The following is a 71,043-nucleotide window of genomic DNA, read 5'->3' on the forward strand; positions in this document are numbered from 1 at the left end:
TAATATTTAAATATTAAAATATAAATTAAAATTTGAATATATAAATTTGAGTACACAAATGAATATTAAAATATTATACTACTAAGATGTGAATATACAATAATTAGTAATTAAGACTGTTTGTTTTTCAACATTTGAAGATATAAAATTTATTTTTAGAAGAAATTGAACAAAAAATAAAATATTAAATTAATTCAATATTATATTAATAAAATATTTATATATATATATATATATATATATATGCCAGTTGATGATGACGATGACTAGTGATGATGGTTCTGAGTGTGGATGATGTTGGCTGATAATAGTGGTATTGTTGGTAATAACTAGTGATAATGATAATTGTTAGTAATAGTTGATAGTGATTGATAGAATGTACGCGTTCACTAACAATCAATGGACCAGGTCCTTTGATACAGTAAGAACAGTAATGTAAGCACAAGCACTAGTACGCGTCCACTATACGTCAGCGGACCAGGTCCCTTGACTCAACAAGAATAGTATTTGAAATAAATGGCTGAAAGTAAAATTTGCACAAGGATTTTACTTGAAAACCCCCTTGCTCAAGGGTAGTGAAAACCACGACCTGTTAACCCAAACTCCATTTCACTCAAACAGAGGAACAATTCAGATTACAACTCTTGCAACCTAGGAATTTAACACTAAATCCCTTCCCCCTCAATGTAGCACATCTACTACAAAGAAAGCAACTAAGCAATAACACTATTGCCCACTAAGCTACATACCTCTTAGATAACTTAGACTTCAACTAAGCAACACACAAGTTTCCCACTAAACCACCACCCTCTGGACGATTTAGACTTTGACTAAGCAACAACAATGTTGCCCATTAAACCACCTAACTATTAGATGATTTAGAATTCAACTAAGCAACAACAATGTTGCCCACTAAACCACTCAACTTGACTGATTTAGACTTTTTGTATGAACTGAAGAAAGATCTAATTCCTTTATAGCTTAGGAATAGATTTACAATTTAAGCACATAAGACACAAAGCTCAAAATACAACAAAGACGCTTCAGCACTTTAGCATGTCCCTTTGTTGAGCATGAGCAATGTTCTTCCTTGAAGATGACCTTTACTTTTTGAGCTTATGAATTTTTAGAAATTCACAACTTTGTTTGCCAAAACTTGGGTTTGTATTTGGAGAAGAGACTATTATCAAAGTGGACACAAACCCATGGGACAATGCCATTGGTTGAAAGCTTGTTGTCATGAAAGGTTGTGCACCAACCACATCAGAGTTGGCAGCCTTTTGACAGCTGTTTTTTCGTCCTTTTCTCGTTCGCAGACTTTTCGGAACCAGGTCCCTTGCTGTGTTCTTTGATGCTTGAGTTCTTGAAAAAGACTAGCTTTTTTTCTTTTAATGAATGAATAATGTTGTTTGTTTATTGTTGTGTATATATCCTTTACAAACAAGGATTTTGACCACTTAAACAAACAACTTCGTCCGCCCTTCCTATTGGTGAAGTACGCTGCATATCTCACCAACCAACCTGACAAGAAAGCTGTAAAGCTAACTTTATAGCTTTGCACAAATTTGAATTTGGACGGAAGTACTCTGCCAAGGACCAGGTCCCTGCATTTGTGAGGATCATCAACATACTAGAATATAACAATGATGATCGTAAATGGTAACTAGTGATGGTCAAAATAGTAATTGACAATGGCCAATGGTGCATGTTGTGCCTGGTGTGTGGTTAAGATCTAAATCTACAAAATACAAACGAACTTAATGATTGAAATTAGAAGAATAAAAATTAAGAACTTCATTAAGTAAGTTTGCATTTTATTTTTTCCTACTTTTAGAAATTGTTTTAGTTTTGACATTGAATGGACAATGGTGATACTATTATATATCGTTTTATTTATTAAACAATGAACTCTAAAAGGAAGGTACCTAGTTCCATCCATTTAAGAGATGAGATAAATATTCCATAGTGGAAATTACATTCTATATATCAAGAAAATTTTTATTCCGTTCATGGCTCTTCATGCCTCACTAGGACAGCATATGCTTAATTTTCTCCATACATCTGGAATCACCATTTTACTTTAATAATTTACCTTTTATTTGTATTCCATTCACTTTTTATTTTTTCTAAAAAAAGTGATTCCACAAAAATGACAAGTTTTATCTTTTTTTTGCATTATCAACTAGTCAAGACTTCTGAGTTTTGACCGTTGTAGACGAGTATATTCTTCATTGAATATATTCTTCTACCACTAAGATCATTAATTTTTTCATGATGAAACTTGAAACCATGGAAAATGCATTAAACTTGTCAAGAAGGGTTAAAGGCAAGTGAATTAGGTCCGATCAAGATTATTTCCGTTTAGGGTGAATCGATAGAGTATGAAAGAAAACAAGCAAAGTAAATTAAACAAGGTATCAATGATCAAATATAATGGAGAATATTTTATTATCAGAACTCAACAATGGTGTTTATTGGTGAGCAAGAATAAAGCATATGTTTTTCATAATGTGAGAAAGCTTATTAGGAGCCAGATTGCCCATGCGATATGGAATCATGAGATGAAGTTGAAGTTTTGTTTGGACATGCGATATGAAATTTTTGTGTTGTATATTTTCTTATAAATGTAAGAATCTCATAAGTTGTAAAACTATTAAAATAACCCCAATTGTTTATTTAATATTAAATAAACAAAAAATTATAAAATCGCATAATAAATTATTACAAAGCTATCTGCCTCCACTTAATTAATTGTTTCATCTAACTTTAATTGATCAAACTTTAATTCAATAAAAAAAATTGAACATAAATTGTAGTGTACTAGTCTTTAATATAATCCTCCCACATAGTACGGACAATCTTCTCACGTTGAACTTGCATTTCTCTATCATATGACAAAGAAGACGAACCAACATTGTTACTTTGAGCCATTTGTTGGTCAATATCATTCGCAACTATATTTTCATGCTCATAGACCTTACATATTTCAAAACCCTTTTGGTATTATCGTAAATAATTATGTAACATTGTACAAGTTATGACAATTTTCACTTGTGTGTCAATATCATATGGTTCATGTCTTATTTCACTTGTGTGTAATTGCACATTTTAAGTACATTAATTTTATGTTAAAATCAAACATATTGGAAGTAGTGATTATTAAACATACATCGCCAATTTTGTCTTTTTTCATATTAAATTGCTTTAAACATTTTAATATGTAGCCGAAAGAGAAGTTTTTATATTATGAAAAACCAAAAAAGTATTACTCCATCCGTTTGTATTTATATTCACCAAATCACTTCTTACTTTATCATTTATATTCACCAAATTGAAAGCAATAATAAATTCTATGTTGAAAAGAATAATAAAAGTAATGATGTGATTATTAATTTTTATTTACATATGAAATAAATATTTAGTAGATATAATGTGGGGATGTTTCAACAAAATATAAACTTGTGGATCAATTTTTGTATTTAAAAATCTCAAATCATGATATGGAATTTCCATATCATGATGAGAATATGATATTTCATCTCATGACATGGAGTCATGAGATGGAATCAGCTTGAAATCGCTTGCCCAAACGTTGATTTCATCTCAAGATTTCATATCGTGTTATGATATCGCATGACCAAACGTCTACTTAATTACTTACCGGACAAAAAGTTAAGTCTATATGTTGGTCAACATTTTAATATTATATTATATTCTACCTTGGAATGGCCGCATTAACAATTTTTGTTTGTCTATTTGTTGGAGCATCTACTGGATCATTGCTTGCAATGGATAAACATTTGTGCCTTAGTGGATAATTAATAACCGAAGGCATTATTGCATTAGCCTTTGTGATGAACGTTTCTTTGAACGTTGGAAAGTTGGCCGTTGTGCCAATGCACGTTAGAGGCATTGGTTACCCCTCTCATTATTCCATTCTTAATTCCTCCATTATTCTTGTAACATATGTACCTCCTAAGACCATTATTTTCACTATTTACTATACCATTATCTTCCTATTTATTTCTAGGAAGACTTCTTTTAGTATAAATAGTGATGGTCTTCATTTGGTATGTTATACACAACACATAAGAAAAAAATAGAGTGTATAAAGTTTGTCAAAAAAAGAATTCTTATTAGTTGAAGGGAGGTGTTCTTTTTTGTGGATTGGACTCAACTCTTGTCCAGAGTTGTTGAGTTATATATTGTGATTAGGTTGTTGTATCCTGGAGGGAACAAGTCAAGAAGGACTACTGTTGGACCGGTGAAAACATTTACTGCAGTGAGCTTGAATCTCCTTAAAGAGAGCGAAATATCTGCGCCTTAGCCTGAAAAAATTTATTTCTTCATTTTATTTTCAATTTTAATCTTGTATTTTTTTGTTTTTTTGTAATTTTTCACTAACACTATGTTATAGTATGAAAAAATTACTTAAAGGATGGATTATTCTATGAACAATATATTGACTAGTTAAATGTAGTCTTTGTAACTATAAATATTCAAATAATAGCTCTAAGGGAAAGGTTTAGTCATAATATTCACGATTATATGAAGCTCTAAGTGGGGAAAAAGGTCTTCCAAAGCAAATTTAGACATTGCTATTAAAGAAAAAAAGAGAGAATAAATTTAAAGATTAAACAGAACATGATAATTTTACATGATTAGGAGTAATATTATTATCTTTTTTGTAATTTTCTACTTGGCCAATGAGAAATTTTTTTTGTCCCTTGACTTTTTGTTGAGGAAGTCCTCAATCCCATTCCAATTTAAGATAAGCGTTATGTCATGTCCCGCCATTATTCGAGCCAAATTTTGCAGCCAAGTAGGCGTAGAGGTTTCTAGAGTCAAGGAGAGAACTCTAGAATGCCTTAGATATTTCAAGAAAGCCTTGGAGAATTCTAGACTATGTAGAATTCTCTAGAAAGGGGGCCAATGTGTATATACCTTAGGGACTACTCTTGTAAATATTAATTGCACTTTAGTCCTTAGGAAATGTAAAACAATCTTCCAAAAGCAATACAAAAGTGTTCTTCCAAAACTCTCTTTGTTCTTTCTAAGTCTTTCCTTAATCATTCTCTTAGCGATTCAAGTTTTAAAGGCTTCCTTGAATTTACAAGATCTTGAAAGAGTAGTAAGTAAATTGTCAAGGACTGCACGAAACTTTAGCCAACACTCTAAGTCCGTGACAGTTAGTTCTATTATCTCATGAGAATGTATAAAATAGTACTCTATATAGATTCTGATATATTTTTTCTATTAAATTAAGTTTTAGGCTTGACTCCCACCTAAAAAAAAATACTATCAAGAGGACAATTTTTCAATTTTCATAGTGAAATAAAATTAGGAATCTCGTCCTAATTTGATGTGAGATTCTTTCTATCAACTCCTTCCCCTTCATGCTCGAATTTGAAAGTTCTTTATTTGAATTTTCACTATTTGGTCGGAGTGATATTCAAGGATAAGAAATATATTCCCCTCTCCCACGTACAATACGGTGGCGCCATACCGAACCCAATAAACTTGACTCTTATACAATATAAAGAAATGAATAGTGAATCTAACTCAATTCAAAAGTTAGTTTACAAAATAAAGGATTGCCTAAAATCAATATAAGAAGATTACACATCTCTTTTTTATATGATGTGTGATTCTTCAACACCCTCACCTCACGCTCAATATTAAATATATATGATACATGAATAATTTAATTTAGGACAACGTCATCCATAAATAATTAATTGAAATGAATTTTACTTTGATACCAGGGAAATGAATTTGATTCTGATGTGAAATAAATATCCTCACATATTGACTATATTATATTGTATAGAGTAATCCTTATTTATTTCATCACTTTTGTCCGACCAATTTTTTTCTAAAAAAAATATTTTTTGCATTTCTCATTGACGTCGGCACATTGTATGAATCTGACCAGTCTAAAAAGGGATGATCAAATCCAAGACAGGCACGTCGGTAATCATAATTTATTTACATTAACTATACAGGAGATTAAAGTAGCTTGTGATTGGTTACCTACTTAATTATAAATTAAGTGATTTAGGACCCATTTGAATTGACTTAAAAAGTACTAGCTTTTAAGTTAAAAGTAAAAAAATTAAACTGAAATGACTTTTAAGTCAAAAAATAAAAGTAGGGGGAGCCTACTTTTGGTTTCTGACTTATTTTAAGTCATTTTTGTCTTATTTTAAGTTATTTTTTACCTTGTCAAACAATTCGTAACTTATTTTAAGTCATTTTTTGCTTATTTTAAGTTATTTTTTATATTTACAAAACACTTTCAGAAGTAAAAAACTGACTTAAAAGTAGATTTGATCAACTTTTAAGTCAATCCAAACGGGCTATTAGTAAGTTATTTTAAAAGTATTTTGATTTTAATATTTAGCTTTTAAGCAAAGAAAATTTGATTTACCTAGTGGTTAAAAGTACAAAGAATCTGATGATGACGGTCAGATCTACAAATTAGTAGGTAGTACTCCGCTCATTTTAATTAATTTTTTTAAATCTAAAATACGTTTTAGAAAGTAAAAAAGAATTTTAAATTTTTATGCTATTAATTAAAAGATATATAAGATGTAGTGAAATATTCTATAATCTTGTTATATTAAACATGTCACGTGAAAAATTAGAATTAAAAAATTGTTAAAAAAGACATCATTTTGAAATGGATTATAAAGAAAAATGATCAAACAAATTTATACAAAAAGAGTATTTAATTTTTTTATTTTAGTCCGTCGCATAAAAAATGAGACGTTTTTGATGATATTATCACTCTCATCTATTTAGCAAAAAGTTCATAAAGGTATGTTCTTCTATTTAAATTTTATTTATTTAAGAATATAGTTTTAAAAGAAGCAGTATAGTACTTATATACGCTCATCTTGAGTCTTTGTTTAGCTTAGAGAAAATTCAAATGATATTATACTAATATATTAAATAGGTACGGTGACATGACACATGGGGATAACTAGCCTGTCTATATAAACATGAACCTTCTCAGAAGTATGAATAAGAATATTGTGAATAAATCTTCTTCATTTGTAATTCACAAATTATAAGTCCTTTTTTTAATTTCCAATTTAATTATATTTATTTGGTACGCCATATATATTTAATATCAATAGATTCCATGGAAACGAAAGTTATTTCGAGCGGAATCCACCACTCTACTCTCCCTCAAAGTTACATCCGACCCGAATCCGACAGGCCACGTCTATCGGAAGTGGTGGATTGTGAAAATGTTCCAATAATTGACTTAGGTTGCGGAGACCAAGCTCAAATAATCCGTCTAATTGGAGAAGCTTGTCAAACTTATGGTTTCTTTCAGGTTCTTATCGTTAAAACTCATGAATTAATAATCATTTTTTTCGATTAATAACGGAAAGATTTAATTGACTTTATGACTATATTTTAGGTAATTAATCATGGTGTACCAAAGGAAGTTGTAGAGCAAATGCTAAGGGTAGCTGGGGAATTTTTCAATTTACCAGTAGAAGAGAAGCTAAAATTGTATTCAGATGATCCTTCAAAGACCATGAGATTATCTACTAGTTTTAATGTTAAAAAGGAGACGGTTCATAATTGGAGAGATTATCTCAGACTTCATTGTTATCCTCTGGAGAAATATGCTCCTGAATGGCCTTCTAATCCATCGTCTTTCAGGTAAACACCATTAATTAACTTTCATTATCTTAATATACATTGCTATCCGAGTCATTACTTTTAATTATCTTTATATACGTCAACCACTTTGTGTGTATAGTTATGCATGGTAACCTCAAATAACAGCGTGTATCGTATCATATGTTGTTACGTATTTAAGTTGTTTATAAATAGGAATATTTAAAAAGTTGGACATGTGTCAGATGCGCGTCAGGTGTTTGTCAGTCTTATAGAATGTAAAATTAATTTCTTTTTAGAAACAATATCTATAAACAAAACCTCACTATAAAATTAAAGAACTACTTATTTAAAATATTAAAAAAATAGTAATTGATTAGGGAGACTAGTAATAAATTATTTCATCCTAAAAAGGGTCAACTCATAAAAAGAAAAAGAAGGAAGATGATTCTTTGATAATTAAAACTACCTAATCTACCTAGCTAACCTTTCAATAATGTACAAACTGATCTTGATTTTTCTAGAATGCATATTCACTTTGAATGTCCCAACCATTTTTAAGTCCGTTACCTTTTCTTTTTCCTTCTTTTTTCATATTTCAATGAGTATTTAAGAAGTACTCTCCCAATTTCATATTAACTGAATTCGTAAAGTAATATCTACTCTCCCAATTTCATATTAACTGAATTCGTGAAGCAATACCCATTTATTAAGAAAAATATTCAATGACATAATTTAAATCATATTTTTACTATTATTTTTTTTTGTAAAATCATAAATATAACTTTGCAAGCCGTGCAATTTATCACTTAGAAAATATGAAATTTCATTAAAGAAAAAGATAAATATGAAAAAAAAAATCAAACCCCCATCTTGATTTTTGAACAATTCAATTATTTTGTACAATCCAAAAATTCAGATAATATGAAACAGATGGAGTATTAAGTTTGATTTTGGTCACCTATATTCCCTCTAGTATGTTCAAATATTGAATCACAATTGATTTTTTCATAGATGTAGTCTTGACCTAGTCAATAATTTTGTTGCTATTCCCCAACTTCCGATAACAAAAACTGTAATAGCCACATAAATTAGAGTAACCATTATTCACCATAAGGAAAAAAAATGTAAAATTTTGATTTTTGGAAAGAAAAAAAGGTAAATGTCAGAAACAAGCATGTGAGGCCACATTTGACTATTTCAACGTGTCGTAGTTAGTATCATTTTTTTTTTAAAAATAAAATAAAATATTGTCTCAAGAGGTAGTACTACCATATAGATTAATAATTAACTAATTAAATATTACGTCATGGATGACAAATTTGATGACACCATCATTGTCGCTATATTTTTTCATGAATCGACACGTATGCAATGAGTGTGTCACCCTAGTGATGACATCACTATGGAGACGTAAGCCGACAAAAGTGATAGGTGATGGGTGGCCTTAACTCCTGATTCGTGTCGACTCAGAATCGGATTCCTTCGTTCGATTGAAATCTTTTCTTATCTTACTTTAATTAGAATAATTTAAAATTAATTTTTATTTATTATATAGTTATACAATTATTTAATACTTTATTTTATAGCACAAATTAAAAAAATTATTATATCTTACTACTATATTATGTTAAGTCGAAAAATGTTACATTTAGAAAAAGTAGTGCCTTTTGTTTTAGCAAAGCTCTACTGTTTCTATTTCCTACACAAAAAAAGTACTTTTAGCCTCTTTAAAATATTCACCCGGTCACTTTTTGTCGATCCAATTATATATTAAATAAATTATATTTTGATACGAATTTGTCTTTTTATTATCACAAAGAGACACATAGTAACCTCGAAAATCAAAGAACTTATCCCAATTTTAATTAGCTAATTTCCTTAAAAATTCGTTCATTTAATCCATCCCAACCCATAAATATTTTAAAAAATAATATAAAAATACTCAATAGGTGATACATACACTGCCTTTGACCATTTCAGACCCATCATTTTCGTTCGTGTTGTGCAATTTCCCCAGCACTTTTCTTTCTAAGTGTTAATATTCAAAAAAAATAAAATGATTCGACTAATATAAAGTTATATAGCATATGTTATCATCAATTTTTTTTTATTGTAAGGTTTGAATCTAGACCGTTGAATGTGGGTATAAGTATTTTATACATTCTATGTACCTCTTTCTCAAAAAGTAAATAAAAGAGTGCTTAATAATGCGAAAATAAAGAAATTATATACAAGTCTTTTTTTATTGAAATTTCTAGATCACTTTTTTTAAGTGGAGAATAGTCCAGAAGCGAATTAATTTAGTAAACATAATTTACTAGTGTAACATGTTGCGCTATAATTGCCGAACAAGGACAAGTAACATAAAATAAACAAGTTAAATATAATATTCATAGTTTTATGTACCCCATAAGAATTTGTCTCATCCCTTGAATTTTCCAATTTGTGTGTCCAAAAAGTAATAGTCCCTTTTGACAATCTCGTAATGGTGAAAAACACCATAGTACAGCAAATTTTCTATACATTGTGATAAAATATCAAGTTTCGAGACCATAAGTAACTTATAATTTGTTTATAATGCTAAATGGTTAGGAAATTTGATTAGAAATTTAAAAGTCTATAATATCTTTTTTATTTTAAAATAAATGATTTTTTTTTTAATTAAAAAGTATTAAAGTTAAAAGGATAAAAATGTTCATAAAGGTAAAATAACATAGTGTGAAAGAAACATCATTATGGCCAAATTTTCTGGAAAAAATGATTTTTCCTTTTATTTTTTATATTTTATCTTTATTTTTACCCATAATAGACTTGAAAGGATATTTTGTTCTATTCAATATTTCTTATGCAAATAAATTTTCTCTTTCTGGAGTATCTATTAACAATTACATAAAATGTTTAATTTTTCTGTTTTTATAATAATGAGTAATGATGACAATTAGTTTTCTTATTTTAAACAAAAGAATAAATGACGGTGGGTAAGCAATGAGAATCTGAAACATAAAAAATAAGAATATGCTGATTTTGTTGAGTTTCATGGCTAAAAAAACGCGTTTTTAAGGATTAATTTACCAAATGAAAGTGACTTGCAACAAAATTTCAAATGGCATAACGTAAGCCAATGAATTATGGGGTTTTTAGTTCAATTATAGAGCATTTGATTAAACTTTATACTTTAAAATAATAAAAAATGAGTGGGGGTGTTGGATTAGAAAGCCAACACAGCACAAAAATATGTTTATTCATTTCTTAGTGATTAAGCCAACCCCAGATCATCATTATGGTCACCATCAAAATTGATCCTGTTTTATATTCCATTAATTAATTAATTAAAAGCAAGTGAATTGTGTATGCTAATTTGCGGCTGGTTTCACGCGTTAATTAAAGTGGTGTTGATTTTTGTGTATCTGTTAAAGCTTCAAGATTTGCCGACATTATTTCTTTTCCAAGTTTCTTTTGGGGTAGAGTTGATGGACTTTTGAATAGCGGGGGAAGAAAGTTACTTCCTTTCTCTGTTCGGATTTATTTGTCAAAGTTTTGAATAGCGTGGAAAGAAAGATACTTCTTCCATCTCAATACGTTTCGATGTTGAAAGTTAATTTTATTGATTTTTAAAGCTAAACTAGATTAAATTAGTTCAATATTTTATAATTATAATTTAATTCTTCGAAAATCTTAATGACAATTATTATAAATATTGGTCAAAATCTGGTTGGTTCACAGATAATATTATACCAAGATTATTATGTTGAGATCATTTTCTTTGAACTAATTTATTTTATTTAAAAGGTAATAGTACCTACTAGAATGAGATTTTTATTTGAGATTAAGGTTGTTTTTAAATTTTGTTATATTGATTGAAATTATAAATTTAATCTGGATTCATTCATATCTTTAATCTGTAAAATATAATTTTTAACCCAAACTTAATCCTGAAATACATTTACTTTATCCTGCGTACCAAATTACTTGCCCCTTTGGTACACCCTTATGGACACTTTTAAAGTAGTTGTTTATAACATTTATAGCATTTTTAAAGTATTTAAATCATAACTATAGTTGATTCGCCTTTCTTAGTTTGAACTTGAGAATATTGTGTCTTACTGTTAAATTATGTCGTGCCCTTAATTCCATCGCATAATTATCAAACTGAATCATTCAACCAGTTTCCTAATATAATTTGGACATAATAATGCCTATGTCTGGACTTGAGAGTTGTGTAGAATATTAGTCTGATAGTTGAGACTTTGTCATTCTTTTAAAGTAAACTGAGCCCAACACTACATTAAACATAGCTTAGAGGGCTCTTACTAAATTGGGTGACATAATAGAATTCTCACTACTTTTTCTTATATAAAATAAAAAATGATGTAATGTATCAATATTCTATTTATTTCAATTTGAAGAAGAAGAATTAATCTAAATAGTCGTTGTTACAGGAAAATCGTGAGCAGATATTGCACGGAAGTTCGACAACTCGGATTTAGATTGGAGGAAGCCATAGCAGAGAGCCTGGGCTTAGAGAAAGAGTGTATAAAAGATGTATTGGGAGAACAAGGCCAACATATGGCTATCAATTTTTATCCTCCATGCCCACAACCAGAACTCACTTATGGGCTTCCGGCCCATACTGATCCAAATTCACTTACAATTCTTCTTCAAGACTTGCAAGTTGCTGGTCTTCAGGTTCTTAAAGATGGTAAATGGTTGGCTGTCAAACCTCATCCAGATGCCTTTGTCATTAATCTTGGTGATCAATTGCAGGTAAACCACAACTCCTTGAGTCGTTTGTTTGTTTTGAGGTATAAGTTATAATAATATTGGAGGTATTAGGTACTCGTTGAATTATTTATTTATTCCACCATTCACCTAAAACATAACTACTAGGGTCACTTTTTTTTTATTAAAGTGCGATTGCAAAATAAGTTAAATTTGAATCTAATACAATGGTGATTGTGCAGGCAGTAAGTAACGGTAAGTACAAAAGTGTATGGCATCGAGCTATTGTGAATTCAGATCAAGCTAGGATGTCAGTGGCTTCGTTCCTATGTCCGTGCGATAGCGCGAAAATCAGTGCTCCAAAACTCCTGACGGAAGATGGATCTCCAGTCATTTATCAGGACTTCACGTATGCTGAGTATTACAAGAAGTTCTGGAGCAGGAATTTGGACCAGGAACATTGTTTGGAACTTTTCAAGAATTAAAATATGGGATAAGGTGGGATCTCCTGGAATTAAGTTTAGAATTAAATTTATATTTTGTTTGGTTGAGTGTGAGATAAATCTATACTTTCAATCAAACAAAATATAAATTTAATTTCAAACTTAATCCTTGATATCCCGTCTTCTCCGATCCAATCAGACTTGGGCATCATTTAGTCAGCAAACCAAATGACCCCGAATCATAAGTAGTACTACCTATTTTTAAAACCCACCATTTTAATTTGTCTTTTTGCCGAGTTGCCAGCATTTTCAGTACCTTTTTATTGTAGATTCGAGTAATAGTTATGGGGTGTGAGTTAAACTAGTCTGAAAAAAGAAAAATGAAGACACCAATTATATCTTCATTGCCTTGCTGATTTACCCAATTACATGACTACTCCAATTTTATGTTACTGTCGAGTAGTATTAGCAATTGTCCCGTAGAAATGGACTACAAAATCTTGTTGGAATAATAAGTTGTAGTAGTAATTTCATTGTTTACTGTATTTGCTTCACTGATTTTACTTCTGTGGAAGTTTGCGTGTATTACCTATGAGTTATTAAATACTATGATAATAATAAAACATCGATGTTCGTTAATTCTTCAACGGATTGGAGCAATGTGGTGTCATGTTTACTCACCTTTGTTTTGTGAGGCCATATTCACAATGTAGGTGTTGAATTCTCTCTAAAATTGGTATAAGATTATCTGTTGGCACTCATGCTACAAGAAGACTAAATAGTGCACTTGATTATATGTTACAATTATTTATATTTGATTGCTTGGGATCATATTCCACTTAATACATTTTTTCTTCTGTTTTTTTAGTGGTGCACTTATGTTCTAGAAATTCTTGATCCCCTCTGCAGCTATGAAACAACAAACAATGCCGTTGTGAGAAACTAACTTGAAACAACAAAGCCATAAACAATACTAGTATTTTGCTGTTAAAAGGCCATATTATCTAGAGTACCAAATTAACAAAACAAATACTATTCAGTAACATATTTGCAATTGGCAAAGCTGTGTCACAGCCCACAATTACATGTGCCATGGCCTAGAAATGAGCAAGTTGGACTATCCGATGAAAAACTGCGAAGCCCATGCATCTTCAAAGTACATGAGCCATTGCCAAAGACTTTAGGTGATAATTTCTACTCTTTTTTCGCTTCAATTTGTTTGTGTTAAATTATTATTTTTTTGGGCAGTTCTTTAGTTTTGATTTTCACATGACATGTTTAAAATCACATTATTAAATGATATTTTGATTTATTCTACATATGACATATATTTAAAATATTTATGATGGCCATATAGTTCAATAGAATATATGATTGAAATTGGCATTCCTTCAATACATATGTATTACAGAAATAGTACATACAAGTTCAAAATCCAGCCAAAAAGCTTCATATTAAACACATCCCTTTCTCTGAGAACAATTATTTTTTGGTTTGAAATCCTTCAATGGAATTGAATTAGTTGATCACTTGCTGAATTCCATAACCCAAGTGTTGTAAGCACAACAAGCCTTGCTGAATCCATTAAATCCAGCGCCTTTAGCCAAAGCCTCAAATTCTTTCTCAGTCCTTTCTTTGCCTCCTGGATTATGTGCTAACATTATTACATCAATATGTACTGTATTCTTTGTGGAAGTTGATGTGTCTGGGACCTCTGGAAGTAAGCATTCCGCAATTATCACTTTCCCATTTGCAGGAAGTGCTTCGTAGCATTTCTTCAAGAACTTTAAGCAATGTTCATCGCTCCAATCATGACAAATCCACTGTAATAGTCATATATTCAATATTATCCTCTCTCTCTTTTACATCTTCAATTTTTTCAAAAGTAAAGCGTTCAAACTTCAATGTATTCATTACCTTCATGAAAATGGCATCCGCTTTCGGCACACTAACAAACATATCACCACCAATGTGTTCGACGCCTGGATAAAATTTACGAAAGCGATTACAAACAAGAAAAAAGAACATTGATGTCGCTATTATCAATTGTAGGTGAAGAATAAGACATATTTCCTACCGTGATGCACCACATTAATATCTAATGATAAATGTGGAAACAAACAACTAATCATAACTTGATTTTAGACCATATATTAATTAGCTTAAGTTACCTGGGTAGGGTGGAGCATCTTCAATAACATGTGGCAAATCAAAGTTAATGCCCTTAATGGAGGGATACTTAGAGACAATCATGCTCACAGTAGCCCCTGTTCCACCACCAACATCAACAATGGAGTTGAGTCCTTCAAATCCTTTATAGTCTTCCAGAATCTTCTTGATGGACAAGGTGGTGTGATCAGACATTCCACGGTTGAAAACCTTATTGAATCTTGGATCTGTTCCATGGTACTCGAATGCTGTCATTCCATACGCCTTGTTGAATGGGATTCCACCATCAAGTACTGCATCTTTTAAGTGGTACCTGCAATACAAGTAAATAAATTCTATTCAAATACTCATTGATTAATCCAATTAACACATTGCGGGTCGGCTCCAACCATCGCAGCACAACTCATATGCTAATAAAGTTCAGGGACCATACCTGAAATTCAACTCGAAGACTAACGGTTGTAGTCAGTGACTTAATTTCTGGTTCTCAATCATTGTTTCCATTACTTCATACTGTGACTACTTTTAAAACAAAGATAGGTGTGTAGACATTGAAATTTTGTGGGACTCTAAAAGATGTGTTCAGTTTCAATTAGAATTCTTGAAAGCTACTCAATCCACCCTAGTTCATGCCTATATAAAGGGTACTAAATTCGCTTAAACGGCATCTCAAATATTCCGTAAATTGATGAAATATTCATATAGAGGTCAAAACTAAATCATCCTAATTCGAGAAATATGTCACTAACGACCCTTGAATCATGGATAAAACTTATACTGGTAATATCAAGGAGGAACAAAATTATACCCGCAATATTTATCAATAAAGTTATGTTTTTTTCTTATTATCAAAGCAATTAAAGATCTAAGTCTTTTTTTCTTCGTTCTTCCTTAAAAGGAAAAAGAAACCATTCATACTCTCATACCTCAAGTTGGATAACTTTCAAACAGTTCAAAGAAAAATCTTTCGATAATTTATTTTATTGTGATTGCAATTTATTTTTTATCACTTTAAAATTTGTTGCAAATCAGGTGCTTCCATATGATTTCTTTTTTCTATGTTTGGTGGCCCATCTTATCACAAGAGAAACCCAATTCAATGAAAGTTCTCTCTCAACATCACGATACCTTCTTTTCCAGTTTCCACACATATAAAAAGGAAAATTTATAGTAGTAGGTAATACTACTTGTCATCAATTGTCTGTCGTTTTTTCAATGGGCAGAATAGAATCAATATGTTGAATTACACGCGGGGTTGGTCATAGGTGTCAACATGATAAAGATTCAAAACCTACTTTAATTCACATCTAAAAGGTTTAGCTAAGGGACAAACCACAGTTTAAATTCATTTTTTTTTCTAGTGATCTAGAAAATATGGCGTAACCAGAACGAAAAAGAGAAAATGATAATATGATTTGTAGTACTTTTGATTGTCTCGTTTTTAACTTTATGCGAAGTTTCAAAAGTAGATTTTGTTTTGAACTTTTTTATTTCAAACTAAAAATAGGTTGAATGTATCAAAATATATTTTAAATAAGATATAAAAAACTAAAATTAAAAAGGGAAAAACATCTCTGTTGCAAAAAAGACTAGAAAAACACTGAAACAAAATAATAATTAATTTGCAACTGTTAGGTGTGTGTGGGAACTAAATTCACATTGAAAGTTGAAAAGAAAAATAAAGAGAAGTATTGAAAACACCCATAATGACGTAAATTATTAGTTTAGTCCTCTAATTATTGACAGTCTTAAATACACTTCTTTACTTGGTTAAGCAATTTAAAAACGCCCTCTTATGCCACATGTCGTCCACTATGCGTATATGTAAAATTTTCTGCTAATATGGCGTACACGTAGATATATATATAGTAAAAAAAGAACATACAAATAAATTAAATGCTAAAATTTAGAAGATTTTTTTAAAAACATCATTTTTTCCCCTTATCCAACACCACTGAGTCCCCTTCCCCTTCCCCACACCCCCAAAAAAAAACTTTTAAAATAAAATATATTTTTTTCTTATCCCACACCCTGGCCCCTACCTCCTCCACTATCTGCCAAAAAAAAGTTTAAAAGAGTTTTTTTTGGGAGTTGGATGGGTAGTGAGGTGTGAGGTTAGGGTGTTGGGTCGACTAAAATAATAATTCACGTCAAGTTTAGATGTGTTTTTAATACTTATGACAAAAATAAGTTAGTTATAAGTTGTAAGAATATTTTAATCTTTTAAGAAAACTATGCCAATTTGATTCAAAATGAACAATATCAGGATACCGCAACTACATTATAACTAAAGGAATTGAGTAATTGTAAACCAGAACAAATGAATCACAAAAAGGCAGAATTAAGGGAATTTACCAGCTCTCCATAAGTACTTTATCTTGATTCATGAGCAAAAGTGGGGCAACAGAAACACCATCCGCATTCTTAGTCAAGAACTTACAAACTGGAGCAAGACTATACAGCCGCTCTACACGTCCATCAGGGAGTGTCCTGAGTGTACAATTGAGAACAGAGTAAGTAGCAAGGAGCCTAAGCATTCGATCGAGCATTACCGGTGCATCTGGGTTCTTCGAAGGGAGTTGAGCTGCTAACTCAGAAGGCGAAATTGATGCACCTGGACCAGCCTTAGCCATAATTTCAAGAAGGTCAAGTTCTACAGCTGATTTTAGGACCATGGGTAGTACAGAGGCACTGGCCAATTGCATAGCGAATAAGAAAGCTTCATCCTCTGTTTGAGTTAGGCTGTTGCTCTGGCTATGGCTTGTTGAACCCATTTTTCAATTTTTTTAAAGATAATTGAATTGAGCAAGTAGAAGAAAACAAAGAGATATTTTGGGTGATGTGCAGAATGAGAGGAATGTGTGTGGCATTTTATATGGTTATATTTTGTTCACCAACCCAAATTTGGTGGAGATGCTGGCCTACAATTTGACCCCACAGCGCACCACTAAGAATTAGTCATCCTCTCTATAGTTGTGAGTTTAGATACCAATCTGACGTACAAATGAAGTGAGCCCTTACTCATTCACCATTCCAATTTGACCCCACAGCGCACCACTCAATTCACCTTACTCATTCACCATTCCAATCGCATTTTAATAGATTTTTAGTCCTTTAACAAAACTCTATATAGGATACAAAAGTTAAATCAACATTTTAATGTTAAACGGTTACACGTTTAATATTGAAAAGGCTTTTTAGTAACATATGCCTACACTTTAACTCTACACGCCTTGCACTGAAAAAGTTATTTACACTCTAACACTTCACTTGCAACTAATTGGAGGGAAATTGGTGAAAGACTCGAGATTGATTGTTAAATTTCAAGAGAGTCATTATGAGGGCTTTCAGTTGTAAGATAGCCTTCCCCGAGGAAATGTCGATACCCGATTACGATACAACCTTAGGTCACTCTGGAAATGGTCCTTCCTAATTTACTTCTCTATTTTTCTTAAGTTATTTTCTAGATAATTATTTTAGATAAACTCTAAACTTTTAGTCACGAGCGCACATATTTAAAAATAATTATAAAACTGTAAAAAACACGGACTACAATAATTTACATCCCTATTAAATCAAATTGCTTTCAAGACAGTGTTTTGTCACACAACATTCATTATCAATATTCCAAGTTTATTTTCCGAAAAGATTAGATCCTCGTAAAAGGGCATTGCAGACGGCATGATTAATTTAATAGAAGTGTATTCTTTTTAAGTTTTAATATTATTTTATACGAAGGGTATAGAATAAGAAAAAAAAAATACTTAACATAACATGAGCATTAGAACCTCCTACTTCGTGATATATATTCCTATTTACCAATCCTATTTTAAATTAAAAATTTGGGGACAGGGATCTGTCACCACTTCACCTCTCAATAAAAGAGTTTTATAAAATAAATTAAATCGAATCAAACTGAACAACAAAAATGTCAAAGGCTAGAAACAAAAAAATTACTCTCCGTCTAACAATAGTTGTCCACTATATTAGAAATAGTTATCCAACAATATTTGTTCAATTTAAAAAATTAAGAGATAATTTACCTTTTATATTTATTTTACCCTTGCTATTAAATACTATTTATCAGCTAACACATTTTTCAAAACATTAATTTAATAAAGTCTAAGGATAATATAGTAATATTACCCCTATTATTTATTATTTCTTCTCAAATCAATAGTGAACAATTATTATTGAACAGAAGGACAAGATAAAATTGAGGTGAGCTATTGTTTCATTATTATGACTATAGAATAAAGAATACAGATGACAATGGAGCGGGGTGAGTCTAAGACTATGTGGGGCGGTAGGATGCGGGGGCGGGTTGAAGTGGGGTTTTTTTTTTTTTAAAATGAATGCGAGACAAGATGGGTTGCGGGTATATGTGATTTTATGTGGGTTCAAACTTAATTTTAACTTTTTACATGCTATAAGGGTGATAGAACATTATTTATTAAGATAATTTCTATAAAACTACTAAAATATTCAAGATAGTAAATGAAAATGATTCAATAAAAAATAATACAATTTTTTACATGTTTCCTAGGGGTGTCAAATGGGAGGGTTGGGTTGAAATTGGAGATATTAAAATGGGTTGAAATAGAAATCGGGTTGGGTCTTGACCCACCCAAGTTTACTTTGGGCTCAAATGGGTTGGGTTCAAATGGGCTAAAAAATGGGTTGGGTCTTGACCCACCCAAGTTTACTTTGGGCTCAAATAGGTTGTGTTCAAATGGGCTAAAAAACGGGTTGGGTCTTGACCCACCCAATTTGACTCGATTAATCTCAATAATTTTAACATAGTAATATTTAACTTTTATAATCACAATTCGAATTTCAACTCAAGATTTTATTTTTTTTAAAAGTAACAAATGGATAGATAAATCCTAAAAGATGTTAAATAAATAATAATTCATACCTTTAATATAGTAACATATATTAGTAAAGAGTTTTAAAACGGGTTGAAATTGGAGATTGAATTGGGCTCAATTGAGGGTTCTCTTAAAATTGGTTAGACTTGAATGAGTTGAGATTGAACCCAATTCAAATTATCTTGAGCCAAACCCTTAAAATTCTGGGCGGGTTACCTATGTTTGAGTTCATTTTTGACACTCCTAATGTTTCCCAATTGACCTCTAAAAAATAAATTTTTAAGTGACTATCCTATTAATACAACTTAATAAAAATAATAATTTAGTATCACATTTCACTAGAAAAAAGAAAATATTTAAAAAGTTATGCGGGGCGGATTGAAAATGAAAAAAATTGTTATGCAAGACGAGGTGAATTAAAAATTTTAAGGGTTAAACTCAACCCACCCCACCCCGCACTGCCTCATTGCCATCCCTGATAAAGAAGCAATCAAGATCCCAAACTTGCTCCCTCCCACGGCCCACCCACCTTGGGCCCAAGAAGGTATAAATGACAACGACGTCTGTTTTTCTCTAGCTAATTTCTTCTACTTCTTACCTTTCTTCGTTTATAGTAAAATATGATAATTGAGTGAGGATTTAAAAGATCATTTTTTACCAAAAAAGTCAGGAATTAAGCAAACCCAAGTCAAGATAGTTACTGGAAAATGGAGATTTTTCAATTGGTCCACAATGACTAATTATCCAACTAAAGACATAATTGTGTTAACTACTTTGATTTAACTTGTACGTAGAAAATAATCTTGATTTTTTTTATTGTTATAGTCTAAGTATTATTATGCATAAGTCATAGCATAACATAAAAAATGATTCCCAAAAAAATAAAAAAATCAATTGTTATAATAAAATATCCTTATAAAAAATTATTGATAAAGAGTAATCTAACTATACTAGTCAAATTTATAAGTTCCTCCTTGCCCTGAAAGATCAATTAATAAAAGTTTTGTGATCTACCTTTCTTCAAATCTTAAATAGAAAATTCAAGCCATATTGGGACTTCATTCTAGATTCAAGATTTAACATAATTTATAGCAGTACTGATTACTTAATTAGTCAAAATTAGCACCCATAAGTAACACTCATATCCTATTATTCCTAAAAGCACGCTTAAGTTTTCAATTCCCACCCAAAACCGTTGCTATTTTCTCTCTTAATAACATGACTTCCTGTGATAGCTATGGTATATTGCATACTTTAATAGCATAACATATAAAAATGTATAGTATAATGATGGAATATACTATATAATAACGGTATAATGCAACTGTGTACGTGTTTATTAAAAAACAATTCCCGGTATTGTACCACCCGGTGTTAGAACAATCTAGATTTAGAAAGCACCAAACTTGGAAAGAGCCAAAAATTTGAAATTTTGCAAGTAATGTTAAGTTATGAGTTTTGGGTCAACTTCAAACGATCATAACTTTCCGTACATGATGAGTTAGGTGGCCCATAATATATCAAATGAAAGGTCTTGAAATCCTCTTTCCAACGCCACCAAGTTTGCTAAATTTTGAGCTCGTATGAGGGAGATATGACCATTTGAAATCTGCCTGTCCAGTTAAAGAAAGTTACCCGAATTAGTGAGGGGTATTTTGGTCTTTTTCGTACCCAATCAGATTAATTCGAAATTAGTATTATTTTTGGGGTCAAATCTGATTTGGGTTAGTTTGCATAATCAAAACACGCTTAGGGTTTTGAGAGGAGTTCGAGAAGATGAGAAAAGGAGAAAAATTCAAAGCGTTCATCAAGATTCGAGAGATTTTCGAAGGGTTTTCGCCAAGGATTCGATCCTAAGAGGTATGTGAGTTCTCATAGTGTTGGCTTCGTTCACCCACACGCAAATCATGCTATTTTAATGCAAATTTCATTCTCAAAAGTTGAAGGATATGAGTTCTTGATAAGTATTCTTGAAGTATTGTTTTCGTTCTTGAATTAAGATGGGTTTGATGAGTTCTTGAGATAAGTGTATCAAGTTTAAGAGTTGTTTTTGAGTAGATTCTTGTGTACTTGTATTGGGTAATTGAACATAAGGAAAACTTGAGGAAATCAATCGATTAAAAGTGATTTAGGATTAGAAAATGAGTAGAAAAATTCGTCGGACTGTTCTGGGGAAGGGTGGCGCGGCGCGCCCCAGATGCGCCAGGAGGTTAGGCGTGGCGGGCCAGCAGTGCGCCAAAAAGTGGTCCCTGAAGTCTAGGGGTTGGTGCACGCACCAACAGTGTGCCAGGGTCTCAAGCCCCCATCATTTTTCTGTCGCTTGCTCCGTTTAAGTCTCTTTTAAGTATACATTTGCTTCTTACTGATTCTAATCACTCTAAACTACATCTAAACATCGAAATATTGTTCATAACATGAATTATAACCTTGAATTCATAATTCATATTCAAGGTAGAGTTAAAAGTCACGTTTTGAGAGTTCATTAGAGTTATTATGATAAGTCTTTTTCAATCATTTTACACTTGTTTTAAGACTTGAGCACTTGAGTTTGAGAAAGAGTAAACTTGAGTTCATTTACTTTAAAATGATATATGAGAGCTAAGTATTTTCAAGAGTAATGTTTTCACATTTAAGATAAGAGGAAACACTGTTTTTCAAAAGAGTTTTTGAGCAATTTTGAGCTCCATCTCTTTTATGAGAAATTTTTTTGCATAATAATCTCAAACCAGAGAAAGAGTTATGTTTTTAAACATATGAGCTAGTTATATTTTGGGAGTAATATTGAACACTGATACGAGGACGAGTTCAGATAACTCTAAATTCTCATAAACCATGTAGCCAACGTGGATGGAAAGGGTCATACTTTTTAGATGATTCTTTATTGCTTTTAAGCATAGACTAGTTGATCCACTTAGTTAGTAGGTCCTATACCCCAGCAAAGTATATGACAGTTCTAACATCGTGGGCTAAACGTTGTACCATCACATAACTCATAGTGATGATTGTTGGTTAGAGAATCTCCCACAGAGTTACTTGTATTTTTGCATACAAAATGAGTTATATTGTATTTTCTAATACATTGAGTTATTGTCTACTATTTAAAAAGCTTTTCTTTATAATGCATCTTTACTAATGCTTTATATTGAAATGAGTTGAGTATTCTTGAGTAGAGTTGAGACGAGGTAAGTTGTTTCTTCAGTTCCAATTCAAGCTAATGTCTTGTTTAGATTTCTTGTCTCATGATCGTATATTCCATGTACTGACGCCATTTGGCCTGCATCTTTTATGATGCAGATACGAGTGACCAGGATCATCAACCAGCACTTTGTTGATCCAATCGAGTTCCAAATTTGTTTGGTGAGCCTCTTTGCTTCCGGAGGATCCCTTTTTTATATTTTTCTAGTATTTCAGTTTGTTAGGATGATCGTGGGTCTTATCCCGACATTCCTCTTAGTATTAAAGGCTTCATAGATAGATAAACACTAGTTCATGAGTCTTTTCATTTTCAGTTGTTCATGTTGAGACTTGAGTTGCCTCTTTTGGCCAGTTGAATGTTTCTTTAAACATTTTTGAGTTTATCATTTGAGACTTTTGAGTTATAGTTTACTTTTAAAAGTTCTGTTATTATTGAGTGAGTCTTTCGCTAAGAGTTGAGCAAGGCCAAGGATTCGCTTGGGGTCACCAATGGTTCTCGAGTGTCGGCCACGTCTAGGTGTAGGCTCGGGGCGTGACAGGTATATATAGAGAATAAATTTTAAAAAATACATAAGATACATATCAATATCCATTAAGTATTCTTTACCCTAAAAAACAAAGAATTAATCCATTAAATTTTATGAAAATATCGATGCTTAACAACATATGTATGTGATCAAAATTCACCGTAATTATATCTTATACGCAAAATATATAGTTTACCCTCTGAGTTATACGTCAAATCCTTTTGACATACCTCCCCAATGTGAGCAACTTCTTACTCACCAAACCCCTTTTTTCAAGTGGATTTGCATGTATACATAGACTAATCTCGCTCGCCTCACTCTTATCTCGCTCACCACTCTCATATCTCGCTTGTGTATTTGGTATTCCAGAATCCTGAAATATGTATATAGTGTGTATCTAGTGTGATTCATATATGTATCTATAGGGAGTTATTATATAGTGAGATAAAGTATAATCATTTCAAACTATAGGGAGAATTAGTAAATATGATAGAAATATTTGTGTAATTAAATAGTTTCGATTTTTTGAAAAAGGAAATTCCCCAATGTTGAAACCAGGCCCAAATGCCCCCCCCCCCCCCCCCCCCCCCCCCGCCTAACGTTTAAGCCCATTTGGTCCTCTAAGAAAGGCCTCTTTTGGGGGAAGAAAAGCCTTCTACGGCCCATTGTGTGTGGGGGGGAATTAAAAGGTTTATACGGCTACTCCTCTTCCCCAAAAGAAATTCGAATTTTGGGAGAAACGTTCACTTCTCCTGCTACCATCGCAATCCAAATTTTATTTCCATTAACGTTCACTTTTTTCCGCAAAAATGGTGAAGAAGCTTGAAAGGCCGGATTGTGTTACTCCATTGGTAGTAGATTTATCTACTTCACCAATCGATGAAGGAACTCCATTGAGACCTGTATTCTGCCTCAAAAAGAGAGAGCAATTGAAAGAATTTGAAGAGAAAGAAGAGTGCTTTATCCTCGATTTTGATCCTTATGAATCCGTAGATATCTCAAAGTTATCTGTTTCCCAAAATCTTGATGCTTCTGACCTTTCTGTTCTCGCCGAAAAAGGAGAGGTACATTTAATATCTAGGGTTCTTTTGTTTTCTTGTTTTAACCATTATTTGCCTTCAATTTCGACTTAAATTGATGGAATTGGGATTTCTCTATTAGGGCTTGGGGAATGCTGGTTGTATTTTCTTACTTTTTCTTGATATCTTAATGAATTGATTAGAATGTCTTTATTTGAATCTCTCTTAATTTAGTCTTATCTCATTTATGCAATGTAGCAGCACTTACATTTAAAGGTGATTTGATGACAAAATGAACTATTTACCTCTAAATTGAACACTACATTCCCTTAGCATGAAATGAGATTGATAATCTCCTGCAGAATTGGGGGTGAATCGGTACAAACGCGGACTTAATTAGTCGGTGAATTAGTTCTTAAAATGTCACAACTTGAACAGCATTCTCATTAGTCTCATTTCAGTAGTCTGTCCAGTTGAGTTTTTTCTTGCTACGTATTTGGGGCACAACCTACCGAGTATTGGATTGATCGTGGATGATGTTCCTTAATTTTTCATCCCATGAAACAATTAAAAGGATGGATTATTATCTTTTGCTTTTCCTCCGTGTCCGTGGCGATTCCTTATCTCTGTGTACTTGCCATTTTACGTATGTATTTCTTGATTCTGCTTGTATTGCTGAAAAGGGCTAGGTATAGTTAATTTACTAGTTTTTTCCAATAGGGGGTTCCTCATTTTCCTTATTTCCAACCATCATTTGGATACCATTTTTATTATGTGCCGCTGTATAGAATTTTTTGGCCTTGAATAGTCCTTTTATTCTTAATGGGATTCCATGACTGAAATGATTATTGATCTTGATGGTGAAAAGGTGGCATGTCGAGACTTTCCACATCCAAGGCATGACTGCGCGAAACATCCTTTTGAGAAGACACCTCACCAGGACCACTGTGAAATGGTAATATTTGTTTCATTTTATTAATTATGTGAATTTTTATGTCATTAGATTAATCATTTTAGGATTCAATTAGATTGGGTTTGACAGATAGTTGTTGTAGTATTAAATTTATCATCTTGTGTGCCTTGGATAAGAGGAAACTTGTGCATCCAATTCTAGTATAATGTTCTTGCTTCAGTATTTTAGTAGTAAGCTTCTGTTATTACTTTACTCTTTTTAGCTTCTTCTATTTAAAAGAATTAGGTAAGAAACATCTGGCGGGTATATAGAAGATATTCCTGAATTACCGAATAGGGAACACTGTTTCTTTCTAGTAATTTAAGTTGTGAGATGAGCGATGCCAGTTATTCATTGGAAAACTATATTGGCAGAATATACAATGCTTTTTGTAAGACAAGTTTGTGGTACTGATTTCTCTGGATTGTCTCTAGCTTTATAGATTTAGTATTGTCATGAAAACTTTCTGGTCAAAGTGAGAGCTAACCTGTGTTCTGTTGATGTCTGACTATTTATATGTTCAATAATTGGACTTGTTTGAAAAGAAAAAAATATTTATGCAATCCATTATTAGATCCAAGAATGGGACAGTTCTAAATTGGAACTTCGATGAGCTAACCTGTTGTAATGCATTCCTTTTATTATTACTCTAGCTTTACGTATATAATACATTCTAATGCTTCATAGCTTTGTCTTAAATAGTTGTTGTTGTAGTCATAAATTAATCATCTTGTGTGCCTTTGGATTTGGTGCAGTGTTATTGCTATGTCTGTGATGTGGCTGCTCCTTGCAAATCCTGGACTGGGAATTCAGCCCATTGCCATGCCATGAATAATGAGGCTTGGAAGGCTCTGAGGAACGCTCCGAAAAAGTAATTGAAGAAAATGTATTCACAACATTGCAACTTCTCTAGACTTGTAAATTTTGTGCAGTGATGGCTCGATCTGCCCGTTAGCTGCAGTATGGTTACGTACCTAGTTATGATCTGGGATACTAAGTTGGATATGAGGTCTGTATTCAAGTGTGTCTCAAAATTATGCTAGATTTTTGTAGATATTTTGCTTAAGGTATGCAAAAATGTGGGATGAACTTGTTCCTTCTAGTATATTAGCGGTTGAAGTGAAGTCACCAGTTAATGCTTCAACTTCAGTGGAAAATGATTTCAACAGCCCTTCTTGCTGTTCTGTTTGAAGCCAACTCCCTTAATTTCTTTGTGTTACAAGTTACAGTGTTGCAGATAAATCTTCTGTCTTTGCGAGTACATATTGATTTTTGCTTCTTGTGTTCTTGTTATATCTACGAGTGAACATTATTTAAACTCCGGGGAAGCTTTATAGCTCAATTAGTTGGCTACTTGAACTCTCATCTTACTGTTGAGGGTTTGTTTCCCACATTATAATCCCCTCTCCATTTCCTTCCCCTACCCCTAACTTTTTTAAAATTATTTATAAAGAACATCATTTGAACTCCTAAAAGCTCGATGGAAGTGGATGTTGGATCTGGTTATTCATTTTGTGGCAAACTTAATGATTTGATTCCAAAATGGATGAAGACTATCCATGGTCAAAGTGGTAGGAGGTCCGAAGTTTCATATTTACATCACTTTTGTGTGAAAGTATTTATACAGTTATAAATTTGCAACTCTAGAAGATTAATTATCACTTTGATATAGTAACTAGCGACTTAATCCTTGGTAGGACTAATTTGAATCCGATTTATTCATTTGCTAGTTTTGATGAGAACAGAATTATGAAGTTGACCGAATATTACAATAATAAGTTTGGTGATAACCAACTTCGAGATTTCAATTACCAGCTTGATGATTTCATTGTCTATGCTCGAGAGTGTGATAGCAAATTTCTCAAAAGGGAATTAAGGATATTGCTGCTACGATGGAAAAAAACAAATCTGGATCAAACTTGATGACTTGTTTTACTTGTGAAACTTACATTGATTTTACATGTTGTTTGCTTTTAAGTGTGAAAAGATCATTTTCCTTAATGAAGCTCATAAAAAAATGTTATGCTAGACGAACTCACAATCTTAGGGTTGAAAGTGAAGGATGTTTACCGTCCGAGCAACTCTCTCTTGTCAAATACTTTTTTTTACATTTTTATTTATAATGTACATGATATTCTTTTGCTCACGAAGTTACTGTCACGGTAAAATTTTTAGATTTGATCATAAATGCAATACTGCACTCATATTCGTATTTAGATTCAGAATTCATTTTGTGATGCAATTATTTTATTAAAGAGAAGAAGCAATGTATTAGTTGGGCCGATGAAATTGGGCTATAGTTGACAAGTCCAAAGGGAGGAACCATAAGGTAATAAACCCACCATTTGGTAAAGTAAATATCTTCCGGCGTACAAATTTTTAATCACAAAACACTGTAAAAAGTGAAAACCCCTTCCCCTTCCCCGCATTCAGAAGCAGCGATGCCAGGTGTTATCGTCGAAAACGAGAAGAAGCTTCAGGATGATGACTGGATCGTGGAAGTCGACGATGATATGGATGATTCCGACGAAAGTGATGACGCCGAGGATTCTGACGATGACGATGGCAAGGAAGATGACGCCGAAGGTACTCGTTGTCTTCCCTTATCCCTTTTAGAGCTTCATTCTGCTTTTTGTTATTCAAATTTTGAACTGTCCTAAGTATGTATGCTGGTTTAAATATGGTCTGTTGGTAAACCTCTCATTTCGTGAAATATCTATTCCGACGGCATTCCTTTTAGCTCGATTTGGATTTAGATTTTGAAGTTGAAATGTGAAGATATGAGTTTTTGAAGTTGTTTTTGGACATGCATTATACTTGGAAAAAAATTGAAGTTTGTGAGGGGAAGTTACAAAAACTGTCACATTTCAGATCAAATTTCATGGTCAAACAGATATTTTGAAGATAATTTCAGAAACTACTCTCAAAATTTATGGTCAAACACTAGCTTAGAGAGATCATGTGGTATTTGAAGACTTGAAGTTTTTGGTTGCATGAGTTATTTTGCTGCTACACGCTTGTTAATTCCTTGAAAGTTCTGCCCTAATAGAAACTATTTGTTGTTCTGTTTTGGTAGTTTTAACAATTTAAATGCTCAGTGCGCCTCTGTTTTGAAAGTTTTTTAGAATGAGAAATAGATGAACTTGCATTTCAATTAACTGACCACGAGCATGCATTTCGCAATTGCAGACCGGAATAGGGAGCAATTGGCTGAAATTAGGATGATGTTGGCAAATATTGTAAGGGACCTTGCTGATATTAGAATGACTATGGAAGATAATTTCAAGCAGATGTTGCTAACGCTAGAAGCTCTACCTGATAAGGTTTCAGAAATTCTAGCCCAACATTTAGCTGGTCCATCCGTGTCCTATGAGCCTGGCCCAACCCCCGCATCTACCACGGTGGACAGTGTAGCATCTAAGCCTGATTCCGCCTCCTCTTCACATGCACCTGCACCTGCACCTGCTGTTGATGCTCCTTCTGCTAATACTGGTTGTAGCCCTGAAAGGGTTCCTGCTTTTCTTGTACCTGCTGCTGCTGCTGTTCCTATCTCGCCTATTGAGGCTGGAGACACACATATGCCAGATTCAGCTGCCTAGTGGAAGTTCTCTTCACCCTACTTATTTTTATTTTGCGTGCATTGGTTGTGTGGTGGGGTGAGGGAATTAATTTTTTGTGGATAATTGTATTTGATTGACTAACCCTTCTTCTAGCAAAAATAGCCATGCTGACTTACTGGAAAAATTGGGACTACGAAGCATGATGTCAATAGTTATTAAGTCGTCTACTACTACTGTATAGTAAACCTTTTGTTAGTCCCTTTTGTATGTTTTGAATATTTTTTGGAGGCAAACGAACAGTTAAGTGTTCAATGTTAAGTATCCTTTTGCACCAAAAAGAAAGAGAAAGAGCCCGAATCCTCATTTTTCTTGCTGCTTTTATTTTTGGTTTGGCTGTAATAAATTTACTTTTGTGCATTTCTTTTGTTGCTATAGTTCTTTTTTGATAGAGTAATTGTAGGAAATACTAATAAATTTCTTGGGTTTCTATGAGTCACCGTTCTTTCTCAAGAACGAATTTTATCTTGAATCAAGTATTTCCAGGTTTTGTTAAATGAAAACAGCCCAAGTAGGGCTATTTCAAACCATTTTAATCCTTCCAATCCGTCCATTTACCAGCTTTATACAATTATATGGTAGTGTTAAGTGAATAACTTAAATCCCTAGACTACTTCGAAATAGGAGTTTTCTTCTTGTCTACTTATTTTTCGGCTTTCCCACCTTTGTTAGGTTTTTGAAATGAGAAATCGACATTTTCAATTTTCTATCTATATTTATTTTATTCAGAAGTGATGGTAGTCTAATTCATTAATTCATCCAAGATCATTAATCATAGTGTCCTTTCTAATAGACGAAAATGATTAGATTTATTATTTTGTCCAAAAAAATGTACCTCTTAAAATTGTTTATTTACATCCAAGCCGAAAGAAACCAATTTACAGAACAGAATAAATCAGAATCGTGAATCATACTGAATTTAGTTAGGTATGGTACTAGTATATCATTTTATGAAACATAATATTGAAAATATAGAACTTGAAATATCTAAAAAGAAACAACTGTATCAAATCGTCCAAGAACGAGCGACTTATATTTGTCACATTATATCGATTAAAGACAACACATGAAATTGATGAATAAAATATAAGAAATCTTCGCAATATTATTATTTTTATTCAAATTATAATGGTCATGGTAGAATTTCAGTGAGCTTAAAAAGATCTGACTTTAACATCGTTACTACAAAAATAAAAAGAAAATTAATTTAATTCACAGTCCTTGAAACATTTTCGTCTTGACAAATATTTTTGTTTTTTTATCCTAAAGATTAAAAGAAGGGAGTTGAATTTCATAATAATCATTCTCTTATGCAATATTATTGGAAGATATGAAAGACAAGGTATAAGTGGGCTGATGATGGTATTGGGCTTAAATTACGGAAGCCCATTACAGAGGAACCCTAGGATAAAACCTCACCATTTGTTTCACTCCTTCCTGCTTACGAATTTTATCCTCAAAGCACCGAAAATCCCTGCGGTTCCATCACACACAAGTAGCCATGCCAGGTCCCGTCATCGAAGAACTCGAAGCCGAGAAGAAGATTCAGGAGGATGAGCCCATCGTGGAGGACGTGAAAGAGGAAGACGACCACGATGATGACGCCGACGATTCTGAAGACGACGAAGATGATGACAAGGAGGATGGTGCCCAAGGTATTATTTGCCTTCCCCTATTCCCTTTTTATTCATTTGTTGCCTTTCCTATAACTGTGCTGATTTTTATATGGTTTGTGAGTGAATTCTATTTCGACGGCATTCCTTTTAGAAGACGTTTTGAAGGTTATTTGATTGGATGAGCTATTTTTCTTATGCATTGCTTAAGATTCCCTGCAATTTGAATCATTTGTGGATAGTATGACGCTTTCAAACTATTTGGGTTTGTTTGGTTAGTAGTAATGAGTTAAATGCTTAAAGCCACTGTTTTCAAAAGCTTGTTAGAAGGAGAAAAGGATTCCAATACAGTTTACTGACTTGTTCGAGTGTGCATTTCTAATTATGGAATGATTAAATCGTGTGATTGATTTTATTCATCATTTTTGTAACTTGTAATACTTGTTGCGTTTTAATTTGTTTATCTTAAAAATTCCCTGCAAGTTGAACTCTTTGTGGATAATTCAATGCATTGAAACTATTTGGGGTTTGTTTTTATAGTAATAAGTTAAATGCTTAATGCGACTGTTTTCAAAAGCTTGTTGGACATCATTTTTGTAATTCGTAATAAATGTTATTGGATTGCCAGGTTTTTGACATTGGATGATGTTATGCTAATCCATTTCTCTCTGAGTAGTTATTGGATGGATTGCCAGGATTTTGAGTATTGCATGAAATTATGTTATGCCTTTTGGTTTGGTGTAGCTTATTAGCTATTGCATGCAATAAATTTCCTGGTGTGCAGTTCTGACCAGTATTGATGTTTTTGGACTTGCTACTTATCTCTTTGTGCTTGTTTTGATGATCCATTTTGTTTTGCTTTTGCACAAAATTCTACATGATCTGTTTAACTTCCTTACATGGTTGTATGGCGGGTGAGATAACATGCCACACTGTATTATTCTTGGCAATATAATTCTTAGAAGAATATGTGTGGAAAATGATGCAGGTGGCAATTCTAAGCAAAGCAGAAGTGAGAAGAAGAGTAGGAAAGCCATGTTGAAGCTTGGCATGAAACCTGTTACAGGGGTTAGCAGGGTCACTATTAAGAGGACCAAAAATGTAAATTACCTTGATCATTCTTCATTGAATTTTATATTTTTAAAAAAGAATAAGGATTTATGCGAACCATTTTGAATCACAATACTGCAGGTTTTATTCTTCATCTCAAAGCCAGATGTCTTCAAAAGCCCAAATTCTGAGACTTATGTCATATTTGGAGAGGCTAAGATTGAGGATTTGAGCTCTCAGTTGCAGACACAAGCAGCTCAGCAGTTTAGGATGCCAGACATGGGATCTGTTATGGCTAAGCCAGATGTGTCTGGCTCTAATGCTGCTGCAGAGGCAGATGAGGAAGAAGAGGTCGATGAGACTGGTGTTGAACCTCGGGACATTGAATTGGTCTCGACACAAGCAGGAGTGTCTAGGGGGAAGGCAGTCAAGGCTCTGAAGACCCACAATGGAGACATAGTCAGTGCAATCATGGAGCTGACCACTTAAGTTTTTTTTTTTCTTTAAAGTTTCACCTTTCAATTCGTGCTCTATGATGAATTTTGGAAGAAGTTATGCTTTCATTCTATTTTTGTTGCCCTTGTTAATTGGTGAACCACTATTGAGTAGTAGTGCATTGTAGAACCTCAATGACCAATATCAAGAAATGAAGGGCTTTCTTTATTATGTTGATTGTTTTTGAATTTATATTGAGCATGATATCTGGCAATTCCATTTTGCCTGAACAGCACAATAGCTTAAGATCCAATGATTGAAGGTATTTGCAAATTCAATTTTCTGACAGTGATAAAGGACATAATAAAAGGGCAGCAGAGCAATACATAGTCGATTTCCCAGTACTAACTGGTTGAAGAAGATAGTGTGGAAAGTTCCAGCTTGAAAGGAGCAATCCTCTATTTGAATACAGAGATATATATGACATTTTTGTTCAGCTATTGATGACTCTACAGTTAGCTCGGATCTCTCCAGCTGTGCCTGTCAAGACACCAATTTGGCCCATTTTAACCATTGCACTAGCAAATTTACTTTTCCAGAGGAATGGATACCTAGCATTTTGTATTACTTGGATAGCTGTAGTTGGATTTGTGAGAAGAGTTTGATCGGATGTAAACAAGCCCCTGTTGGCCAGAATATCGGTGTAGTAACATTCATCAGTGATAGCTGGGCTTACAGGGTTCATTGGCACCACCAAACTTGCATCCGTGCTGCCTTCTGGACATTGCTGTTTCAACTGGGCTGCATAGGAAGGATCAAGACTGGGATCCTGGCTTGTTGTTGAGTTGAAGCTGTATAGTCTGTTACTGAAGGCCAGGCAATGAGATCGACCAATGGTGTGAGCTCCTAGACATCAGAGATCAAAGACTCAGTAACATGTCAGTGCATAGAACTGAAAACGAAGTGCTACACTGTTGCTTACCAGAGAGAGTAACCATTTCTTCTTGGGTGAGTCCCATATTTTTGAAGTTTTGGGTGAGCTGGTCAACATTCAATATAGGAGAGGGCAAACTTCTTGTTTCAGAAGCTAGTGAGATTCTGCCATCTCTTCTACCAGCTGGAACTTCATAGCCAAATCCTCCAGTCTACAGTAATTTCAAGTGTGCAAGTAAGTAATATAACAACATACTCCATGAAATCCCATAAGTGTATAGAGTGTATGTAGACCTTATCTTTACCTCGTGAAGGTAGAGAGGCTAGTACTATGGTAATAAATCTTAATTTGCATCACAAATTGTAGTATACTTACTATCGCTACACTATCCCTAGCAGCAAAAGCGACTATATCAGCACAGGAAACGACTCCTTGACAAACAGATTCCAACCTGGCCTTTGCACTATCAATGACTTCGAAACCTCTAAGGCTCGGGTTATTTGCTGGTGAGTCCTTCTCAGCTGAGTTTGTTGGAGTCGAGTCGATCAGCACTGATCCATCACAACCCTATCCACAATGCCAACAAGGTTAGCCGTTACAACAGATAAAATACATAGATTATGCAAAAATGATGCGACTTACTCTAACGAAACAATCATGGAAATGCATGCGGACAAGGCCAGCAGCCACTCCCTTATTTATAAAGAAGGCATTTGCAACCTCTTGTCTCACAATGAACTCAGCCATACTACATGAATTATCATAAAATCCCACTTGAAGTTGTGCTTCTAACATCATACACTCACATAAAACCAAGAATATTAGTGCACTAATCAATATTCTTGCACTCATTTTCCCTTAATTTTTCTTGGTAAAGCTTGAGTAGCTTTATCATTAATAATAGATGTCAATATATAGGGCCTGCCCCTGGATATCAAGTGGATGCAATGTTAACTTGTATTGATACAATAGCTAATCTATAATATTTTAGTGCATGGTTGGAAGGCAATAAACTGTAACTTATACTTCCTCCGTCCATTTTTACTTATTCATGTTTTACCTCACACACAAGAGGTACTTTTTCCATTTATTTTTACTTGTTCAGTATTGACTTGACACATTCAGAGTAATAAATAAACTGAACAAGTATTAATGAACAACTATTTTTAGTATAGTGGACAAGTTAAACTAGAATGAGGGAATATTAATAAAATGGTAAATGATAAATTATTTCTTGATTTTTTAATTTAGACAAGTAACATTTATTTTTAATATAGTGCACGAGTATAAGTGGATGGAGGAAGTATATACGTAAGCAAAGATGCCCCAATGTTTTTGAAGGTTTAGTTACAACTGGAGTTGGTTAGTGATTGACTATAATTGCACGTAAATACATTTTACTGTCTTTCTTTTTCTTTTGGTTTAATAAACTTCTCATCCAATCTATTTTGTTGACTTTTTTTGCATGAAAATACAAAGTGTAGTAGTTAGACATTGATTTAACCCTAGATTTATGCTAATTGTAGTGGATTATGCTTGCAAGTGGGTCTTTTTATTTTCTATTAGTTCTAATTATATTTCTTTAATCAAATATATAATCATTGAGTTACGTTAACTACAAAAGACTTGCCGCCAGTTTTTAAAAAAATGAATCGGAGGGTTTTACAAAGAAGAGTATGACTTTGATGCATTGTAAAAAATATATTTACACGATTTTATTTTATAAACATTAGTTGATAATTTGATAAAAATAATAATCTTACTTACTATCACAATTCACAAGTTAATATTCATTGCTAGAATAAAAGAAAATTCACTACACCGTTCATGCATATATGATATATATAACTTAAATCAAAGAATGAATATGATATCTTGGACCCGTGACTTGAGATTTTGCAGATTTATTGGAGTAAAATGTCGGCATTTGATGGTTGAAATAATATTTTAAACAAGGTAATATCACATGCATCTAATTATACTACCAGAAAATAAAGAATTAGCGACTGACACAATTTCGTAGTTAAATAACAATAATCTCATACTCATCTCATTTAACTACAAATTAGCAATGGATTAAAAATAAATTCAAATCCGCGGTAGTTTCTATCGTGTAAATAATAAGCTAGTAATTTAATTCAATTAGGATCCAGCTTGCACATTATGTGAGGTGTCCTTATCAAGTCATAAACAAAAATTATATATATTGCATAGTAATTAACACATACAAGTAATCAGACACTTATACGGAACAAAATACATCCAGCTTATTATATGTTGTATTATGCATATTATTTAATCTTTGTATGTTAACTCCCCCTATTATAGTTCCATAAAAGAAAAACTAATGTATATATTGCTGTTCAATCACAAATAATTATTTCCCAGCTTATAAATATATAATCATGACAACTGGTTTGGTAGTATTTATAAGGTTGCAGGTAAGCAAAACAGGTAAAATATAATTTTCCTACATAAAAAATATTTGCCCTCTAAATAAAATACTTTGTGCAAATTATTTGAAATCAATTTCATATGTTAGACAAAAGAGGTGTAATAAACAAACAAAAAGATGAATCATGCATATAGGATCCTGAACTTAAGTGGGTGTTTTCTGCATATGTTTTCCTCAAGTGGGAGCAGAATTTAAGTACTATAGTAATGACTGCACAGGTAAGCAAGAAATAAAACGATGAGCACAACCGAGTAATGATATTGCAGTATCAGCAAGCAGAGAATAGGAATACGTAGTGTTCCGTCTACTCTACAACATATACAGTGTATTCATATGTCGACTGGAAAGAGTAACATCAAAATATCATCAGATGTCAAACATACTCATCCTTGGCAACATGCTCCCAATCTGATGAAGAATTATCATACAAACCTGATGAGTGGTGATTTCCCAGTCTGGCCTTCCTATTTGAATGGACAATTGGATCATCCGCGACAGAGAGAAGAAACTGTTTCATGGAGTCATATCCAGAACCATCAGCGTAAGACCCAAAGGAGTTATATCCTTCACTGGAATTAATACTGTGATGATAAAAGTAAGGTTCTATGACCACATTTGCCCTCTGATCGCCTGATACTTCTCCATTTATCAATCCATGATTCTCCATATCAGCAGAACCAGCAGCAACCATGTCCAGATCTTTTTTAACCTCCATAAACGGTGAATTCAGGTTCTCTCCCCGGCGTGTTAATACATTGAATCTTGCCATAACAGAATCCTCAGCATCATTAGTGACCATATCTGGATCCTTTGTCTCCTCCATGAAAGATGAATTCAAGTTGTCTTCCCGCTGTCTTAAGATGTTGAGTCTCACCTTAACAGAATCCTCAGCATCATTGGCAACCACATCCTGATCCTTTTTCTCTCCCATGAAAGATGATTTCAAGTTGTCTTCCCGTCGTCTTAAGATGTTGAATCTTTCCATAACAGAATCCTCAGTGTCACTGGAAACTATATCAGAAGCTTTTTTCTCTTGCATGAATGATGAACTGAAGTTGTTTCCCTGTTTCCTTAGGATATTTAGTCTCATTGTGACAGAATCCTCAGAATCACTGCCAACCTTAACAGAATCATTTTCCTCTTTCATGAATGATGAACTCAGCTTCTCTTCCCTTCTATTTAAAATATTGAATCTCTCCATTACAGAATCGTCAATGTGGACACTTTTGCTTGAAGTAGAGGTACTCTGAGTGGTAATCTTTGACGCTGAGTCATTTTCAGCTTCAGGTGCCACTGAGGAATTCAGGTTTAAGTCTGGAGAAAATTTGAAGTACAAAATCTTATTGGCAACAGCCACATCTACTGAAATGTCTGAAACAGAATAAAGACCACAACTGCGACAGAATCACAGCACAGATACCAAAATAAACAGCTTTTAACTTTACCTTGGCTGAATCTATGCTTCTCCATTTCAATCTTCATACGGTCAAAACGAGATTTATAGCTTAAAGAACATAACTTTGCTTCAGCTTCAAGCCATAAATTCTTGAAAAGAAGGGCTTGGGGATGCATTCCTTCATCAGAGAGAAAGTTCTCATTGAGGACTTTCTTTATAGCCTGCAAGCCTGCCATATTAGTAGGCCAATAACATAGAACTCTGGATGGTTGGAACTCCTTCAAAGTCTCATTTTCAACATTGAATTTACAAGACCAAAATTTAAATGATAATTTCACAACTTACACATAGAGCATACCTGGACCACTTGTTCTTCATTTGAATCCCCCAAGTCATCTGCAGGAGTTAGAAGGGGTGAATTCTCAGTTTTCTTACCATTGTTCTTGCTCTTATCTTCAGGCGTGGGCTGATTATCGAGGCCACAAGAATCCCAAGCAACTTCTTCCATAAACTGAGGGTGGCCTGTCTCAGTGCCCTGGAGGAGAAAATTACAGTTATCTACAAAATTATGCTAACAAACATGGCCTGTCAAGTCGATGCACAAATAAAGAACTTAAAACTTCGAACCAATCATTCGCACATAAAACAGAAGGGCACATAATGAAAATACCCAAAGTTCAATAAGATAAACAGGACTGACCCAGTCAAAGGCCAAAGATGCACAACAATCAAAAGTCAGAAAGCTGACACAAATCCTGTAAATTCGATAAGAAAAATGACATACTAAAACTTAGATTCATACTCTTGCATACGAAACAGAAATGCATGATAAAAGTATTCAAAGGTCAGACAAAAAACGGACTGACCCAGTTAATAGTCAAAAGGGTACCCTAATGATTGAGGTTCTCTTATTTAAACAAATACTTCATGGACATACGATATCCCATTCTAGTATTAAGGTCTGGAAGGAGGGATTTAATTCCACACTGGTAATGGTAATACTGCAACTGCTTCCACAATTTGAACACATTGGCCATACCTAAAAAACAAAATTAACTAGTTTGCTCTCTCCTAAAAACATACCATAAAAGAGCGGTGAGATTCTTCGAACTTTTCGAAAGTGTCATGCTGGGAAACCATTGTATCTTTTGTTTCAATCTTCTTAGCAGTACATGCACCCAGATTGGTAATTGCACTCTTAAGGGTGTCATAGTCTTGAACCTCCAGTAGACATGCATTAGCCAAGCATTGAGATTTAAGTAGTTCCGAAAGGTTATGAATTGCATGCACAAGTGTTTGAACATCCAGCTTTGGACTTGATCCCATTTGATATGGTTGGGCCTGCTTGGCATCTTCTTGAGAAGCTGGTGAACGTAAAACATTTTCTGCAGCATCTAGTGCAACTACTCCACCCTCTAATGTGTCATTGAGGTTCAAACCAGTATGCATATAACCTTCAGGCAAATTATGCTTTTTGGGTCCATATTGGTGATCATCAACACTAAGGTGCTTGCCCCAGGAATATTGTAGTTGACAATCATTTTCAGAGTACTGAGGTAGACTATATCCTTTGCTAGGCTTATTCAGATCTTCAGAAAATTTAGGTATCCCACCATTGCTGGACAGATCCATAGGCACAAATGTTTCTTTTGTGACATCAATGGTCCTGAGTTCTTTTGTGGTGTAGTTATTAGTACCAGTGCCTACCGAAGGAACAGACAGACCATTTCCAGCATATACATTATGGTTATGCAGATTTTCCTCGCCAAGTTTCTTTAAGGAAGTTTTCCCTGAATATTCTGCTGGAGGAAATAAAGGATTGCTTTGACTAAAATCAGCGAATTCTACTTTGCTTGTGAAGAGGCACGGGATTGGAGCTTCAACAGAGTCGCCGAGAGAAATACGAAAAGCAGGAGCACCTTTCCAGCAGGGTGAATCTACATTTGGGTTATGAAGATCTAGAGCATCTGAACATTTCTCAGCAAAAGTCACAGGTGGTGCACTAGCGCAAGGAGCTTGAGATCCAGATCTTTCTTTAACTGCAATCTCTATGCTATTGCTGCTACAAGGACGGGTCGAGCACAGATTGTTAACTGACGACGATGCAAAAAAAATGTTTTTGATCTTGTCAAAGTCCGGCGGTGTGCTTGAGCCCAAGGAAAACTCTTTAATCGGAGAATCTATTGGTAGCCGAGTTTCCTGACTCTTTAACAGATCACAGACATCTGATTTCTCACTGTTTGTAGCTCCAGTTTTGCAAATATCCACATCTTTGTGCAAGTCTATCTTTGGTGCGAAGAAACGACTTCCAGAAGGTGCTGGTCTGATAACCACTACAGGAGAAGATTTTGATGTGGATGTAGTATCACGGGGACAAGAATCAAGGGGTTGGAAGAATCTCTCATGTGGAGTAAAAGGGTTTTCATAGTTCAAGTAATTATTAGAAGACCCTAAAGAAAGACCCACTTGGCAAGACACGGGGAGAATTGAACCCATAGCTGTTTCTGAGTTAAGAGACTGGTAGATTGGTTCTTGAGTGAGATATGATTTGGCATCCATATGTCCCATACTTGAAGGCCCAGTATATACTCCATCAATAAAATTTCCAGCACCAGAATCTTCTCTAGCTATGTTCACACCTTCAAGTGAATTACCTACAAAATGACAGACATCAAAAGCCTCAATCTGATTGCGTTATTGTAACAAGTTTAGACAATTAGAAAAATGACAGATACTTCGTTTAAGCTCCAAGTTTGAACTAGTTACACGCATAAAGCAACCCTCACCACACATAGAGATAAAATCGCATGAATCAGACACGTAGAAGTAAAAGACTTTAACTCCGTGATATGAATAATTTGTCATTGACATAAGAAGTTGAAATGGATTTGGTAATCGAGGAAAATTTTCAGGTCAGGAATAGTATAATAATACTCATCAACAGAATTAGATTTCTTTCTTTTTTTGGAAGAAAAATAAACTACAACAGTACTTCGGTAGTGAAAAGCAATTAAAAGATTATTACCAACAACAAGCATAAGACATTGAATGGTTAAACCCATACAAGTCAAATTTGACATCCTAAATGAAAACAAAAGTTAGATACACTCAGAAAGCAAATTGACACAGATAAACCAAAGACCTGTACAGCTTAGTAATATATTCAAAACAAATCATGGTATGGAACATATATGAACAATAAGAATGCTGAAATTCTAAAGCTGAAAAATGCGAGAAGATATACATTCACATCAATGTTCAATCGTATGAGGAATACATTGCAATTGGAACAATGAGGCTACCTACAGATAAGAACAAAAGGAAATTACCTTGAGACATGCAATTCCTGTAACCATATGAAGCACCAGCATTAACATTCCCCAAGGAAAAACTTCCATTAACTCCATTCCTCTCATCTTGCTTCCCATCAGCCACTTTACTAAAAAAACTCCAATGCGGGTATTCCAAACCAGACAAGCTCTGGGTATAATCAACTTGCGAGGATGCATCAACATGAATACTACCAGAATTAGGCAAAACATCAAGCGAAGGTTCATTGAACGCCGCCGCCGATGGGTGTTCATTGCTCACTATGGAAGGCACATAAGGGGCATAATATCCCTCACGGCCAAACGAATACGTGTCAGTCGAAGCATGAACAGTTGGGTTTGAAGTTGACCAAAAGTGACTACCGGGTTCAACTGAATCAGCAGGGGAAAACTCAGGTGATAAAGGCATATTACAAGTTGTGGGCACAGAATCAGTAACTGAAGGGAAAAAATTGTATCCAGTGGGTGATGGGTCAGCAGCAGCATACTGCCATGACTGTCCAAATGGTACTGTACCAGTATAAGATGAATCACTGAAATTCAACAATTGGGTTGAACCGGGTTTGGAATTGGACCGATCAACAGTAAAAGGTGGAGCTAAAGGTGATAAATTGGAGAAGGATGATGACGAACCCCCAGTACCGAAAGACCCTAAACCCATCATCTTTGAGTGAGTCAAAACAATATTTCAATCCACTGATCAAAACCCAAAAAGCTTTGATTAGTCTAAACAATTCTGAACAACAAACAACAGTATCAAGAACAGGTAAAAGTTCAATCTTTTTGACCACAAAAACAGGAATCAGAAATCGAAAATAGAGAGATTACAGAATGAATTGAAGAGAAAAGAAAGAGAAGATACCTAGTAGAAATAGTAAGGCATAAGGAGACTGAGAGAGGCAACGGGGACTCTTCTCTCTTGGTTTTCTTGCTCTTTCGTCTTCCCAAATTATAGTGCTGGAATTTGGCTTATTCTGTTTTCGATACTCATCTTTTGTTGATTTCGTTTACTTTCAAAATTACCATCTTGCCCTAAACATCTATTCTACACCCGGCGAAGAAGCCGAAGTTAATGTAATTAATTGGCCACGCCTTCATTATTATCTTCGTCTGTTCATTTTTACTTATTCGATCTTATACGTAAAAAATAATTAATATAAGTATTTTATAGTAATACCTCATAAGAATAGATGTATAGTATTAAATTTTGAAAATATAATTTAGAGAATAAGTAATTAACATTGAGAAAGAAAAAAAAGGTAATAGAATTGACTTAGTAAACTATATTTTATGTTTATTATTTTTCCTAATGAGCGTGAAATGAATTAAAGTGATACTTATTATGAGATGAAAAAAATTGTACTTTTTAGTGCCTTAATTAATTGAAATGTGGATTTTTTATCTTTTTAGTAATGAATCACTAATATTCACAATTTTTAGATGGTTAATAACTATTTGACTGCTTAATTATTCATATATTATGATAAATTTGTGTTATTAGTTATTACTTTATATATTTGACGGTAATATAACTTCAAAACTAATTCAAACATAATATACTTTCTATATAAAAGGAATTAAAATCTGTTAAATGGAATGTATATACATCAAAAGAACCACAGTAAGAATTTATCAATATTTAAAGGTCCAAAATTATTATTATTTCCCCGAGGGACTAAATATTACTTACCATTTACTCAATAAATATGGTAATTTGCAATTGATTTAATTTTTATTAATTTTTTATTGTTATTTTACGATTTTTCAAATGGATTTACTTTGGTGAGCAAAAGGTGTACTACTTGAAGAAAAACAAAAAAGAAGTCAAGAGATTGAATGAGTAGAGAATAAAGAAAGAAAGAACCAAAATTAATTAGTTATACGTACGACAAAATAAAGGGAACGTGCCCATATTGTTGATATTTTCTTGGCTAATTTTTAGTTCATAAATAAACAAATTAATAGGAGGGTGAAGTCCTTTTTACATGTTATTATAAGGCCAAATGGTCTGGTAGACCCTTGTACTTGTATCAGATTGTAAACTGAACCCTTTTACTTATGACTTTATCAAGTAAGTACTTAAATAAACTCAATGAAACACAATATTTTAAATACTTTTGACCATTGACCAAACTTATGTGACAATAAATTGCTGAGTTGGAAAAATGTGTGAGGTACACGCGGGTTAAGAGCGTGAATGGATACTTCTCAATAAAATTATACATATAATCAGAAAAATAATAGGAAAGGGAAAAACAAAATATCCCCTTCCTCTTCTCTTATTCTGAAGAAAAAAATTTAGGTCACCACCGTTCATAATTTTCACCAATTCTTTTTGTAATCTCACTCCATTTGGAAAGAAAGTACTCATCCTTCAAACATCCCACAACAAACATACTAATTGAAAAGAAGAAGACAATTACTCTCATTGAAAGCTCAAATTAGAAATGGGTTATCTGAAATAAAAAAGAAACAAATGCTTAAATTCATTTTTTGTTTGAATGATTCTTTGTTCTGTTTTATTTGTCTTCAAATAAAAAACGGGCTACATGATTTGAGATTTTAATTTGAAGATTCAAATTGAAAACTTCTCTCTAAAATTGAAAGCTCAAATCAAAGGACTGACGGACAGAATTGAGAAATTTGACTTGATATTAGACTCGTAGCTTGGGTTGAAGAGGAGAATTTATCTTTTCTAGAAATTTGTCAAATGGGAACAATTCTCAAGCTATCACTACTGGTGAATTTTTGTGCTTCAGAGTTCCTGGGTAAGGAAGATGGAAAAGGGTGGGAGGTGGGTTTGGATTTGGAGTAAGGGGCGGCGGCTGGGTGACCTCAAAGAGGAAAAAGAATAACTTCTTTTTAATATAATTTATCTTTTTATGCTTGACGTGTCATTAAAAATGATATGGATTTCAAGTGTAATTTGGTTGTATTACACGCACCGTGCTCAAATGAAAAAAGGGTTTAATATACTGTGTTTTGTTGAGTTCAAGGGTTCACTTGATAAAGTTACAAGTAGAAAGGTCCAGTTTACAATTCGACACAATTACAAGGGTTCACCCGACCATTTGGCCTTATCATAATAACAACATCTTATAACTTGAGTATAAATATTACTATAAAAATGTGGATAGATTATAAGAATTTTTATATATTCTCTCTTTTTGTTTTTCTATGTCTTTGTTGTTGTTGTTTTCTTGGTGCCTTTGTTGTTGAATGTGTAAACTTATAGGGCTTACGACTTCGTTATGTATTTTTTAAGGCTTCAACAATTGTAAACAACACCTAGAACAAAAAAACACATTATACGATAAGTCAAGTGACACTATATCAAAAATAATTTTTAATGACAATTAAGTAATAGTAATGTTTAATTGTTGCTAAATATGTTTATTAGATGCAATTAATACTTTCTGTAAATATTTCTAAAGTTTATAACAACACTAGATATAATGAAAACTAACTAATGTCGAGAAAGGCAATAGCCCTCTTTAATTTGTTAATGTACATATTATTAGATCAAATGTTCCTAAAGCTTATAGTGCCATTAGACTCAATAACAATTAACTAATCTCAATAAAGACTTTAATACTCTTTGTTAATGCATATATTTATTGCCGCTAAGAGTTATTTTTATTGTTGCGTGGAAGTTCTAACTAACTGATATACTAATTAATTGAGTCGTCTAAATTCTAGCAGACATCTAACATTGTTAGCAATATTCTTATGTTTGAACAGTAACCGAATACTAAAAATTGTGGCTAAAATTATAAACATCACTACATTAAGTTGTGAGTCTCTAAAAATGCTAAATACAGCTCGAACTAGAGAAGCTATTTAATTGCACAAATATCCCCTATTTCTATCATAAATTTTTCCTAAAGTTTGAAATAATTATATTTTATTTCACTATTTAATAATTTTGTACTATATTTCAAGTAAGATACATGTGAATTATACTAGATACACAAGATATATATGTATCTGATGTACGTATACAATGAGATATAAAAATGGTGAATGAGATGGGAGAAACACAAGTGAGATTTTTCTATGCATCCTAGATACATGTGAATTACACTAGATACACACACTATATATATGTATCTGGTGTGAAGGGAGACATGCGAGATTTGTCTATTTATTCTAGATATATGTGAATCGACTTGGATATAGTGTATCTAGAACAAATTATACCTAATTTTGACTATATGTATCTCGAGATCCATGTATTATGAAACTAACATATGTTTAAATAATTATCTCCTAAACTAGTGAGATTTCTATAAATTACCCGATACAAAACTATCTTGGAGGTATTATTCTTGAAAATACTTATAAATTGAAAACAAATCAAAATAGAAATCTCCTATCGGGAAAGAAAGGGGCAAGTTGGACTAAAGTCAGGCTAATTAGTGGTGCCAGAAATATTTAAATAATTTTTTATTGTTTTAACTAAGCAACTCGAGAATGTTTAAATACATCTCTTCGAGTGTGTAAAATATTTGTCTGAATGGTTAATTAATATCAATTTTAGATTGTTTGAATAACTTTTGACGATTTGTCATAAAAAAAATCATTATTTAAAAAAACTACACATTTTCACAACTAATTCAGTAACAACAAGAAGAAAAAGAAATGCAAAAAAATGAAGATGAAAACGTCAAAAGAATATGGTTGTTTTTTTCTTAATAGTTTTTTGTCCTTCGAAGTTCTCTCCCATGGCTTCAATATTTCTTCTCTCCATATATAACTTGTATATCACTGTATTTTATGTTTACATAATATATACACGTGATATACATATGATATATAGTAATATACTATGGCATACACACAATATATAGTGATATACACAATTGTATGCCGTTGTAACTTGTATGCATGAAACATCAGCGATAAATTAAGAGATATTCCTAAGTTATATTTTATCAAACATTAAGTTAACACTATAATTTCAATTTGATTTAGTTGTAATTATATCAGATTTAATTTTTTGAGTTACAAGGTTTACATGCATAGATAATTTAATGATACAGAGTTGATTTCATTTGGTAATGATATCTGAATGGATTGGGTGAATCAAATAGAGTTTTGGCTGAATTGGTCACCCCTAATTACAACTATTAATTGTAATTAATAGATTTGAAGAAATATATTTTTAAAGAAAAGAAGAAGAAGAATATAGAAAAGATAAAAAAATACTTAGTTAAAATGCAACAGGGGACTCCAAATATTCCCACAAATGTAAGATTTGATACTTCAAGCTCAATTGTAAAAGGTAAGGAAAAACAATAAGAATATGGACGGGGAATATGAAGTATCACTTTCACTTGAAGAGGTACTAATAATTTTTCACTATTATTAAAAAATCACTATTTTCTTAGTGAAAAATATTATGTGGTTATTTTTATAGATATTTGGTTGAATCAGTGGAAAAAAAAAACAATGAAAAAAATAGAAAGCATCTTAGTATTTTAATGAGAGTATGTTTTCCACCATGTGTTTTTTCCACTGAGCTGGTTCGATGGAAATGAGTGAGAAAATTATATTTTATAACGCAAAATTTATCATTAACTCGCGATGAAAAAATCTCTATTTCTAATAGTGAGTGTAATATATATAACTCTCGAGAGAGCTAGAGAATTGGTGAATGTATAGCTTTTCACAATTTGAATAAAGAAATGATCTTTCATGTTTTATTTTTAGATATCTTACGTGTGGAAATAAAAATAATACTCCTATAAAAGAAATTATAAAATTAAAAGTAAATTCATAAAGTGTTACAAAATCAATTGACCCAATTAGGGGTGTACATATGTCAGTTTGGTTTGGTTTTTCATTAAAAAAATCTAAATCAATTATGTCGGTTTATTAAATCTAAATACCAAATCAAACCACGCAAAGTCAGTTTTTTCAGTTTCTGTTTTAGTTGGTTCTTTCGTTTTTTTTTTTGGTTTTTTACAACTTAACGGTGTTTGAAAAAGAGATCAAATATATTTTCACCTACCTGTGTGATAAGCTAAACTTAAGAAATGTTAAATGAATAGAAATTTTCGTAAAGACGGTAAAATTCACATGAGTACAATTTATTTTTTTTGAAATATCAATGTTCATTATGTTAAATTAATAAGATTAAAGGATACAATCAAACTGAATACAAAACAAAATGTTTACAAAACAAATTGTTAACTTCGAATTTGAAAAACTATAACAATATAATTGTAACTTCTGATCTTAATACAAAATAAAATATTTACAAATTTTGCAAGCCCAAATTTGAAATAAAATATATAAACATTGAAAACTATAAACTAACTAAAAATATATTAACAAAGTAGATTATAAGTAATATTTTTTTATCTATAAATAAAATAAAATTATATATATAATATTACAAAATTTTACAAGCCCAAATTTGAAATAAAATATACAAACATTAAAAACTATAAACTAACGAAAAATATATTAACAGAGTACATTATAAATAATATATTTTTTATCTATAAATAAAATAAAATTATATATATAATATTTACAAAATTTTACAAGCCCAAATTTAAAATAAAATATATAAACATTGAAAGCTATAAACTAACTAAAAATATATTAACAAAGTAGATTATAAGTAATATTTTTTTATCTATAAATAAAATAAAATTATATATATAATATTTACAAAATTTTACAAGCCCAAATTTGAAATAAAATATATAAACATTAAAAACTATAAACTAACTAAAAATATATTAACAAAGTAGATTATAAATAATATTTTTTATCTATAAATAAAATAAAATTATATATATAATATTTACAAAATTTTACAATCCCAAATTTGAAATAAAATATATAAACATTGAAAGCTATAAACTAACTAAAAATATATTAACAAAGTAGATTATAAATAACATTTTTATCTATAAATAAAATAAAATAATATTATTTACAAAATTTTACAATCCCAAATTTGAAATAAAATATATAAACATTGAAAGCTATAAACTGACTAAAAATATATTAACAAAGTAGATTATAAATAATATTTTTATCTATAAATAAAATAAAATTATATATATAATATTTACAAAATTTTACAAGCCCAAATTTGAAATAAAATATATAAACACTGAAAACTATATTAACAAAGTAGATCATAAATGATATTTTTTTTATCTATAAATAAAATAAAATTATATATATATATATATATATATATATTATGTCGGTTTGGTTTGGGTTCGGTTTGACTTTTTTTCATTTAATACCAAACCAATTAACCAAGAGTGGCCGGTTTTTTTTTTTCAACCGCCAAACCAACCAAACCAAACCACAAGTCGGTTTTTTTTTGTTTGATTTGATTCGTTGATTCGATTTGACTTTACGGTTTGACTTGTACACCGCTAGACCCAATAACATCAATACACATATATGCACTTATTTTTAAAGAGATATGGAAGGAGGAACACGGGCTGTGGCTCCCCTTGACAATTAAATGCATGCATGAATGTAACAAATTATGATTAATATACTTGAAATCAATAGACATAAACTTCTCATTAGGTAAACAACTTTCTTCAATTACACCTTGTTTGGAGGGTTATTAGCCGTCGTATTATATTATATAATTAGTTTAAATATAATGTTTATTTTGATTATTACTTTAATTTTATTGTATTATATATTTATTTAATTCATCATTAAGTAACGTATGTAACGATCGATACTATAATCGCATCGTTATCTAAATATTATTATTTTTCTCTTTGACCCCTCATTTTCATAATAATACTACCTTGTATCCTACTTTTCTTGTAGGTTTATCACTCAAATTTACTGAATGTGTGACATTATGTAATGACGGAGAACAATATAATCTATCCAAATATTGTATTCATTAAAATAATACAATACAATATAACACAATATAATACGATATAAACAAGACTTAACAATCATACAAACATAATGTAAGAAGGTTGAAGTTGATAATCTGATTAGTAGTCTTGCAGACTTCAATTTCATTTATTTGTGTTGGTGGCACTTACTAAACTCTTTTATATTATGTATATATAGTGCAATGCAAAATGAAAAATAGAAAAATCCAATTAAGTTTCCAAATAAATTTAGAAAGGTGCAATCACAGCTAGATGCCGTGAATGATCCAATATAGTGGCATATTATTATGGACGTCATTTCACCGTAATTATTGGTATTTGATGAACAGCACTAATTTCTAATATTATTAGTGTTTTTTTAAGACTCTGAAGGGACTAGTCATATAAGATTCTATTTGGGAAGTTTGTGATAAGCTTTGGACGTCAACGATTAGTCAATACATTGAATCATTCATAATTTAATTATTAGCACAAGGATGTATCACCAATTACGAGCAAGGGGTATTAGGTATAATAACAATAATGATAAAAAAAAATTATTTCAAATTATGTTACCTACTCATATTAAATTAATAAATGCATGATATATTTTTTTACTCTATCCTGAAATACTTTTTTTAATAGAAGTGAAACTACATAAATTTTGATTGATATTTTAAGATATACTTTTCCATTCATTTTTTTGTCCATAATACTAAAAGTGTATTTTTACATTTAAATATCAAGAGAAAACATTTTTTTCTTCATATTTTATCCTTAAAATTATTTACTTATTTCTCAAGTCTAGAGAATAAACATTACTGTTTATCATTATTTCTTTAAAACCCTATAGAGTCCAAACTTGATTAGTAAATGTGAACGAATGAAGTTTTTTTTTTTACCGTATTGAAATGGAAAAAAATGCATCTTATAATATTTGTCGTGTAGTTCTCGAATATCTAAATTTTAAAATATTAATTTAATTTATCTCTAAAAATAGTCAAATTAATTTTTAAAAAGCAAAACTTGACAAATATTTTGAAACAGTCAAAGTATCACTTATTTATTTTATCGGATATCCTCAAAGGAACCACTAAACTTTTCCTCTTCGATGTTCTTTCCGATATATCTTCATATCATTACAATTTTAGCAATTTCATAAGATTTGAAGTTGAAATAGTTTAGAACAAATTAGTATTATTTTTTGGTGAATGATATTATTTGGAATTTAATTAATAAGGATATATACATGTGATGCCATGAGACTAAAACATCAGTGTGGGTGGCCTGCAAGGTCCACACCAACTGCTGTTGCACATAATGTCAACAAAAAACCTGAGGCAGATCTTCATACCCAAAAACCCAATGACATAACATTTACTCTTTAATCACAGGCTTTCTGTCCCACAAGTGGTAGAGTCAAATATTAATTATATATCCAAATTTCAAAAGAATTAAGAATAGCACACATAGGATTCTAAAATGCAAGCTCAAATAACTTTTGAGGCAGTAACAAAGCAAGCTTAAAAATAAATATAATGAAAAATACAAGATTTTATTTGCTAGAATGATGTTACGTACCATAACTTTTTCACTAAGTAGTAGAATCATATTCAGGAACGGAGCCATCTTGTGGTCAGGAATTCATCTGAATTTTCTTTCGCAAAAAATTATATTATTTATATATAGTTAATTTGTTTTATGTATATATAGTAAATGTACAATCTCCTTAACTAGTTCGTGTGTCTAATTCTTTAAAATTTAAATCCTCTTATTAAAAATCTTAATTTCGCTGCTAAATTCATACTCATGTTTTTAAGTTGTTCAAAGAGATGCTTGAATTTAAAAAGTCAACAAAAAAATGTCTAATGTGAAGATATTATTGTTTTTTGGATACATTAATCACTAGAGTTTAGTGCTAACACAAAAAAATTATATAAATAACTTGTTGGAGTTTAGTTGTCAACAATAGAATTAGTGCGATATGTTAAATGACATTCCAACAACCTCACTAGATTTAGTTGGCGCTAAGCACTTAAATAAGTGCTAACTATACAAAGTTGATTTTCCAAATTTCAGGGATGCTCTACAAATTTTTATTTTCACTATTCAATATTAGTTGATCACCTAACTAAAATAAATATATGCTCACTTATTCAATCAAGATAAAATTAATTCAAAAAAATAATCCATTTTACCCCTACAACTAATACTCTTAGGAAGCCTAAATAAATTTAGAAATTCCAAAAAAATCGTTTTCCAAGAAATCATTAATTAATTATTTTGTAGCTATTCATAAGCCTTATGCAATTAAGCATATTTTTCATAAATTATTTTAATGTCGCATAAATGGTAAATTAGTAAAATTAATCATCTTATTTATGATTTCTTAAATACTATGTAAAATGAAAAACGATCAACTAGTATGAAACACAAAGATATATTCCAATTTCATAGACCAAATTTAATAAACAACGAAAATTTTATATCTTCAAATTGAGTACAAATTTAGAGTAGAAGATCACAAAAATTTAAGTTTCCAAAAAAAGACGAGAGTGAAGAATCACAAATATTTAGTCTCCCAAAAATTAAAAGTAAGATGAATATAAAAAATGTTAACATAACATAAAATTTAATTCTTAGTTTATAGAATTCATTGTTGTCAACGTTTCAGACTAATTCCTTCCCCTATAAAACGAAATAAAAATAAACTATTACGTAACGGTGACACTTCAAATTAGAGAACTTCATCGAAGCCAACAAGCAAATCACAAATTTCTACTATTTTGGTTATGAAAACGAATTCAGAAAACAATTTAAAGAAGAGAAAGAATTCAAATAATCTATATATAAAATCTGAAACGAGATCTCTTTATTTATAGCCAACAAAAGCGTTAAATATAAAAGAATGTTGGTTCAAAAGCACATTATAGCTGTGACAAATGTCCGAAACACCCCCCTAGTTTAATTCATGACAAATGATCATCATTTGGTGGATGAAAAAGAGTAATGTAAAAAAGGAAATGAAAGAAACAATTTCAATTTCTCATCAATAATAGTTAAACTAATCAAATGAACCGTCCAAATATATAGTTGACATCTAATCAGGGAACCAACATAGGTCCCCGACTATTTTTTTCACTACAGTACAAGTATCTCTTATATCAAAGAGATATAACAATTCATATAGTATACAATATATTTTGGAAAAAATAAATTTGAAATTTAAATTGGATATGTGTAGCCCCCACTTAATATTAATTATTTATTTAGGGGCCTGAAGTGTCATGGGTTACGACCCCTCGACAGTTGCCTACTTCAATATGGACAAGACGCATTTAGTTGGGTTTAGCCGTTGAGGCCCTCTCTATCCTATAATTATAATTTAAATGATTGTAAAACGATTACTCCTTTCATTTTTCTTAGGGGTGTTCATGGTTGGGATAAAAATTGATCCAAATCAAAAAATTGAATCAAATCAATTAAATAAATCAATTTTTATTTGGGTTAGGTGTGGTTTGGTTTTAGATTTTTAAAAACCGATAGTATATGAGTTGGTTATGGTTTTGTTCGGGAAAAAATCGAAGAAATAACCAAACCGAACCGACAAATTATATACATATATTTTATTAACATACATACATAATATATTATTTTTATAAACAATTTTAAAGATCTTATATGTGTTTTCATCAAAATTTATTTATAATTTACTTATTAAAGAAAAAATGTCCAAGGTGAGAATATTTATCTTATTGGTTTTATGTATATGAGTGTGTCTATGACAATTCTTTATAAGATTGAAAATATCACTTTCTCTTTCTTCTAGGCCAAGATAATGAAATTTGAAGATTTATTCAAAGTAAATTCAATGATTGAAAGTTTTGTAATGTTAATCATTGTAATTATTTTCGTTTTAAATGGATTGTTGTCACTTTTTTCACGTTTTGAATAAATTCTTTCTTTTATTTTTGTCTATGGTTAATAACCGAATAACCAAATCAAACCGAACCAAAACCGATAACAATCACACCAATAAATATATACTATATTTAGTTTGGTTTGGTTTTGATAATTTTAAAACCGATTAAGTTGGTTTGGTTTTAATTTTGACTAATAACCGATCCAAACCAATCCGTGAACACCCTAATTTTTCTAATAGACTAGCCCCTACGCTAAGAACAAATAACACACTACTTTTCTCATATAACAATTTAAAAAAAAAAAGGTAAATCCTCAAGCAAAGTAGAAGTATAGGAGAAAGAATGAGTGAACTTGTGGTAATCATTTTCGTGACGCTGGCCTAATTCTTTCATAATTTTTATCTGCTCTGATACCATGTTAAAAAATATATGACTATCTTATCTAGAAATTTAACAGTTGTATTCTTTAGCAACTATCCTATATAGAACAATTAATAAAGATTCATAATTTGGAAAAATGAACTCATCTGAACTAAGAACATGTACGGTTCGACGGAACTCAATATTAAGAAATGTATTGAATAAGTACAAAAAATAAGTTTATAACATCAATAATTAACACTTAAAATTGTTATTAAAAATTTAGAACTCATAAAGTTAAAATTCTTGTCTCTGCTAAGGACATCAAAACTGATATACTCTTTCTTCACTAGAAATGAATATAAACCTCTGTTTTTCTTATTGATTTGAAGAAATTGAATCATCACCCATAGTGATGCACATTACAAGATTCAAAGTACAAATTTGTATATTATTGCCTCAGCTATAAGTTAACAAGTAAAATTGTTGGTATATATATATAACTAAAAGTAAACAATGAAAGAAGAAGAAGAATCTTGAATAACAGGGGAACGAAGGCTCTGTAAAAACAGAGGAACCTGCAAACGCCTTGGAAGAAACAGCTGTTCTCTCATTCTTGATATAACAATTCCGTATTCTTCAAGTAATTCCACCATTTTCCCTACTTTTATCATCTCTTTAGTTATTTCTTCTTGATTTAGAAAAAAATGGAAAGAGAGCCTTCAAAAATCACAATGGTAGTTGAGAAACCAATTTGTCTCAAACAACAACCACTAAATGAAAAGGAGAAGAGAGTCCACACTAAACAGAGCTATAGCTACCCCTATATATACAAAGTTTTATATGTTACTCCTTTTGTCTCCAATTAAAAAAAGACATTTTAAAATTTTATGTTGATATAAATCATTTCATTAAGTTAAATTCTTATTAAATCAATTTTATTTTTTTTGAAATTGATTAAAAAAAATATGTCATATAAATTGAGTCAGGACGAATATTTTTTTTGCTATTATTGTTGTTATGAGATTTTTGACTTGTATTTTGGGATAATTTGACAATCTTCCATGTGGACTCTGCCCCGTAATGATGTTAGTATTATTGAAAAGTTGAAACTTTTACCCATTTTACAATGATTTGGTTTTTGAATGAAGTTTGGTGGCTTTGTTATTTACGCGTTTAGATGAAATAAACATCATTACCCATGAAAAGATTTACTCTACTTTTATTTATTTAATTTGGAGCTTGGAAGTTGCGTGAAATACTATGAGATAAGTAGTCTTTGTGTTACATGTGAAATCCACCTTTATAGTTTTCATCAAAAAGACAAATTTCAAGATTCTCCATATTGTGTTACTTTTGACAATTCATCTCTTATCCACTCACACAAAATGTGAATGAAAACACTAGATGATTCATTTTTAGGTGAAGTGAAAATAATATTAGTATAATAAAAGAACTGGGTCAATAGATCCTAGATTTATGTAGAGCCAATCTTGTACTGATTTAAATTCAATATACTTTTCATATTGCCATGTCAAATTCAGAAATTTATTTGGAGCTGTTATTTGTTTGGCCTAGTTGTCGAAATCAGTTTATGTTGATGAGTACTTTTTATTAAAAACGTTTTTTTTGGACAAAAAATATATTTTGTAGAATAGTTTGTATTTCAGCAAATCATTTAAGAGGTGATTTCCTTGTTTCTTTTTTATTTAAAAAAAATTGTATTTGATTAAATCATTTAAGGCGTAATTTAATTTATTAGTAATATATACTTGCCAATATTTATAAAGTATGCTTTTATGTATCAAATTATTAAAAAGAAAAATTATTACAAACTTAAATTTGATAAATATAAATTAAAATTACTTATTTTTGAGGGAAACTACTTTTTCTCCTTAAAAGCTACTCCATCGATTAAAAAAGAACGATTCAGTTTGACTTGACAGGAAGTTTAAGAATATAAATAAGACTTTTGTGGTTATACATTAAAGTTATGTCACAAATAACAAAAATATTTTTTAATCTTGTGGCTTAAACATGTCACGTGGAAAGTTGAAATTAAAATGTTGTCATGAAAATGGATCCTTAATTTTTAAAATGACTAAAAAAAGCAGGTCATTATTTTTTTAAAACGGAGAGAATTAAAAAATAGGTAATTATGCTAAAATACTTATTTCTTCATTAAAAACTTGATCAAACACCTTTATTGAAAATAAGTGTAAGCATTTTTAAAAATTACACACTTTTGACCTTTCATAAGCTTGGAAATCAAGCTACTACTTTTCTTGATAGTTTTGGTTTTGCTTAATAAACACAAAATTAGCGTTTTACGCCGCAAAAGAAGGAGAATAGATAATGATAATTTAAAAAGATTTTACATGGAGAAATCGTTGTATATATTATAAAAATAAACTACGAGTATAAGGTCAAATTAAAGAATTAATAAATATATTCTTATGGGAATTGAGGGTTATATTTATATGATGAATATGACAACTCATCATCTAGACATAAAGAGATTTAATTTCAAACAATTGTTACCTACTCGATCAACCTACTAATAATAATACAAGTCTAGTCTTTCTCAACTATAAAATTTATATATATTTCAAACAAAATTTAATGACATTATTGAAAAACTTCTTAAAGATAAAATAAATTCAAGATAGAAACTTTTTAACTGAAGAAAAGTATTTAACAAAAAAGTTTTTCTCTGCCAAACCCTAGCTAATAAAATAACTGCCTAATGATTTTAATTAGTTGTGCAGTAAATCTTGAAATGATAACTGGTTTAAGATTTAATATATAATAAATTAAAATTACTTATTTTTGAGGGAAACTACTTTTTCTCCTTAAAAGCTACTCCATCGATTAAAAAAAGAACGATTCAGTTTGACTTGATAGAAATTTTAAGAATATAAAGAAGACTTTTTGTGGTTATACATTAATGTTATGTCACAAATAATCAAAATATTTTTTAATCTTGTGACTTAAACATGTCACATGGAAAGTTGAAATTAAAATGTTGTCATGAAAATGGATCATTCCTTAATTTTTAAAATGACTAAAAAAAGCAGGTCATTATTTTTTTAAAACGGAGAGAATTAAAAAATAGGTATTATTTTAAAATACTTATTTCTTCATTAAAAACTTGATCAAACACCTTTATTGAAAATAAGTGTAAGCATTTTTAAAAATTACACACTTTTGACCTTTCATAAGCTTGGTAATCAATCTACTACTTTTCTTGATAGTTTTGGTTTTGCTTAAAAAACCAAATTAGCGTTTTACGCCGCAAAAGAAGGAGAATAGATAATGATAATTTAAAAAGATTTTACATAGAGAAATCCTTGTGTATATTATAAATAAACTACGAGTATAAGGTCAAATTAAAGAATTACTAATAAATATATTCTCATGGGAATTGAGAGTTATATTTATATGATGAATATGACAACTCATCATCTAGACATAAAGAGATTTAATTTCAAACAATTGTTACCTACTCGATCAACCTACTAATAATAATACAAGTCTAGTCTTTCTCAACTATAAAATTTATATATATTTCAAACAAAATTTAATGACATTATTGAAAAACTTCTTAAAGATGAAATGAATTCAAGATAGAAACTTTTTAACTGAAGAAAAGTATTTAACAAAAAAGTTTTTCTCGGCCAAACCCTAGCTAATAAAATAACTGCCTAATGATTTTAATTAGTTGTGCAGTAAATCTTGAAATGATTACTGGTTTAAGATTTAATATATAATTAATTAAAATTATTAGTCAGTTATTTTAACTAACTAGGGTTTGACCCAGCAGTTAAATACTTTTCTTTAATCACAAATTAACACACTTATATTTAGTTCTCCACTTCTCTTTAATCTTCTATTTTCCATTTCAAATTCCTTGATAATTTTTATTATTATTGCTTAATACAATTGTTTTCTACGACAAAAAATGTAGTCAATAGATCAACGTATTTACCATATTATTATGTTTAACATACAACAACTAAAACGTAAAACTCAAAATTTCGTTCATTTTTTCCTGTTGGATTGGATAAATTAATTTCGCATACAAGATATTATACTTAACTAATATCCTTACTATTATTGGGTTTAATTAATTAAGGCGTGGTTTTGTTGACTTAAATAGTGTTGCAGTCACTATCGTTTGTTGCTTATGAGCTACGCAATGAAATAAATTATATGAGTAGTCAATTAATTTCATAATCAAGATTGTTAAAGGCGTATTAATTTATTGGTAAATTTTCCATTGTTCTAATATTTTTGTTCAAGATGGGAGTTATACCATAATGTATGGTGAGTTTGGATTGAATACAAGTTCAACGTTTAAGAAATAATGAAATGCAGGTGGACTTTTTGTTTTTTTGGAATCAAATTTGGTACAAAGTCGTCCCAGATTATTTAGGTCATGTGTCACGACTTATTCATATGTCGATAAATATTTGCAACCTTCTTGTTTTAGAAACTTCTTGCTATATCCTTAGTTTACGTTTAATTAAAAAAAAAGAATAAACGATCTATATCGGCCAAATCGATACAAATATGAATTATACACGTAGCAAGTATTTGTGGTTACGAAATTATACTCCAAAAAAATATATATTCTCTTTTCTCTTGATATAATAGAAATGTTATTAAGAATGACAAAAGTCTCATATTGATGTTTAATGAGATGGATGGACTTCTTATAAGACTTGGACAATCTTCATTCCTTTGAGCAGCTTTTGGGGTGTGAGTTAGGCCCAAAACTTAATTTAACATGGTATTAGAGTAGGGTCCCTTTGAGCTAACTATAAAACAATAATACAATTTTAGGAGAATCTACCAGATGTGTGCAATTTTAGTTAAGATTCTAGGAGGCTACTCCATCCTAAACGCTAGTTCATGCATCAAGAAAGTCCAAATCATTTTAGTTTGAGAAATACACTATTAATCTCGAGGCTACTCCATCCTAAACACTAGTTCATGCATCAAGGAAGTCCAAATCATCTTAATTTGAGAAATACACTATTAATCTCTCTTGGGGGAGGAACAAGATCGTGTCCATATTATTTTATCAATAAAGTTATATATCTTTATATTTTATTTGTGATTATAGTTATTTTCTATAATATTAAAATTTGTCACAAACAACCGTAGTAACATTACGACGTTATAGAACAATAAAAACTCTTCAAGAATGTGTTAGATTGCAGAAGAGGTGTCATTTGACACGAAACCGGTGAGCTTTAGGCATTGAAGATTGGCCCTCACCTGCCTTAAACCCGCAAAGATATTTTTAAAAAGCAATAAATCCGTCCCACCAGCTTGCACCAGCATAGATTCAAACCCTCCCCTCATATATGCATTAAAATATGTTATGCTCCACAATCGTACCGTCTCATTGTCATCCTTAGTGTTATTAAAAATATATGGCTGACAATAATAGACTATAAGTACACTCTTTTAAATGATGATTCGTACCTCTATGATCTACTATTATTAATCTATAATGAATAATGATCCACGTACCTTTAGCGTGGTCATCTAAAGAACACAAAATAACCAAGGATTTCAACAAATATGAGGTCCATATACTCCTATAAATCATCAATTAATTGGAGTGCTAAGTATATATATATATACATATATATTAATGAACGCTGATCAAATGATAATTGTTTTTGTTAAAATACATATATCATATATTTACTGATATAATCAAACCTCATATGCTAAGTTTTTTTTTTACCTGCAATAGAATGGACAGAAATAAGTGGCCGGGTCAAACATAAGATAATAACGTGTATGGAAATTTAAGTTTTCAAAAAAGGACAAATAGATAATCTAAAATACAAACATAGTGATCGATTTTAGAAAATTTTAAAAACTACATAAATTATCTCAAACAAAGTATTACTTAGTAGTATTATATGCTTTTGCTTTGACTAAGAGCGCAAGTAATGGGGGGGGGGGGGGGGGTCATTAAAAACAATGGCGGCAAATGTATTGTATGGCAAAGTCGATGCTGACATATTCCTAACTCGAAAACTAGAAACCTCATATTATTTTAGACAAATAAAAGAAAGGCCTCGCAAGTCACAAGTATATTATTATTATCTCTAATGTCTAATTTGTAAACGAAATGTGACATGACATTTAATTTATCCAAACTCACATGCCAAATGAATAGTATTTCAATTCTAGTCATGAAAATGCATCAATCTTCAATTGTATCGAGCGATTCAAAATTTTAATTTTATGGATTCAAGAGTCGAATTTCAATTATTGAGCCAATAATCTTGTTCGAGTTATGAGTTCATAATTCAATATTTTCAATATTTTTAATATTTTAGACAGAGATAAATTCAAATGTAGGCTAAAAGTTAGGGGTTCATATGAATTCGTATATATACTATGGGCCATTGGGTACACCCTTGTACTATACAATTGAGTCCCTCATTGATCACAAAGATAGATAAAGTACGGCTTGAAATGTATGAGGTTTCACAAGGAATACCAATTGTGATAAAATATGCCCTAAAAAGAAAAAAAAGAAGCCTAGAGGAACGGTGACTTGAATCTTGAAATTAATTTGTAATCGATGGCGATTGATGTTAATCAATAAGCCTCTCATTATTAATAACAATCTATATTGATAATAATTCGTCTAAAGTTTTAGTGGACTGATCTCTCTCACCTAACAGACTAATTGTTTTAGTTGAGTTCTCATGTTTAATCTATAACCAGAGGCAGACCCACATGTATAAATAGAACTGCACGTGCACTCGTTAACTTTGAAAAAAATCATGTATATAATATAAATGTATATCTATCTTGAGTTAGCAGAAACTAAATATAATAATAGTGCCCCCATAGAAAGCATATAATGAAATCATATTGTATTGAAATGGATAATTTGAATTACATGTACAAATATAAGAGTTCATTGTTATAGTTACTCCAAACTACTTCAATGTTAACGTTGTTGTCTTCTGAATTCCATAAACGAGCGGCTTTTCGTTTGCTCCTAACTGTGGCTAACACATCATACTTGTTGCAGATTGTCACCTTTTGTTGTTCAAAATCTACATTCACCTGCAATTTGACATATAATTAAGGTTATTCATACAAGTTTCCGACTGATAAATTGATTTCGTACCCAATTCCATATGATAATGAGTGCATATATTTTTTTGTCAAAAGCTCGAACGATAAAACAGTAAGTATTGGATTAAGAATAGGGAAATTTACGTGAATGTACCCTTTACCAACATGGTTAAAGTATACACTACTTATACACTTTGGTTGTATATGATGTATCTATATATGTATAATGTACGTATAAGATATACATTATCTATAAACTAGATGATTCAAAGATACTGATAGCTTGAACATAAGTGAGTTTTAGATTACTGACTATAAACAAAATGTAGTGATTTAGGCCAGATCAGGACATATAGATCATATTATGTAAGCCCGTTTTCCTAGGCCCTAGCTTGTTGGGCCTAAGTTGCTTAAATCTACTGACATAAAAACATATTTGTTGACTTGGGCATTATCCTCTTGGACCTTAACATATTTGGGGAGGCTCAATGTATAGACTTAAAAAATACACAACTTAGACCTCTACAAATTACTAACTCAATACAAGAACCAAAAAAACAAGACATCTGATGACACTTTAAGATCATTAAAAGTTTATTTCATCAAATTTTGTCCCAATACACATGCTATAGTACATAATTTTACCTTTGATATGGGAAAGAGCTTTGTTGATTTTTCTCTCACAACCATAAGAGTATAGAGGAACCATCATTTCCACATACTGAGGCTCTACATTAATATTTCTGCCTGCTGGAACTATCTGCATGTTCGCCATATATACCCAAATTCAACACAATAACTATAGTTCTTAGCTTATTTGTGTTAGATAATACAGTATGTGTCAACTAATTAGGTTGAGTATGATGAGTTACGTTATTATATATATATATATATATAGTGATAATTAGCATTTAGAGGATTATGACATTGATGACGATCTAAAATCAAAAGCAGCACACAACATACAAAAAAAGATTCTTTCTAAAAAGCTAGATGAAAAATTAAAGAGCTAGCTAGCACCCCTTTTTTACTTTTCGCTTTTAGATTCTTAATTCATCTATTTTTATAGTACAAATTAATTAACCCTACTGCTGCTGAAAGTCATTAATTTTATAGTATTGTATGGTTCACTGAATAGAGGAAATTTTATTTAAGTTTTTTAAAAAGGAGACGTAGAATTATGACTAGGACTTTTTGTTTTTTGGAATCAAATTTGGTACAAAGTCGTCTTAGATTAATTAGGTCATGTGTCACGACTTATTCATATGTCGATAGATAATTTCAACCTTCTTGTTTAAGAAACTTGTTGCTACGTCCTTAGTTTTCGTTTAATTAAAAAAAGTAAACGATCAATATCGGCCAAATGGATACAAATATGAATAATACACGTACGCGAGCATTTGTGGTTATGAAATTATACTCCTTCAATTATTTTTTTTATCTTTTCCCTTGATACAATAGAAATGTTGTTAAAGAATGACAAAAGTCCACGGTTAATGAGATGTGTGGACTCCTTATAAGGTTTGAACAATTCTCCTCCCTTTGAGCTAGCTTTTGGGGTGTGAGTTAGGCCCAAAACCTAATTTAACATGGTATCAGTGCCAGATGCTAAGCACTGGGCGTCAGGTGTTAAAGAATGACAAAAGTTGCACATTGATGGTTAATGAGACGGGTGGACTCTTTTTAAGGCTTGGGCAATTTTCCTCCCTTTGAGTTAACTTTTGGAGTGTGAGTTAGGCCCAAGACCTAATCATTAAGCGTTGGGTGTGAGGTGTTTAAGAATGACAAAAGTCCCACATTGATGGTTAATTATGAGATAGGTAGACTCTTTATAAGGCTTGTGAAATCCTCCTCCCATTGAACTAGTTTTTGGGGTGTGAGTTAGGCCCAAGACCTACTTTAACAAATGTTTGTAGAATCAAAATTTTAGGAGACTCAACTAGATGTGTTCAATTTCAGTTAAGATTTTTAGAGGCTACTCCATTCTAAACCCTAAATTCATGCATATATAAAGGGTGATATATTCTTTTGAAGAGACATCTGTTTGAAGAGGCATCTCAAGTTTCCCATAACTCTTGGAATATTCATAAAGAGATCTAGGAAGTCCAAATCATCTTAATTTCAGAAATACGCTACTAATCTCTCTTAGGGGAGGAATAAGATCGTATCCATATTATTTTATCAATAAAATTATGATATAATCATATTTTATTTGTGATTACAATTATTTTTTATAATATTAAAATTTATCACAAACAACCGTAGTAACATTACGACGTTAAAGAACAATAAAAATTCTTCAAGAATGTGATAGATTGCAGAAGAGGTGTCATTTGACACGAAACAATGAGCTTTAGGCATTGAAGATTGGCCCTCGCCTGCCTTAAAACCTGCAAAGATTTTAAAAAAAAGAAGCAATAAATCCGTCCCACCAGCATAGATTCAAACCCCCCACATATATGCATTTAAATGTGTTCTGCTCCACAATCGCATCATCTCATTATCATCCTTAGTTTTATTAAAAATATATGACTGGCAATAGACGATAAGTACGCTCTTTTAAATCATGATTCGTACCTCTATGATCTATTATTATTGATCTATAACGAATAATGATCTACGTACCTCTAGCGTGGTCGTCTAAAGAGCACAAAATAACCAAGGATCTCAACAAATATGTGGTCCATATAGAGATATACTCCTATAAATCATCAATTAATTGGAGTATTAAGTATATATATATATTAATGAAACGTGATCAAATGATAATTGTTTTTGTTTAAACACATATTATATATTTATTGATTTGATATAATCAGTCTCATACTAAGTATAAGGAAAAAGGGTCAAAATTACTCTCGAATCATTCGAAATAGCTAATATATACCCTTTAGTTATGTTTGAGATCAAAACTACCCTTGCCGTCTATGTTTTGAGAGGAAGGAATTTTTGCCACGTTGGACTACCATGTATGCATATATAGCAAAGGTAACGTTTTAAGGGCATTTGTAGTCCAAAACATAGACGACAAGGGTAGTTTTGATCTCAAACATAAATAAAGGGTATATATGAGCTATTTCGAATAGTTTAAGAGTAATTTTGACTTTTTATGTTTTTCTTTACCCACAATAGAATGGGCAAAAATAAATGGCTGGGTCACAGTTCAAACATAAGATAATAACGTGTATGAAAATTTAAGTTTTCAAAAAAAGAGGACAAGTAGATAATCTAAAATACAAACATAGTGATCGATTTTAGAAAATTTTAAAAACTACATAAATTATCTCAAACAAAGTATTACTTAGCAGTATTATATGCTTTTGCTTCGACTAAGAGCGCAAGTAATGGGGGGTGGGGGTGGGGTGGGGTGCATTAAAAACAATGGCGGCAAATGTATTGTATGGCAAAGTCGATGCCGACATATTCCCAACTCATAAACTAAAATCCCCATTTTTTTAGACAAGCAAAAAGAAAGGCCTCGCAAGTCACAAGTATATCATTATTATTATTATTATCTCTAATCTCTAATTTGTAAACGAAATGTGACATGACATTTAATTTATCCATTCGTACCTCACATGCCAAATGAATAGTATTTTAATTCTAGGCGTGAAAATGCATCAATCTTCAACTGTGTCGCAGCTGCAATACATAAATGGATTCAAATTTTTAATTTTTTGGATTCTAAGAATCAAATTTCAATTATTAAGCCAATAATCTTGTTCGAGTTAATTTCAAAATTTTAGACAGAGATAAATTATGTTAAGGGTTTCAAACTCATGATCATTTAGTAGAACAAACCCACCTTGACCATTGAAGGTTTCGCTAATGCCTAAATTGAGATAATATTCAAATCCTAGGTTCGCCTTTATCTATAGCAATATTAGTATAAAGTGGTTCAGTTTCTAATTTACTATTTATTGCATCGCGATGAAGAATTCGACAATTAATTAACAAGTACTTCTAAGTGAGATTAGTAGCTTAGAGGCATTAATAAGGTAAAAGTAGCAGTTGAGTTTTTATGTTAAAACTCCATAACAATCAAAGACCATAATAAACAAACATAAACGGATTATTTGTGCCACAAAAGGCAAACATAGGAAAACTTAATTAATCGCCAACTAACATAAGTGGCAGCAGCTATTTACAATGTGGCTAGCTCATATATAATTGAGGTTGATATTTTAATTAGAATGAATATGATCTTGTGAAGGCCTTTTTTAAAGCTAATTTCCAGCTTAGAGATCGAGCCCTTATGAGGGCTAAAGGCGGCCTAATTCGATAACGACAAGTTGCTGATGAATCTCTTTCTGAATATTCTTCCATGTTAACGTTGTTGTCTTCTGTATTCCAAAAACGAGCCGCTTTTCTTTTGCTCCTAACTCTAGCTAACACATCATACTTGTTGCAGATTCCCCATACTGTCACCTTTTGTTGTTCAAAATCTACATTCACTGAATATATTCCTGCATTTTTTTACTACGATTAATACAATGAGTGCATATACTTTTTTTTTATCAAAAGCTCCAAGGAAAAAACAGTAAGTATTGGATTAAGAATAGGGAAACTTACGTCCATTTAACCATCTAGTTTATCAAAATATCCTATTTATATACTTCGATTATATATGTCATATGTTATTACATACATTATAAACTAGATGGCCTAAAGATATTGATACTCCAACAAAAGTCATTGAGTAGTATTAGATTAGTGACTATAGACAAAAATGTGCCAATAGCATTAAGCTATTTAGCTTGTTGGGCCTAATTGCTTAAATCTACTGTCAAAACATATCTGTCCATTGACTAATTGGGCCTTAACATATCTTCATGTACCCTATATGTTGTAGACACATTAGATCTCTAGAAATTAACTGAACCAAAAAGACAAGACATCTGATTATAACCGATAATCATTAAAAGTTTAATTCATCAAATTTTGTCCCAATATATAGACATAGTACATAATTTTACCTTTGATATGGGAAAGAGCATTGTTGATTTTTCTCTCACAACCATAAGAGTATAGAGGAACCATCATTTCCACATACTGAGGCTCTACATTCACATTTCTGCCTGCTGGAACTATCTGCATGTTCGCCATATATCCCCAAATTCAAGACAATATAGCTATAGTCCTTATCTTATTTGTGTTATATAATACAGTATGTATGTGTCAACTTAGGTTGAGTACTTCGCCTGATCATGATGAGTTACGTTATATATAGTGCAACTGTGCAAATTAACATTTATTGGATTATGACATTGATGACGATCTAAAATCAAAAGCAGCAGACAACATAAAAAAAGATTCTTTCTAAAAAGAGATGAAAAATTAATTAAAGAGATAGCTAGCACCCCTTTTTTACTTTTCGATTTTAGATTCTTAATTCATCTATTTTTATTGTACATATTAATTAATCCTACTGCTGCTGAAAGTTATATAAATTGTTCTACTAATGTATGGTTCACTGAATAGAGGAAATTTTATTTAATTTTTTTAAAAAGAGACGTGGAATTATGACTAGGACGAGTGTAAAAAGACTAGTGTCATCATTCAAACGATAAAGTTTGTTCTTCACAACCCATGTGCCCTGCATTGCTTAGCATGTAAGTTGCCTATTATCAATGCTAAGAATTGGATTTCAACTGTTTTTTCAAACTTTGACTACCAAAGTTATTATTTCTTCATGCTTCCTAGTTTAGATACCCCATTTGGCTTTTTGCAAAAAAAAATCTATTGATCCTTTAAATGAACCTTTTTTTTTTCATCAGGTGAGGGGGAATTCGTGTAGAGTGAGGAAATAAGAGGATCATAGAAAGGGAAGGGGTGCGGTGACCTTTTCATTAGATTGGATCATGCACCTAATTAATTGGTGCAGTGTGTAATTAGGATAGTTGGACTGCTGTTTAATTTCTTGTATAAAAAATATGTGGTTGGAGTTTGAGGCGGATTCACAATTTAGTTGTAGGATTTCTAATATTGATCCCATTATATTTGTTAGCATGAGTTTTTTTATATTTTTTATTTGTTGGAGTTTGAGATGGATTCACAATTTAAATTCTATGGATTTAGTATTATGGTTATTAATATTAAGCCCATTATATTTGTAAGGTCGTAAGTTTATATACTTACTATACTATTTACTGGACATGTCCCCTGGTTGAAGCAAGGCAGACTTTTAGAGTGGGTAATTTTTGAATTCTTTCAAACTCAATAATTTTGGCTAGTTGTATTGATTTGTATTACAAATTCACCAAAATAAGTATATAAGTAATATCAGATTAAATAGATCATTTATAAAATGTTGAATTCAAACTTATAAACTTCAAATTCTCAATCCACGTCCAAATCAAAGGTAATTAAGCGTGCGTCAACCTAAAGTAATGGGGGAGATTGAATGAATATGTTTTCTGTAGTTTCAAAAAGTGATGAACCTAAAAGAATTGGCGTAATTCCTTTTACTGTCATGAAAAAGGTGGTTGAGCTTTTGCGTAGCTTATGGTCTTACACATGACGCCAAAGTAATCTTATCCTATACATATATTTCTCAGTGAACCTAAAGTTTTAAGGAATAAGGCTGCACTTACACTGACCCCGTTCCGTATTACTATGTAAGTGTTTGTTTGGATTGATTTATTTTAAGTATATTTTTAAGTTCATCCAAATCGGCTTTAACTATCCAAAAGTATAGTATTATCTTAATTCAAAGGACAAAGCACAAGTACTTCATCATAAGCGGACTTAGAATTTGAAAATTAAGTGCACCACCAAGGATATAATACAAATTAGTTAGTTAAAACATGTTACACCAAGATGTAAAAATTAATTAAATGACTTGTTGGTAAAAATTGCACCATGGGTGCTGTGCACTTCATCCCTCAAATTTTATTACTAACATATTTCTCTCTCCAAACTCAACTTATGAAATTATACTAGGTCTGTTATTATTGTAATCGTTACACAGCCAACAGATACTGGCATGCAGCAGCTACCATTGAAGGAATGCAAACATGGGCTCACGACAAAAGTGATCAAGCCTGTTAGTTACTTTCTTGGTGGTCCTTTTTTGCTGCATGCCCTAGCCTTCTTGTTTTAAAGTATAGCAGCAATATTTGAATAGTAACACAACAGGACAACTAACCCCTGCTTATATAGAATTTAATGACAATGACAAAGAGGGTGTATAGTGACAAACATTTTGAGTTAATAAAGCATGTTCTTCTTTTCATCAAATAAGAGCTGATCGTCTTCTCATAGATTCCCTTCACATGATCGATCCCCCAGCTATCATCATCTTGATAAGCAATAATTCTACCTACTGATTGTGACAATATAGTTACTTCTAGCTTTTCCTATTGCCTTCATCTTAATTAAGTCCGTCACTCTATTTAGAAACAATGTTAAAAGGTTACGTTGTTTACAAAAATCCATTGTATTTTCTAAATTTCTATCTAGTCTATTTCTGAAGCGACACTCCTAATTTACTGAAACACAAACTTGAGATCTCTAGTTAAAGTGTAACCATCCGTTAATAGGTGCGTATCGATTATTCCTACGTTAAACGTGGATTGTCGCTACGGTGCGATACAATAGAGAGCCGAGAAATGAAATTTATGGAGACAAAAGGAGATGCCGGCATGGAATCCCAAGACTTTTTAGAGGAAAAGTTCCCCCACCATGTTAGTAAATCGTTTAGTTCACTTTTACTTGTCACTCATTTTTTAATAGATTTCATTTTGATTTGTCACTTTTGAAATATCAATTTTTTTTTATTTTTTTTTATATTTTACCCTTAAAACTATATATACTATTCTCTAAATCAATTTTCAAGACCTAATACTAAATATCAATTAATAGAAATAATGTAGTAAAATATTTATATTAATGATTATTTCTTAATGAATATATCAAATAGTGACAAGTAAAAATGAACGGAGAGGGAGAGAGCACAAGTCGGTAGCTGACTCAGATCCACGTAAATCCCAAATGGTGGGTCCCAAACCACGTGGAACCCATGCACTTGTTTCCGTAGAGGGAAAAAAGAGAATCTACGATTGAACAATTTCTAACACGCATCATGTCTCAATTTGTATTTCTTGGGGCCGCAGTCGATTTATATGATGTTATTCAAGTGTTCTATTTCGATGAAGTATACCAATTAAGAATAAAAGGAAATTTTATAAATTTAAATTAAAGACATGTTTATGATTTTTAAAATTTATAATTATAAATTAATATTGGAATAATTCTTTTTGCTAATTATTAAATGAGGCACTTTGTTTGACAGTTCGAGACAAGTAAAAAATAAATAAGACACTTATGGTTGAGCTTTTTTCCCTTTGTCTTATTTATTTTTTTATTTGGAAAGAACGATGGGCCATAAAAAATTAGTTGTATTGGATTTCGGATCAAAACCTTTGTTTTCACTTTTCAAATTTATCTTAAACTTTTGTTTTTATAAAATAAAATTATTTAAATTATATTTCATAATTAAATGATATTTTATTTTTTTTTAAAAAGAAATATACATTTTAATTTTAAATATTTATTGTAAAAATATGGCCAAGCACAACTTTAGTTTTATAAAATAAAGTTTTTTTTTTCAATTTTTATGGGCAAATGTGAAATGTCCTCTTAGATTGAGGTCGACGATTACTATAAGCTTTTACCAATTGTTTTCACTTTTCATATGTCGCTTCTTTAAAAAGTGTTTTCGTTTCGAGCCTGCTTTTGCTTTGTCTCTAGTTCCATGATTGTATATATGTGATAAAAATCCTTCTACTTTTGAAACTTACTTATATGACGGTTGAAAATTAGAAGTGTTCATCAATATAATTAATTACTATGAGTAGCATTTTCGTACTATTCAATTATGTTTGTTCTCTGTCTTATCAATTCGTTGGATATATAGTATTCAATAGATCTTACTTTGTTTTCATGTTATACATATAGTTTCGTAATATAGTCGACCGGGCATACATATTATAAAATAAAAACATCTAAAGTAGACAACTTTGCACAATTTATAATGAACAAGATATCATATTGTAACATTATCAAAGATGGTAAATAGTATATATACACAACAAAACAATAATATTATGTAACATTTTTTTATCTACTCTTGAAATACCATATTCAAGATTAGATATATATTACACGATAAATATTTGTATTTAACATTATTCATCTAGAGATAGAATATTAATTAATCCCCTTCACATGACCATCCATACAACAAATCAAATTAAATACTCCTACGTGTTTAAATTAATCATTGTCCCACAATATCATAAAAACTTAGTGTGAGGATTGATTAATTAAGTACGTACTATAATTGCTTGCAGGTTTATTAATTATGTAATGCAACATGCATTAGGGTTTTCATCGGAAAATAGCTGTGGAGGTGGAATTCTTTCAATGACGTAAAGTGGCTGATACTGATGATAATACATAAACTTATTAATCGTATGTTCATCATAATAATCTTCAATTGGAACGATCATCTCTTCTTCTCCGCCACCGCCTTCGTTTTTTTCTCCCTCCGGTGGTTTTTCACCGTCGCCCCCTTCTTTATTTTCAGCGGGGGCTGCACCGTCATCTTTCTTATCTTCGGGCTTTGGTTCTTCAACGGGCTTTGCCTCATCGGGCTTGGTCTCTTCAGCGGGCTTTTCAGGCTCAGGTTCGGGTTGAGGGACAATTTTTGCTTGTTTTTTGGTGCGTCGATAGACGTAGTCGACGAGCTTGTTAGCGTCCATAGTGCCTGTCACCGTTACTTTGCCTGTGCTGGCTTCTGTTTCCGCACTTCTAACACCTAAATTCAACAAGTCACATATTCTTGAGTGTTAATTAAATAAATATGATTATTAAATTAAAGTGATACTTAATTTACTACGAAGAGAATAATACATTCCGTAAATAGATGAATCCGGAATCGCTAAATTCTATTGGGTCAAAGACAACGGTTCTGATTTTACACGGACAGACTTTAACAGATTAATTACCTATCATTTCTGAGGTTTCTTATCATGTTTTTCACGCTATCAATTATGTGAAAATTATTCAAATAATTTGTAAAATGCTTTTGCACCTTAATATATCATATATGGATAACATTCGTGCACGTGCCCATTGTCCCACCACCACCTAAAATATGGTGATAGAGGTGGATAAAATCTCACCATCTCTCTAAGTAAAAACTTATTTTTATTCCAATATATATATGGTATTATTTATTTGAATATAAAATGGTTTTACTCTACCGTGGTTAAGTGATATGTATCTAACTTCATATTAACCATGGTAAGTTCGTGTAGACATTTGATGTGAATAATTTTTACACTTGAAGCTTTGTGTTGACATTCTGTGGCTTGCTCTTGCCTTTCACTCTCACTCGTCTCTTTCTTTTAAAAAAAGAACGAAGCAAAGTGCATGACAATTGACTATCCGTTTCACTCTGTCTATTTTGCTGTGTGAATAAGGTTTCATCATTACCATCCAAAAATCTAATGACATTAGTGTTATTGATGATTTGATTATCTTAGACCACGAGGATCCCAATCGTCAAATACTTGAAGTTTACTTCTTTGATTAGGTCTCAACTTCTTCAATGTGATCTTCAAAGTCGTTTACACAAGAGATGAAATTATCATTAGCTAGACTTTGTCTATCCATACTGATAATATTAAAAAGAATAACCATTAGTAACAAATTTAAAATGTTTTAATGAATAACATTCTTTTTATTTTTATTTTACAAGTCACAGAACATGGTTAGTACGTAATATGTTACCTTTCATTCTGAGAATCTTTTTTTTAAGTTGCTCAGCGCAGGCCTCACAATGCATGTTGACATTAAGCTCCACAGTAGTCAATCCACTTACCTAATAAAAGCAACGATCCAATGTTTACATTATGATTCTTTATACCAATAATCACTTCAAAAAAGCTGCCACAAAAATTATACCTGTGAAGCAACAACTTCAGGAATTGGTTCACCCTCAGCTGCCGGCAGAGGTGACAACACTTTTGCAACTCTTTTAGTTTTCTTCGTAATTCTGTCGCACACTGCTTGTGGCTCTATTACTCCCTTTATTGTCACTTGGTTTTTCGCCATCTCTATTACTACTCCCTCAACCCCTGCTCCACAGTACATACAATAAGGGCAGAGCTAAAGTATCGAAAGGGATCATTCGAACCCCTCTCGTCGAAAAATAACACTATACTACATACACGGTCTAATGTTTTCTTCTTTTAATCGTGAAAATTTGCGACTGCAGTGCTATTAAGATATAGATTAAATAAATAATAGAAGGTATACAAACCTCTAATCTTTGAAATGGACCTCTCAATTTTCTTGGCACATCCAACACAATGCAAGTCCACATACAA

General features: G+C 31.5%; 9 protein-coding genes across 9 annotated transcripts in view; 3 read left to right on the forward strand and 6 right to left on the reverse strand.

The window, feature by feature from the left end:
* Positions 1–7,026: 7,026 nt before the first annotated feature.
* Positions 7,027–13,358, forward strand: LOC125813877 (protein DOWNY MILDEW RESISTANCE 6). Its single transcript, XM_049493355.1, has 4 exons — positions 7,027–7,345; positions 7,433–7,680; positions 12,081–12,405; positions 12,603–13,358. The coding sequence occupies exons 1-4, from the start codon at positions 7,148–7,150 to the stop codon at positions 12,843–12,845; spliced, it is 1,014 nt and encodes a 337-aa protein (XP_049349312.1). The 5' UTR covers positions 7,027–7,147; the 3' UTR covers positions 12,846–13,358.
* Positions 13,359–14,328: 970 nt separating this feature from the next.
* LOC125813875 (caffeic acid 3-O-methyltransferase) lies at positions 14,329–17,816 on the reverse strand. Its single transcript, XM_049493349.1, has 4 exons — positions 17,328–17,816; positions 14,975–15,285; positions 14,721–14,785; positions 14,329–14,626 (listed from the first exon to the last, which is right to left on the reverse strand). Exons 1-4 carry the CDS (start codon positions 17,744–17,746, stop codon positions 14,330–14,332), a joined length of 1,092 nt encoding a protein of 363 aa, XP_049349306.1. The 5' UTR covers positions 17,747–17,816; the 3' UTR covers position 14,329.
* A 6,481-nt stretch (positions 17,817–24,297) lies between these two features.
* Positions 24,298–26,684, forward strand: LOC125813883 (uncharacterized). Its single transcript, XM_049493361.1, has 3 exons — positions 24,298–24,629; positions 25,453–25,539; positions 26,292–26,684. Exons 1-3 carry the CDS (start codon positions 24,375–24,377, stop codon positions 26,409–26,411), a joined length of 462 nt encoding a protein of 153 aa, XP_049349318.1. The 5' UTR covers positions 24,298–24,374; the 3' UTR covers positions 26,412–26,684.
* A 3,911-nt stretch (positions 26,685–30,595) lies between these two features.
* Positions 30,596–32,482, forward strand: LOC125813882 (nascent polypeptide-associated complex subunit alpha-like protein 2). The gene is made up of 3 exons (XM_049493360.1): positions 30,596–30,808; positions 31,755–31,867; positions 31,958–32,482. Exons 1-3 carry the CDS (start codon positions 30,655–30,657, stop codon positions 32,303–32,305), a joined length of 615 nt encoding a protein of 204 aa, XP_049349317.1. The 5' UTR covers positions 30,596–30,654; the 3' UTR covers positions 32,306–32,482.
* Positions 32,483–32,553: 71 nt separating this feature from the next.
* Positions 32,554–34,074, reverse strand: LOC125813878 (peroxidase 5-like). The gene is made up of 4 exons (XM_049493356.1): positions 33,828–34,074; positions 33,561–33,752; positions 33,234–33,396; positions 32,554–33,157 (listed from the first exon to the last, which is right to left on the reverse strand). The coding sequence occupies exons 1-4, from the start codon at positions 34,035–34,037 to the stop codon at positions 32,745–32,747; spliced, it is 978 nt and encodes a 325-aa protein (XP_049349313.1). The 5' UTR covers positions 34,038–34,074; the 3' UTR covers positions 32,554–32,744.
* A 1,756-nt stretch (positions 34,075–35,830) lies between these two features.
* Positions 35,831–41,300, reverse strand: LOC125813864 (uncharacterized). The gene is made up of 6 exons (XM_049493335.1): positions 41,228–41,300; positions 40,366–41,061; positions 38,120–39,690; positions 37,395–37,571; positions 37,086–37,257; positions 35,831–36,954 (listed from the first exon to the last, which is right to left on the reverse strand). The coding sequence occupies exons 2-6, from the start codon at positions 41,027–41,029 to the stop codon at positions 36,014–36,016; spliced, it is 3,525 nt and encodes a 1,174-aa protein (XP_049349292.1). The 5' UTR covers positions 41,030–41,061; positions 41,228–41,300; the 3' UTR covers positions 35,831–36,013.
* An 18,161-nt stretch (positions 41,301–59,461) lies between these two features.
* Positions 59,462–60,422, reverse strand: LOC125813997 (heavy metal-associated isoprenylated plant protein 28-like). The gene is made up of 3 exons (XM_049493476.1): positions 60,293–60,422; positions 59,792–59,802; positions 59,462–59,635 (listed from the first exon to the last, which is right to left on the reverse strand). Exons 1-3 carry the CDS (start codon positions 60,420–60,422, stop codon positions 59,462–59,464), a joined length of 315 nt encoding a protein of 104 aa, XP_049349433.1.
* A 3,405-nt stretch (positions 60,423–63,827) lies between these two features.
* LOC125813884 (heavy metal-associated isoprenylated plant protein 28-like) lies at positions 63,828–64,753 on the reverse strand. Its single transcript, XM_049493362.1, has 2 exons — positions 64,624–64,753; positions 63,828–64,113 (listed from the first exon to the last, which is right to left on the reverse strand). Exons 1-2 carry the CDS (start codon positions 64,751–64,753, stop codon positions 63,836–63,838), a joined length of 408 nt encoding a protein of 135 aa, XP_049349319.1. The 3' UTR covers positions 63,828–63,835.
* Positions 64,754–68,750: 3,997 nt separating this feature from the next.
* Positions 68,751–71,043, reverse strand: part of LOC125813879 (heavy metal-associated isoprenylated plant protein 9) — a 2,775-nt gene continuing 482 nt past the window's right edge. Inside the window, exons 2-5 of the mRNA XM_049493357.1 lie at positions 70,977–71,043; positions 70,619–70,791; positions 70,445–70,535; positions 68,751–69,467 (exon numbers count right to left, since the gene is read on the reverse strand). The exon at positions 70,977–71,043 is cut by the window's right edge and continues 123 nt beyond it. Coding sequence (XP_049349314.1) covers positions 69,010–69,467; positions 70,445–70,535; positions 70,619–70,791; positions 70,977–71,043 — 789 coding nt within the window. The 3' untranslated portion in view covers positions 68,751–69,009. The remainder of the gene's footprint in view (positions 69,468–70,444; positions 70,536–70,618; positions 70,792–70,976) is intronic.

This window comes from Solanum verrucosum, unplaced genomic scaffold (genome assembly GCF_900185275.1).
Source record: "Solanum verrucosum unplaced genomic scaffold, falcon-dt-bn FXZP01000205.1, whole genome shotgun sequence".
In the NCBI taxonomy this organism is placed as follows: Eukaryota; Viridiplantae; Streptophyta; class Magnoliopsida; order Solanales; family Solanaceae; genus Solanum; species Solanum verrucosum.

Excerpts from the sequence above, each read along its gene's own strand:
- LOC125813877 (XM_049493355.1), top strand. The coding sequence starts at position 7,148 with ATGGAAACGAAAGTTATTTCGAGCGGAATCCACCACTCTACTCTCCCT. Across the intron at positions 7,346-7,432 it reads AAACTTATGGTTTCTTTCAG|GTAATTAATCATGGTGTACC; the intron begins GTTCTTATCGTT and ends ACTATATTTTAG. Across the intron at positions 12,406-12,602 it reads ATCTTGGTGATCAATTGCAG|GCAGTAAGTAACGGTAAGTA; the intron begins GTAAACCACAAC and ends GTGATTGTGCAG.
- LOC125813875 (XM_049493349.1), bottom strand. The coding sequence starts at position 17,746 with ATGGGTTCAACAAGCCATAGCCAGAGCAACAGCCTAACTCAAACAGAG. Across the intron at positions 15,286-17,327 it reads AAAGTACTTATGGAGAGCTG|GTACCACTTAAAAGATGCAG; the intron begins GTAAATTCCCTT and ends CTTGTATTGCAG. Across the intron at positions 14,627-14,720 it reads CGGATGCCATTTTCATGAAG|TGGATTTGTCATGATTGGAG; the intron begins GTAATGAATACA and ends TGACTATTACAG.
- LOC125813883 (XM_049493361.1), top strand. The coding sequence starts at position 24,375 with ATGGTGAAGAAGCTTGAAAGGCCGGATTGTGTTACTCCATTGGTAGTA. Across the intron at positions 24,630-25,452 it reads TTCTCGCCGAAAAAGGAGAG|GTGGCATGTCGAGACTTTCC; the intron begins GTACATTTAATA and ends GATGGTGAAAAG. Across the intron at positions 25,540-26,291 it reads ACCAGGACCACTGTGAAATG|TGTTATTGCTATGTCTGTGA; the intron begins GTAATATTTGTT and ends GATTTGGTGCAG.
- LOC125813882 (XM_049493360.1), top strand. The coding sequence starts at position 30,655 with ATGCCAGGTCCCGTCATCGAAGAACTCGAAGCCGAGAAGAAGATTCAG. Across the intron at positions 30,809-31,754 it reads CAAGGAGGATGGTGCCCAAG|GTGGCAATTCTAAGCAAAGC; the intron begins GTATTATTTGCC and ends AAAATGATGCAG. Across the intron at positions 31,868-31,957 it reads CTATTAAGAGGACCAAAAAT|GTTTTATTCTTCATCTCAAA; the intron begins GTAAATTACCTT and ends ACAATACTGCAG.
- LOC125813878 (XM_049493356.1), bottom strand. The coding sequence starts at position 34,037 with ATGAGTGCAAGAATATTGATTAGTGCACTAATATTCTTGGTTTTATGT. Across the intron at positions 33,753-33,827 it reads TCCATGATTGTTTCGTTAGA|GGTTGTGATGGATCAGTGCT; the intron begins GTAAGTCGCATC and ends CATTGTGGATAG. Across the intron at positions 33,397-33,560 it reads CTAGGGATAGTGTAGCGATA|ACTGGAGGATTTGGCTATGA; the intron begins GTAAGTATACTA and ends AAATTACTGTAG.
- LOC125813864 (XM_049493335.1), bottom strand. The coding sequence starts at position 41,029 with ATGATGGGTTTAGGGTCTTTCGGTACTGGGGGTTCGTCATCATCCTTC. Across the intron at positions 37,572-38,119 it reads AATCTCACCGCTCTTTTATG|GGCACTGAGACAGGCCACCC; the intron begins GTATGTTTTTAG and ends TTTCTCCTCCAG. Across the intron at positions 37,258-37,394 it reads ATGAAGAACAAGTGGTCCAG|GCTATAAAGAAAGTCCTCAA; the intron begins GTATGCTCTATG and ends GCAGGCTTGCAG.
- LOC125813997 (XM_049493476.1), bottom strand. The coding sequence starts at position 60,422 with ATGGCGAACATGCAGATAGTTCCAGCAGGCAGAAATATTAATGTAGAG.
- LOC125813884 (XM_049493362.1), bottom strand. The coding sequence starts at position 64,753 with ATGGCGAACATGCAGATAGTTCCAGCAGGCAGAAATGTGAATGTAGAG. Across the intron at positions 64,114-64,623 it reads TGCTCTTTCCCATATCAAAG|GAATATATTCAGTGAATGTA; the intron begins GTAAAATTATGT and ends AAAAAAATGCAG.